A 60727-nucleotide genomic window follows, 5' to 3' on the forward strand; every position below is an offset into this window, starting at 1 on the left:
TCAAGCTGCTTGCCGGCGAAAATCAGGCGCTGCTGGTCGGGAGGGATGCCCTCCTTGTCCTGGATCTTGGACTTGACGTTGTCGATGGTGTCTGACGACTCGACTTCAAGGGTGATAGTCTTTCCGGTCAAGGTCTTGACAACTGCAAAAGTGTCAGTGGCGAACATTCATACTGAAGGGAGCGGAAGGTGACATACAGATCTGCATACCACCACGGAGGCGGAGGACAAGATGGAGGGTAGACTCCTTCTGAATGTTGTAGTCGGAGAGAGTACGGCCATCCTCAAGCTGCTTGCCGGCGAAAATCAGGCGCTGCTGGTCGGGAGGGATGCCCTCCTTGTCCTGGATCTTGGACTTGACATTGTCGATGGTGTCGGAGGACTCGACCTCAAGGGTGATGGTCTTGCCCGTGACTGTGAACAGATGTCAATATGTTGTTTATTACCGCGGGGGCCAGCATCGGTGAACCTACGAGTCTTGACAAAGATCTGCATGGTCGCTGACGCAGATCGATGCGCTGTGTTGGGTGTCGGTGAGGGTGTTGGTAGATGGAAGCTTGCAGTAGGCGATAAGTGCGGGAGTGATGGGGGAAGGAGAAATCAGGTAGGGATGGGAGGGTAGAGAGGTTTATGTATGTGGTAAGCAACAGTCGGCAGGGTGAATGAGGGGAGAGCGAGCGCAGGCTGAGGCGCATGGCCATGCACCTTCACTCACACCATCCGAATGCGCATTGCCCTGAGAGCACGATGAATCATGGAGGTAGGGGCCAATCAGACGAGGTCAGGCGGAAGGCTCCAGAACGTGGAGGAGGAGACGCTAGGCCCCGGTCGTGTTCTGGCTACCTGGACTCACTGCAAACACTCCTCCAGAAGCCGCGTACCTGACACATGACGGTCTTATCGACGAGTGGATCATTCACCTTGATACCATGTCAACCTCGGGAGTGGATGATACACTCGTTCAATCAAGAAACAGTCACGGTGGTTGTTACGAGCGAAGAGTTTTCCTGGAGCATTTAATCAGCAAAGAATATCATGAAGGACGTGACTAGAAGATTCTTCGCCGTAGCACGCGCTCGAGGATGGTGCCGCCTGGTGCTGAGGTAACCAGGCTGATGCCCGAGGCAATCGTGGCTCAGCGCTGCGTCGATTGGTCGTCATCGGCCTCAGGTGGCGGGCGGACTTGTTGTCCCGAGCCCAAGCCTGCCTCCACGTTCAAGGTGGCGATCTTTGCCGCTAGCGAGCTTTTCGAAGTGATATCGGGTTGTTTCTACAATTCCATGTTAGACAATTTGGTCTTTTCTTCTTTCTTTTGAAGACGCTCGGTGTTCACTTCGCTTGCTGGCATCGTTCGTGAGCCTGGACCGGCTGCGGGGTCGCCGACGGGTAGCGACGTCATAAGCGCAGGGGATCTCTCAGTTGCGAAGTGAGCCTGAACTCTTGCCCGATCAGGATCGAGCGATCCATACGGACTAATCGAGAGGGCTCAGCATGAGCTGACGTTGACTATGTAATCCCATTTTACTTGCAAGTATTTATGTACAAACCGTAGTCGCTGGGCAGCTGGTAGCACATAGGCGCTATTCCAGCCCGGCAGGTCTGGTGTGGGAGCACCTCTACGGGCGTCGTCGTATCACCACGTTGGCAACACGCCAAATCCACCGTGGACACAAGTGTTACGTGAAAGCATTGCTTGGAATTACTAGTCGTATCGGACGGCGATCTATGTTGGAAAGGCCTTGATAGCCACTCCAAAGACCTCCACCGTACACCGGGACAACCAAAGGCTGCAAGGCTGGCTGTCAACGCCGAAACCGCCCCCATATTGCATTCTCTGTGCGTCTTAACTAAACTGGACCGTCGTTCTCCATAATAACGTATCGTGGTTGAAGATATCATCAAGGCATTTGAAGAGATTGGTTCAACTTTGCATCTCGCCAATATTTCTGTCTTGCGGTGTGAGGATAAGGGGTAAAGGATCAAGGGCCGGTGTAAAAATAAATGTGTTGAACTCATACATTCGTGGAAGAAAGTCGTAAAAGCGTAGGGTCATAAACCGTTGTCTTCGTATCATACGTGAAGCGGTGCCCAGCCAAGGGGGGGAGTGAATGAATAGGCCGATGTGTATAGAAATCATGTACGCTTGAAAACAAAGGAAACATGCTAGCCTCCCCGGGAGACTGGGTATTGTAACAACAACATCTCAAAACACACAGAAACGTTTAGTTGGCGCGGATGACAAGCTTCGACACAAACTTGTTAGACAAGCAGTCAAAGTCGTCACGCTTGAACTCGGCCGTCTTGCGACTGCGGAGATATGTTTCTGGGAAGTTATTAGTCAAGGAACACCCTGCGGTGCAGAATCATGAACATACCATGATTGAGAATGTGCGTACGCATGTCGGTCATGGCGTCACACGCAGCCACGTTGTCGAACAAGATGTGACCATGCTTGCGCGTGTCCCAGTCGGTGAAGGCAGGAACCTTCTGTGAGATCGCGTGGAAAAGCCCCACAATCACACCGACAGGGGTCGTCTCCATGTCGTTGCAGAACTTGCTCACCGCCTGGGGATCAGGCATGCGGTAGTGGCTGTCAAACTGCATCTCCTCCCACACCGCCAGCAGGATAGCGGCCAGCATAAAGATGGTCGGCCAGTTCTTGTGCTTTTCCTGCCCCTTGGTGCTGTAGACGCCAGAGTAGAGGGAGGAGAGCTCCTCAAGGATCTCCTTCTGCAGCTCGCGCCACATGTCGGCAAGCGCCAGCTTAATTTGGAAGTTCACAAGGACAGGTGCGACGGTACGGCCGTAGAACTTGGAGCCCTCGTCGTCAATGGCGCCGTCCATCTCCGTCTCTGCACCCTGATTCTCTACCAGGGTGATGTGGAAGGTCAAGTTGTAAGCAAGGACGAGCTTTAGAGCGTTCTTGATGACGGGCATGGGCTGCTTCTTGTAGAAGCGGTGAGCTGTCTTGAGGATCTCAGTGATGAAGGGGGTGCCCTCAAAGTGGTCATCGATGAAATCCTCAAACGGACCCTCGATGTGGCTGTCGAGATACATCATCAGAGAGGCCTTGTCAACACCCTCTGCGCCGACGTCGAGCTTCTCACTGCGCGTCTCGAACTCAATTGGGTCGTCCTCCTTGTTGTGGGACTCGACCCAGTCCACGTCGAAGCAGCTGTCGTCGGTCACGTAGACCTGGCGGACCTTGATGGGCAGAGCGAAGCCATAGCCATGGGTGATCCACATGAGCGTCTCCTTTTGCGAGAATCCCTTGACATTGTAGACAGAGACGCCAGAATGCAGGTGCCTCTCGTAATCAGCCTTCCAGTCCTTCATGAAATAACCAATGTCCTTGATGTCAATGCGGGTGCAAGGCACCTGCCACAGACGAGCGTGCGAGGGCTGGCATCCAGCACATGGCTCACCCTTGTCGCAGGTCTTCTTGAGGAACTTGCACCGCAGACAAGCACGCAGCTTTCTTATCTCGCTCGCTTGCTTTCGCTGCTCTGGCAAAAGGGGTCCCTTTCTGCGCCCAACCTTCTTCTCGACGGCGCCATCCTTCTTCCCATTGGAAATGCGGCGGACCACGGTTTTGTTGTTGTTGGTCTTGGCAATGGGGCTCCGACGAGGGCCAGAGTTCCCGCGTGGCTGTCCGGCGGACGACGGCGGTGAACTTGAACCGGCGCCGCTACCGGGGCTGTGGCGAGCAGAGACAGGTTCCGTCTTGATCGGTGCCGGGAGGGTAGGCGCGGGTGCAGTAGGGCTCACACTTCCGTGCGTGTGGTGGTGATGATGGTGGTGATGTCCATCCGAGGAGTAGCAGGGTCGGTGGTTTTGACCGTCAGACGCGTTGGAGAAGGAGGGTGAATACGGGAATGAAATCTCCTCGAAGCTCCCGATATCCATCGAGTTGCTCCCGTCGGAGGAGCCCGAGCCCGTTCGCAAGTGCAGAGTCTGTGAAGGGTTGAATATCGCGGAGCCCTGCGCAGCTGAGTACTGATCCATGCCAGGCTGGTTCCAGTCGACCATGGACCACCCCTCGCCCGAGGAGGAAGGCAGAGAAAGGACCTCGAGATATGTGTTGGTGGGCGAATTGCTGCCAACGCTACCTAGCCGCGGCAGTCCGTCCATCTGCAAGGTGCTCTGGAAGTCATGCCAGTTGTCCATGGGTGCCCCTCCCCAGTGCATTGCGTGAGTGGCCTCGTCCACAGCCGGCAGGTTGCCAAAGTTGGGGTCGAGCAGGTTGGCATGGATAGCCTGCGCCGTCGTGGGGGGGAAGTATTCGAGTGATGTGGCTGGCATGTTGTTGAACGTGTTGAATCCCATCAAGGGGTCCGGAACAAACTGTGACATGTCTGGATGATGCACATTCTGTTGCTGCTGCTGTTGATGGTGATGTTGCCTTTGTTGCGCCGCCATGGTGGCCTGTTGTTGATTGAGGGCCCAGTCTGTCAATTGGTTCGCCGCCGAAGGGAACGGTGAGGGTTGAAGAGACGAGTGTTGCGTGTGCGGACTCGAGTGGTGTGAGTTGGGTGAGCTGGACTGGTGTGTTTCGGGCGATCTCGAGGCAGGTGACATGTGCGCCTGGGTGTTGCTGGGCGCGTTCATATCCATGACAGGCCAGGTTCGGTTGTTGCTTGTCATGGCTGAGGCAAGCAATTGGGGATTCGAGGCGGCCGGGTATCCAAAGTTCTGAAATTGGTGATGAGGATGATGTTGGTGCTGGAGCTGCTGGCGGTGGACGAGTTGGTGCTGGTCGTTGACCTGATCCTGGCCTTGCTGTCCTTGTTGATCCTGCTGGTTCTGGGTGTTTGGGTTGTAGGTCAGGTTGAGATACTGAGCTGCGCCGGCGCTAATGTCGAAGTCGGAGGTCATGCTGGGCAGGAGAAAGGAGGATCTCCTTGGGGATAGCGATACTGTAGAGTTTTGTTGCGAGGCGAGTAGCAGACACCGCCTTTTCCTCGAAGCTCCCGATTTGGGGAAGTGTAGGGAGTAAGGACGAGATCCCAGACCAGGAGGCAGCAGAAGACCGGAGACAAGAGGGTGGAGGATGCAGTGGTGAGATGGGGGGGCCTGGGGACCATCCCGAAGAGGGGCCTCACTCACGAACAAGCGGTGAGGGAAGTCGTTGCAGATGGTCCAGCCACTGGAAGCCCAGCCTCAGCCAGTGGCCGCCCCAGCCGGGAGCTGCAGCCAATCGTGCGCGCCAAGCCTGCACAGCGGTGGATCTACGGGGCGGACTATCAACAGTGCCGGACGCTCGCCAGTACGCACTGTCTCACACGTCCAGGCCGACTGGAGCTCCAGGCTCACTTTGTGGACGATGTTCATCAATAGCCCTTCCAAGTTCCAACATTCTACGGATACTTGGGATTTACATGTATCATGCCTCGATCGACATCGCACAGCCATGTAAGTACAATGCCTCACTTGCCATGCTACAACTCTGGCACTCGCTCGGTGTGTGTCTCGGTAGGGTACTATACGTAGTATGGATTCCAGCACAAGTTCTCCTCACCAGCCCTCGCTCGGGTGAAACAAACTCACCAAGCACCAGCTTGGTTAACACCGGCCGCTCGCCCAGGCCCAACAAAGTGGCCCTGGTCTCGAAGTCGCAGCGGCTCCATCGTCGTGCTGCTCACACCGGCGGCATCTCAACGGCGGGCGGGTAAGAGATTGATGGAGCTGCCTGCATCGCTCTAATGTACGAACAGCGCTGCCAGCACTTCCACTCGTCTCCACTCACTCACGCATGCTTTGTCGCCTCGCCTCAACTTCTCAAGAGGCAAACTGCGTTGGTTGCAACGAACTTGGTCACGCCAAATAAGAACGTTTCTACTCAGACTCGAGTATTAGCGCAGCATGCGCCTTCGCGACAACAGCCTCCGACTTTGAAGTGACAGACAATGTGGGCCGAGTGACCAGTGAACAAACACCACCGGTCGAACTCGATGCCATCTCAAGATACCTACGGGCAGCATGCAGTCGTGTTGGCCTTGACAGATAGGCTAAAGGGAAACATCGAGGCCGATGCACGCTTATGTTGCGTTGGACAACGGCGCAGATCCTGATATTGTCCCACCACCATATTCAGCCGCCACTAATCATATGTTTGTCCAACCACCCTCTTTCTAATAATGTCATGTCGTCTTCGCTGGCTTGAATTGAAGCCACAGTGAAGCCGCGATTGGCTCAAAACGCCATCGTGTCAGCGTCGACTGGCCTTCCACAGCACTGGTCCGGCGGCCAGGCTTTCAACCTGTTCTGAGATACATACAAGCATTCCACGCCGGTCCTATCACTTATAAGAAGCCTTCTGCGGTAGTTCCCGGCTGGGCACATCCTCGTTTCGGGGTGTTCTCGGGCCAGGTATGCGCCGATGCGGCAGTGCAATACGGTGCACCGTCTCATAGTCTGTCTTCCCAGCCGCGTTCTTGCAAAGAGGCTTGCGCCGCATGACTAGTGCCCCTTCTATCCTTCAAGTTCTCTCGACTCAATTTTACGACGACAATTCGTGTGAGTAATACTAACAGGTATTATGGTACTATCCGTAGATCTTCTGGACAAGCATGATCGGCGGAAGAGCTGGAGCTGGACCGCGCGCACAGTGCCAGCACCGTCTGTTCATGGCCCACACCTTACGGCTCGGCCCCCATTCGTGACGTGCCGCAGCGGCCACGTCAAACACCACCACCAGACCTCTTCACGATGCAGCCAGAAGCATGCCAGCTTCAATGCCCAATACCCCCTTGGTCCTCGCCATACTGTGTCAATGCCTTCGTGAATGCCCCGATTGGCAGACGATACGACTTTGTCGCGCATGCGCAAGCGTGATTCGCCTCAACGCACGCAATAGGTACGTACGTAGTATGTCGTGTGCTTTGCCAAAGGCGGCCCATCGCTCGAGCTATTGATGAATGCGTACTGCTTGGCTGTCAATGCAGGAGACTGCATGACCATAGCAATGCCATCTTTATCAGTACACAATGTGTAGATTGCCCCGATGCTGTGGAGGATGAGATACCACCATGACACTTGGCTACGCAAGCCTCCACGGCAAGTTGCAGCAGCCTTGTGCCACTCTATTACGAAGATGATTCGAGAGCCGTGTCGAGCCAGTGCTTCGCAGACACTGTCCACGCTCGTCTTTGCCAGAGCTCGATCGAAAAAGTTCTCCGCTGGCGGGGTCAGTGAGGCCCTGCTGGATTGTGAAGCGCTTGATGATGATATTCCGAAGCTCTTACTTGCCCTGAAACAAACCGCAATTCGACCATCTCTCGGCATTTGGGCAGGCTTCTTTTGTACATACGCTGTTTGACTCTAGACTGTCGGACTTCGTCCCGTGATGCCGTTCAATGAAACGGCCCCACTGGATCGGCCAGGCTGACACGGATGCTGGTACGGAAGCTTTACCTGTAGTCATCGCCAGCGATGATTCACAAGCTGGTAATCAACACGACCCACCAAGTCAGCGTCAGCATCTGGCAAGGGTATAAAAGGTCTACGGTGGCTCAAGCTGCCGCTTGGAAAGGCTGAACTACTGAGTCTTTGCAATACTCAACTGCCAAAGTCACTGCTCAAAATGGTCTTCAACCCTACCATAGCCATCGTGCACAATGAAGGCTGCGACTTGCACTACTGGCATCAGGGCCAAGGACCTCTCCTGCTATTCGTTCCCGGCGGTAACGGCCATGGGCGACAATTCAACGCCATCATGGCGGGTCTAATGTCGAAGTTCACCTGCGCTACCTTTGACCGCCGTCAAATGTCCGCGAGTCAGGTCAAGGTCAACAAAAGGCTCAGTCCGCCTCAACAAGCACGAGACATCCGCGCTATAATCAAGGCCCTAGGCTTCCACAAGGCCATCATATTTGGCAGCAGCAGCGGGGGCATCTTTGGGTTCCAGTTTGCGCACGACTTCCCCGAGATGGTCGATCACTTGATCTCCCACGAAGCCGGCATTACATGCTTTTTGCCCGATGCCACGGAGACGTACGAGCAGTTGTTCCATCTGAATCGTGTCTTTGAAACAGAGGGATTGGAGGCAGCTGCTGCGCAATTCGCCACCCTTCTGGTGGGCTACGATGCGGAGGGGATACCCAAGACGGTGCCGCCGGAGCCAGAGAACGTGCGGAACTTCTGGGAGAATGAGATGCCTTCCCTGCTGGGATATACTCCCAATCTCTTGCGCATCAAAGAGAACAAGACGAGTGTCGGCGTCATGAGGGGGGCTCTCTGCAAGGATGCGTTCTATGCGCGGGCCATTGAGGAGCAGGCCAAGGTTCTGGGATGTCCTCGTGCTACAGTGCATGGACATCATGGAGGATTCGAAGCCGAGCCAGAATCGTTCACTCCTCATCTTTTGGAGATGGTTGACGTTTTAGAAAAGAGACGGAAGGCGCTGTAGATGTCTTTCCAAAGATCGAACCTTCAAGGTAAGTGTCATCCATGTGAACCTTACCCGGACATCATTCCTCCTCAGATGGGACTGCTTTCGTTTCTCTTTATGCTGAGAATACATACATGGAGATGCGGTGTGCTACTGTGACGATTCTTTTCTTGGAGAGCGTGAGTTGGCTGGTCTCGACGTTGTTGCCTAGCATGCCCTCTGAAGTGACTTCTGTCTTCTTCTCGACCATGAGAGGGATGAGTCGCGTTAGACTCAGCCTGGATAGAAGCTTTTCCACCTCTCCTCTCGGACGTCCAACGTGGCGTTGCCAAAGTAATATATTCGCTCAGTCATTGGTAATCACGCGGATGCCATGTCGATTCCGCCCAGACTCAACATACCTTCTCCCACCGGCAGGATAGTCGTCCTCAATGGCTTCCCAGGTACGTGCAAATTCACTATTCTTAAGCAAGCCAAAGAGCTCCTCCCCGCCGACACGACCTGCCCTCTGGACAACCACCTGCTCATCGACCGGTCGTGGCAGTCATAACCGACCATAATGATGAATACTACGAGCTGCGACGTCTGGTCCGGGCGCCTATCTTTAAGAAGCTGCGAGAACGCGCACGGGAGGGTCACATCGTCTTGATGACAGCATGCCTGGCTGAAAATAACGAGAGGGATACAACCTTCCTTGAAGAACATCTTGACATGGCGCGCGGGACCGATGTGCCTATTTGCTGGGTGAATGCGCATTGCGATCAGAAGGCCTTGGGACAGCGCCTCAGCAGCCCCGGGCGCTACCATGAAGCAAAGGGGAAGCTGACGGATGTGTGCGTCCTTCGGAACCTGCTGCGGGAGCATTCTCTCATTGAGCCGAGCAAGATTGCGAACGGACCGACGAAGTTGGTGGTGAAAACAATGGACGTCACCGGGCCGATTGAACTATCCGTCGGCCATCTCATGAGCATGATCGGTTTTCCACAAGGTGTTGTTTCAGCATGAGTCTGTACTACTTTGTCCCGCGCTGTTAAGTGCGGCAGAAATAATATCTGAATTGACAACCGAGGAGCTGGCTAGGGACTGACCGTTGTGAAGCGTACCTAGCTTCCTATACACTAGTAGATACAGAGCAACTACTATTCAGACAATGCGACGGCCGTCTCCCGACAGGGCCTTTCTTGTTATCCACATCAAGAAGCGACTTGATGACTTTTATGTGTGAAGGAGGAATTGATAGTTACAGTACAGGGTAGGTATCCGCCGCGGCTTCCACCGACTCAACCTTAGAGCGTGATCAAATGATCATATAATAGAATATAGAGACACATGGATCCAGTCGGTAAGCCACGTTGAATTTGATGGAGCTGGTCAATGCGAGTGGGATAAGCAAGAGAGAGTGTTAGCCTGCTGGAGAACAATGGTCCGCTTCCAACACGTAGAAGGGAGCGCCTCAGCCAAGCCACGGTTCGTCCAGATGAACATAACAGTGATGGGTGGAGAATGGTGGCAGGTCCGCTAACCGAGATAAGGCCGGCCCCTCAGCAACAATACTTCACGACGTCAACTGTGCTCAAGTCCGGACTTAAAAATCGCCAGCCCCAGGCAGGAACAATGCTAAGGCAACGAGGGCTCGAGCGCTGACCCGCATCTTGATTCTCATTGACTCGCACCGGGAGGGCGAGCCACGTTATGAAATCTCAAGCGCATCACAAGCGATCACGTCCAAAGGCCATCTTCATCCGCAAATATCCCAGCAAGAAGACGAACAACAGCAACAGCAACAGCAACAGCAAATGCACGATGGCCGCCACGGCTTCTCAAACAAGCGCCGCGCAGAACGCTGCTTACGACATCCCGGAGCTGTACAGGATGCGTCCTGCCGTGGTTGACGCGCTCGAGACTGACTCGTCCGCCATGCAGCAGGACACGATTGAGGAATGCCTCCCCTTCCTGCTGGGCGAGGAGGATCTAGGTCCTCGCAATGTCCACGGTATCCCTCTCTTGGACAAGCAGCGCCACCTCAATTTCCTTCGGAAGCAGCTAGGTCCTCTTCCGGGCGCGTTCATGGCAGCTGACCCGAGCCGACCTTGGTTCTTCTACTGGTGTCTGGCTGCCATGTCACTTCTCGGTGAAGATGTGGCATTCTATCGCGAGAAGCTTGTGGAGACGGTGCGCCCTATGCAGAACGCGACGGGTGGCTTTGCGGGTGGACAGGGCCAGATGTCGCATCTTGCCACCACGTATGCAACGATCCTGTCGTTGGCGCTGGTCGGCGGGGAGGCGGCCTACGATGTGGTGGACAGAAAGAGCATGTGGCACTGGCTCGGCTCGTTGAAGCAGCCGGACGGAGGCTTCCAAATGGCCATTGGAGGCGAAGAGGATGTGAGGTAGGTCGACTCCAAGAATACTTGTTCCGAGTCGGAACATGCACCCACCCCTGGATGCTGACCGGCCGTGTACGTATAGAGGGGCGTATTGTGCGTCTGTCATCGTCTCGCTGCTGAATATTCCGCTCGATCTACCAGCCGAATCGCCTGCTCGTGCGGCAGGTCATTCAGGGTTCTTCGATGGTCTCGGAGACTGGATCGGCCAGTGTGGGTCGCCATCATTCTTTCCGCAGCCCTTCGCTAGTGGCTGATATTTCCGTGCAGGTCAAACGTACGAAGGCGGTATATCGGCCAAGCCCTCAGTCGAAGCGCACGGGGCGTACGCTTTCTGTGCGCTTGGTTGCTTGAGCATCATCGATTCCCCGCATAGGGGCATCCCACGGTATGTACTTGGAGCCCACAGCAGGGGACTAAGGTATTGACGTGACATGAAAACAGCCATCTCGACCTTCCGCGACTCATTTCGTGGCTGTCATCACGCCAGTATGCCCCCGAAGGAGGCTTCTCTGGTCGCACAAATAAATTGGTAGACGGGTGCTACAGCCACTGGGTCGGTGGATGCTGGCCCCTGATCGAGGCCAGCATCAGCGGCCCGCAAGAGGGGTTCGCGGCCGAAGCTGCGACCCCGGCGACGGAGGCACGTAGCTTGTTCAGTCGAAACGGGCTCATCCGGTACATTTTGTGCTGCTGCCAGGACCTGTCGAAGCGGGGAGGCATGAGAGACAAGCCCAGCAAGTACGTACACACCTAGGACTGCTGCCGTCATCGCGCTATGCACTTTGTGTAATTTTCCGGTTGGATGCTGATCGTGCCCAAACAGAAACTCGGATGCGTATCATTCATGCTACGTTCTCTCTGGGCTGAGCCTGGCTCAGCACAAGTGGACGATGAAGTCTGCTCGCCTGGACGCAACTGTCTTGGGGTCCGACGAGTGGGTTGTGACGCCCTATCTGGAGGGACAGCAGATTTTTAGCGAGGACGACCGGCTAGCCACAACTCATCCAGTGTACGTGATCCCCCAGCATAAGGCAGACGATATCAGGGACTACTTTGTGAACAAGGCCGGGTTCTAAAGAATTCTTGTGCACGCTGTCCACGAGGCGTTCTCTATCGTTTCACTGGGCTGACCCATGTTGTGCAACGTTGAGGACGCGTGCGATGCCCGAGAAAGGTGGGCAGACATTGCTTTTCCAGCCCTGCAGGTGAATACATGCACCGCGCATTGAGAGACAAGGCCCGAGTGGATGAAGCTACGCTGTCGCGTGCTACCATAGAAGATCAGACATGCGTCCGGGATTGATGGAGCAAGGCAAGTGGATATGGTAGCACGGCATCTGCTAAGAAGCTGCGGGCAAGAACAGTCTCTCTGTTGTCAATGTTTCGCTGATCGGTCTGGCCGACAGCTACCTAAGACGGCGACCGCTGTTCTGGTGCAGGAGGTCATTCATAACGTGCCGCATCAACGTCGGCGCGGAAGCGCGGCCAGACGCAGATCAAACAGAGGAACAACAAGCACGGTCAGAGCATGCAGTCGCCATATCGCCGTGGTTCGCACGGAAGGCAGCACACCAGGACGCTTGGCAGCAGTGTGCATACCACGTCGTCAATATACATGCATGACTGTACGTCTCGGAGGACTAGCAGGGCAACGCATTGTCACCCGCAGCTCAGTACCAGTAGTATAAACCAGTCCATCTGCGCGGCGCGTCGATTCCGAGACTCGCCACTCGCTCCGCAGGGAAGGTCCTTGCCGTACGTACGTACGTACATGAGTCTGAGTGCATGGGGCGGTTAGACGAGCTGCACATCATACTCGTTGGCGCCACATGAGTGTGGATCAATGCCTCTTTCCACTCAACTTTGCGGTGAAGTCTGCATGCATAGCTAGACTAGCTAGTATTAGGCGATGAACTCGCGATGCAGGTGTCTCAGCAGTGTCTGTTCCCAGTCTCACATCTCCGCGCGCAAAATGCTTTTGGCGCTTGCAACTTGGACTTGATCCGCCGCGCAAGGGTCTCACCAAGGGGTAAGGGCCGTATCGCGCGCGGATGACGGGCGTTTGTGTGTGGATGCGCCATTCTGTCGATCCATGAATTGGGCATGGGCCACGGCGCGCGCTTGTGAGTTGCAACTTGCAAGGCGAATCGCCCGCTGCTAAGTTCAATTTCGCCGCCGCCGATTGTTTACTTGCTAATGTCAAAACGTGACATGGAGAACCCCCAGGCCCTGCTCGCGAGCCCGGCACTGACTGGAGGCCAAGCCCATCTGTTTGGACAGACACCTGGCCGCATCTCACGCGGCCGCCTGCGAATGAACTGGCAGCGCATGGCGTAGTTCACTTGTGCGTGTTAATTTGAAGAGATTGGGGCGTGCGCATGTATGTCTATCTGATGTGAGATATCAGGAGATCTGGACATGCCATTGCCAGCGAGACTTCTCTCTTTCCGGGAACAGGACAATTTAGAATCGTTGCATCAATTTGCATGACCCCCGCATTTTCCCGAGGCTGGACACTGTTCTAATTAGCTTTTGCACTTGTTGTTGATACGATGCGCAGCCGTAGAATCGCCGTGTCACAATCACAAAGACCAGGCGCGTCACACACAGGTGAGCACAGGCAGCTAGGTCAATATAGCCTTGCCGGCGGTAAAGGAACATGCCTTGAGGTATGTAGCCAGGTGAGGGCGCCGCGGAGATTCGAGTCAGGAACTATTAGACAACGTGAATCCCGCCCAGGTGAGCAAGCTAGATCCAGCCACCCATAGCACCGGGCATCTGGCAACCACTCCGGCCACGTCTGCCGGCAGGGTGGTGGTTGGGTTGGATGAGGTACGTACTTGTAGATGAGGGATGCCCACCCTGATGTAAGATCAGCAGCAGACGTGTCGACTTGGTCACTGCTGGGTGCGCCGGTTCCCATGTGGTCTCTGCAAATTCGTCTCACACACCTACGTCACCATGAAACTTCCGTCCTCCAGATTGTGTCTGGCTTCGAGAAGGTCTGGTCGTTTTCCGGACAGTCAATTTGCTGCCCCACTTTTGGTTTGAGATAATCAATGTGCATTGGCAGCTTCTGTGCGAACGGACCTGCCTCCCAGATTTCAGAGGCCAGCCCTCGGCAGTGCCAATGCTGGTTTTGGGGCAATTGCCTGTTTACTTCAGCAAGGAGTCGAATGGGACCGACCACCTTCCATGCTTGCTTCATCACGAGTTTCTTCCCTTCAAGTCTCCCCAAACAATGGCACGTCCAGGTCCTCGTAGTGCTATCACTTGATTAGCATGCCAACCCGCCTCATCGTGGCCGTTGCCCAGACTCAATTCCGCCTATGCTTTATTAATAAACCCGGGCCCCTGTCCCTACCCTCACCCTAGGCCTTTGCCAACACATCAATGCATGAAAAAGGTCAAAGATGCAGCAATGGCCCTCCCCCCTCACGACCGCGTCCAATCAAGCCTGGCCCATTCACCGTAAGGTACCTCATTTTTTCCCTCTACGGAGTACGCTGCTCTGATCTCCCATCCACCCACGCGCATCGACAGTCCAGACAGGGTTCTGGCGTGTCCAGTTCATGCACGAATCGAGAGGGACAAGGGTCTCCGCGTCGCTGCTGTGTCCTCACCGACCATTCTCAATCTCGACTGAGGATTGGACAATGGATTCTAGTCAACGACGAGACGCTTCGGTGATTAGCTTGCTAAATGCTCTTGCTCTTGAACTGCACTGGAGGCTTGAGGCTGGAGCCACGAGAGGAGAGAGCCTGTCTACCTCGAGTCCTTGACTCCGTTTGTCTTCTCACGCACGACATCAACGACTCGGTTGACTGCTTAATGGTAGGGTCCAACCTAGCGCCGAGCCTGAAGCCTCAGCACCTGTGACATCCGGATGTCTGCCATTGGACAGTCGTCAGCACCAGAGCCTTGCGCGCGCGTGCCACTTTCTGCGAACTGACTGTGATTTTCTCGTCCCCTTGGCCGAGCGAGCGGCTGCGAGTCTCATCCTCGAATTAAGATTGGACCCCGGTTCGGCTGGTCGCATGAGGGCCGGACTGACAGGTACTTGTACTGCTTTGCCGACTGTCCGTGCTTCTGCTGGTGATCTACAAAGCACTCACTATCACGCTTGGCTACTCGCAGCAGCACGAGGTACGTACCTGTCGCTCATCTGCCCTCGACGGCTCCTCCTGGGTGGATCTGGGCTGTCTTGTCTGTACGTGCATGCGCGCATGTCCTGGGGCTTGGGTCTGCAGCTCATCGTCGACCGTCTCCAACCTGCTGTTTTTGTGGCCAGACCAGACCCACTGCGATTAGCTCTGCCCACGATACAAACCACACCTCAAATTCCTGTTCACCACTTTGCTACGACACACCGTGGGCCTGTCCCGCAGACGAACAGTGGTACCTAGCAAAGGCCCATTCTCAGGGGTTCAGAAAGTTGCTTTTTTCTTCAACGGTCCACGGCTTCGTGCGTGACAGCAGTCTGTGTCACGTTGCCACCGACAAGATCCTCTCCAGTTGCCGAATCGGCTCCTGTGCAGCTAGCTGCTGACCTCATTCGCGGCCTCTCTGCTGGTTTCGGTACGTTCCTTTCTATTGTTCAAACATGATGACCCCGGCGAGGAGTTGCTGCAGTTCTGTTTGTGTTGCCAAATTGCCCCCGTGCGGTATCTCGAAGCCAAGAGCTCTGGACCCTTGTTGGCCTATCACGCCTGCTCGGCCGCATTGTATCATTGTCCCCGTCGCCGCCGGCCATCTCTCCTCACGTCCCAACGAAACGAGCATCTTGAACTATTCTGGCCTCTTCTCCCTCACCAGAGGCAAAACAGAGGACATTCAAAGACGCGCAGACGTTGTTGATCGGCCTCTCTGGCCGTCTTCGCCGTCTGCACGCGAATGCGTAAATGGCCCTCCTCGGGATATGGTGGAGGTGGTCTAGTGTCCGGCGGGCTTTGATCAACTGGTATCCAGGTAGGCCAACGCATCAAGATGGGTCACCCTCTTTCTGTATTGGCTTCAGAGCCGCAGTCGTGGGCTGGTCTCTTCAATGTTATTTCTCTCCTGCTACACGCATGCGGCCAATTCGCGCCTGGCCGGCCTCATCTTACCCAGCCTACCTGGTGCGGCGGTACTTGCATTCTCTACCTACATGCCCTCTTTTTGCCATCTGTTTATTTCGGCGCTGCCGCCCTCACGCCCCTGCCTGGCCGGCGGTACGCTCCTCTTGACGCCGTTCCGCAATAACGACACACTCCCAGCCCAAACCGCATCTGCAAGATACACCGTACGAACCAGACCCTTTCCCCCTTCGCCTCTCGTAGCCGAGAGCATCCACCCCGTTCTTCGGTATGGCTTGAGACGCTCATCCACATTCTTCTCAAAAACCCTCGCCATTGCCCCCCAACGTCCCATCCTGCTCACCACCTTCTATGCTCTCTGCCCATTTTCCCTCTTCTCTCACATCAGCTCCCTCAACTAAGCCACAGCCATCCTTCATTATACCCTCTCGCTTTGCCTCTCGCCGTACATCAATATTGGGCTCGGACGCAGCTAACCGATCTCGAGCAACGCCACGTCGCCCTGCAACCCTCTGCCAGCTCGTCACCATCACCGTGATACCCAGGCTGTCAAGGCTCGGTCTCTTGTTCCTGCCGGCCACCCACAAAAACGCCATCTGCGACTCTGCCTGACACCGGCAACATGAGCGGCTTCTATATGCAGTACCTTGAGAGTAAGTTCACCTTCTGATGGTAACACGAGCACACCCTGCTGTGCACCGGGCGTTCAACGCAAGCCTCTCCTCTGGCTTGTATGTGTGGGGAAGAAATGCGGACATGTCATATCGGCCTCACCCCTGCTATGCTAGTATCCACAGCTCCAATTGCTACCCAAGGAGCATGATCTGGCCGATCTACTCTCGTTCTTCAGGGGTCTTCACCCTGGTTGGCGTAGTCTGATCGGGCATTGTGTACCTTGGGGGTGTCCTGCGGTTGGTGGAACGCTTAAACCCCTGGTGGAACGTCCATGCAGTGGTGCCCTGTGTGCAATTGCTCTACAACGCGAGATCAAAGAAAAATGCTAATGCTGTGTGTTTCTAGGCCTCTGCCGGCGCCGCGGTTGGAGCGACCCATCATACGCATGCTACCGGGATCAGGCAGGATACACGTGTCTTGTGCTCGTCAACGGACGCGAGTACCAAACCGACCTGGCCTACGAATCGGATGGTTTGGCGCAGGAGAACGCTGCCATGCGCGCGTTCATGGTGTGCCGCCAATTTTCCGTGAATGGCGGTATGCTCGCGCGGAATGGCGTCGTTCAGGGGCTCCCGGCGGGCGACATGATGGGCCGCCGCCACAAGAGCCGCCACACTTCGTCCAGGGACAGCAGCGACCGTCGCAGCAGCCGCCGCTCAGGCAACCACTCAAGCAGCAGCTCGACCGCCTCTTTCGACTAAAGAGGCAATGGACTGGCTACTGCCTGTGCATGGAGAGGGTGTGTACGCCAGAACGTTGACTGGACCCCTTTTCGAGCCTACTCACAGTGCCATCTGAAGACACAACACGCGCGGTCCCCATGCTCTTTCAGCGATCAAGATATTGCTCTTTCAATGGTGGTGGGGAGCTACCGCAAGACACGGTCACCATATTGCTATGCTTCGACGTCCCCATTCACTCAAAAGTTTGCAACAACTTAACGAACAGCCCCAAGGCTACCAATGCGATAACGACTCACGCCAAATTTATAAACAAGAACCAATGACGAGAAGAACGCTACCGATGTTTCACGACTGATGACGACTTTACGATATGAGCTGCATTTTAGACGAAGCAACACCACCCATTTCCATTTCTCAACTCCACGGCCGGTATTTTTCACTCCTGAATTGCGCAATTTTCTGGTGATGGCTTGCTCCAGGGATACTGGGTGTTACAGAGCCAGCAGCGTGGTATTCCTGCTCTCTTTCATCAGGCCAAAGAGGAAACCGGTTGAGTCACGACTTAGTGCAACCTCCGACGTTGATGGCCCAAGAGCTGGCGTACCACACCAGAGCAAGGATTTTGGCTTTTGATTCGGCATAAGCATTCTTTGAAACCCTGCAAGATCACGCACAGAACGACGGGCGACCGACATTAACGCATCTTGCAATAGCAAAAAACACATCTCCATTCTAGCGACTTCTTATGGCAACAATTTTTTTTTTTTTTGTATTTTTGGATCGAATCGGCTGTTCAAGTTCTTGCAAGCTCTGAAAACTCTTCAGGACAGGAATATAGCAGCGTCACATCTTGTTTCTCGCAGGATTTGATGGGGTCATTATTAGTGCGAAAGAAAGAAGTTTCATGATAACGATTACCCATATGACTATTTACCTGACTTGACACATTGCCAATTCTAAAACCATTTTGTGTTAATCGGCATGGTCTCGATTCCCCTTGTGACTGGCTGCTGAGCGGTTAATGTTGTCAACAAGTCCTAGGTATGATACTAGGAGACACCAGGGAACCAGGATGCGGCACTAGCCGCGACCATTGAATGTGGGGGTGATTGATACACACAAGACGTCGAGTCACATATTGCAGTCATTGCTAATAGGTCGAGAGTGGCTACTCGACCTCAACCGCCACGGTGACGATGCCTCAAGTTGATGCTTCTGCTGCTTCTGTAATTACGTCGGCACGCAAGATGGGTGAGCGATGGCAGGGTATGTTTTCCCTCATATTACCGCGTAGTTCATATAATGGTTTAAATTTACTTTGGACCGCTTCCAGCCGCATGTCCGGTGCTCGCCGAAACCACTAATTAACATGTCAGCCTCGCGTGGTCCCATGTCAGTCATAGAGGAAGGATCACTCAAATCGTCAACCGACAAAAAACTTGAACGATATTGCCCAGGGGGTCAGGAACCGGAATGGCATCCGCGCTGACTGCCGCTTGCTGGTGACACTGTCTCAGATGCGTTCTGCTGCGGTCTGGCCGGATTCGATAGCTATAGTACCGGCTTCCTGGCTTGACGATGGCTAGTGGGTAGGCATCACCACGGAAGGTCATGAGGGCACCAAGGAGCGCAACCCTGGTGTCATTGCTTGTACGTACGGACGTGGGCAGGAAAAGGGGTTTCATGCTCGAGGATCGATCTGGAATCCATTGCCGGTGGAAGCAGGCGTCCTTTGCCTTTTCTTGAGCCACATAGGTCGAATTTGATCGTGCGATTGGCCGGCATGTCGCGGCCCCCCACTCCGTCACGAGGTCTCGTGTCGTCTGAATTGGGGAAGCTTCGACCCTGGGCGGACTTCGAGCCAATTTAACGGCTCTGGCTGAAAGCATCCATCTCCTGATAGGCCAGGAATCAGACCAAATGCAGTGTCCAAACAACTGGAGGCTGTCGGTCGGTTCAATTGCGGACCCTTGACGGGCAGCGCCAGCATGCCCCGTATTTTCGTGCTACAGCAGGCAGTGTCGCCAATAATCCATAGCATGGAATGTCACGTTCCTCAGGTCACCTCATCTTCACTTTGTACTATCCATAACCTTTTGAGCCCGAGTGCCTTGCTTGTTTCCGTAGCGTTGAGCGAACGACCTCATTGTCTTTAGCATTTCCAAACCTCAACGACGCTTGCAACTGCACCAAGGCTCATCAGCTTCACCACCTTTGACAACCGGCCCCGCATCCAGATCTACCTTCCTTGAGCCCCCTTTCTTGTGGCCACGTACCGGACCACCACCCAGCTCCCGATCAAGAACCAGAGCAAGACCACAATACCGCAATCATGAAGGGTACGTCGCGCCTGCCTGCCTGCACCGTGCAGCTCTCCTTCCGCAGCGTTGAAATGCTAACAATTGGCTTGCAGGACTTATTCTCGTTGGCGGCTTCGGGACGCGCCTCCGCCCCTTGGTACGTGGCCATGTGTGCACGCTGCGCCCGCGACAGCATGCTCGATCGTACCTATTTGGAGCTCCAGGCTGACAGCTCGCGCGCACAAACAGACCCTCACACTGCCGAAACCGCTCGTCGAGTTTGCCAACAAGCCTATGATCGTGCACCAGATCGAGGCTCTCGTCTCAGCTGGTGTCACAGACATTGTGCTGGCTGTCAACTACCGTCCCGAGATTATGGAAAAGTTCCTCGCCGAGGTATGTTCTCCTACATGCGCACCCAAGGGTCTGGGGGGTTGGCTTTGATCTGACACGAGGCAGTACGAGGAGAAGTACAACATCAACATCGAGTTCTCTGTCGAAAGCGAACCTCTCGACACAGCCGGTCCCCTCAAGCTCGCCGAGAAGATCCTCAAGAAGGACGACACCCCCTTTTTTGTCCTCAACTCGGACGTTATCTGCGACTACCCTTTCAAAGAGCTTCTCGAGTTCCACCGCAACCACGGCAACGAGGGCACCATTGTCGTCACAAAGGTCGAGGAGCCCTCGAAATACGGTGTCGTTGTCCACAAGCCCAACCACCCCTCGCGCATCGACCGCTTTGTCGAGAAGCCCGTCGAGTTTGTCGGCAACCGTATCAATGCCGGCCTGTACCTCTTCAACACATCTGTGCTCGAGCGCATCGAACTGCGCCCGACGTCGATCGAGAAGGAGACGTTCCCCGCCATGGCCAACGACCACCAACTGCACTCCTTTGACCTGGACGGCTTCTGGATGGATGTCGGTCAACCAAAGGACTTCCTCAGCGGCACCTGCTTGTACCTTTCCTCGTTGACAAAGAAGGGCAGCAAGGACCTCACCTCGCCCACCGAGTCATACGTGCACGGCGGCAACGTCTTGATCCACCCCTCAGCGAAGATTGGCAAGAACTGCCGCATTGGCCCCAATGTCACCATTGGCCCCGACGTGATCATTGGCGACGGTGTCCGTCTGCAACGCTGCGTTCTCCTGCGCGGATCCAAGGTCAAGGACCACGCGTGGGTCAAATCGACCATTGTTGGCTGGAACAGCACTGTCGGCCGTTGGGCGCGCCTGGAGAACGTCACCGTGTTGGGCGACGACGTGACAATTGGTGACGAGATCTACGTCAACGGCGGCAGTGTCCTGCCGCACAAGTCCATTAAGGCCAACGTGGACGTCCCGGCCATTATCATGTGAGCCTGCAGGCGCAGAGAATCACGACCATTGCCTTTCATTGAATCTGAGCCGGAGAATGGGCCAGCCCGTGCGGCGAAGAACAAGGAGCGGACGACGTATACCTTTAATTAGTGAGAATCACAAAAAACGACACCTGAAAGCAAGCAACGCTCAATCTACGCAACAGAAGAGAAAAAAATAACATCCTCGCCACTCACACCATATTCGGGAAAACTCGACTTATTTTTATTCACCAGCTACAGTAGGGATGGGAGGCGAACGAGAGGATGGAGCATGGCATGTCCGGCTTGATCTGTACGACCTGCATTTGTCAACCGCTCGACGGTTGCTGTCTTTATTGCAAGTGGCTATTCCCTGGCGTCTCGAGGTGGTTTGGTTCCGGATGGAAAAGTCACAGGAGATTTGTTTTCGCAGGGTCCCTTCTGGGCCTGCGCAAGGTGTTTCGGCTATCAAATGGCGATAGCCACGTCGGATAGATAGCCTTTGTGAATGATGAACAATTCATCTTGAATGCAACGATGATTCCTCTATGCAGCCCACTTGACTGCTTGTTCAATGATTCGCATTCGTGTGTCTATGAAGAGGGATCATCTAGATCCTCGCGGATCCATCCTCTACACATCTCCACGGCTTGCTCCCACTTGGCCCTGACCCGCCGCCTCTCGTCCTTGCCAATCTGCGGCTCGAAGACGGACCGTCCCTCTCGGTTCACCTCGCGCAGATCATCCAAGCTCTCCCACACGCCCGTTGCCAGCCCAGCCGCCACGGCAGCGCCCAACGCCGTCGTCTCGCGCATACACGGCCTGTCGACCGGTATCCCGCTCACATCAGCCTGCGTCTGCATGCAGAGGTCGGAGTTAGAGAGACCTCCGTCGACGGCGAGGGACTCGAGAGCGTGGCCCGAGTCGGTGGCCATGGCATCGAGGATGGCGGCGGTTTGATGGCAGGTGGCCTCGAGGGTGGCGCGGGCAAAGTGGCCCTTTTGCGAGTGGGCTGTGATGCCGACTAGAGAAAGACCAAAAAATTCAGTAACGAGCACACACGACGGATTGGTAAAAGGGATGAGGGGACATACACATTGTGCCCTTGGCATCGTCAATCCAGTACGGCGCAAACAAACCACTGAACGCCGTAACAAAGTACACGCCACCGTTGTCGGGGACGGTACGCGCGACGGAGTCCACCTCCTTTGGACTCGAAACAATGCCCAGGTTGTTCTGCAGAAAGGTGATGCCCGAGCCACCGACGGCTATGCTGCCCTCGAGGGCGTAGACGGGCTTCTGGCCCTTGCCAAAGTCATACGCCACCGTTGCGAGCAGGCCATTCTTGGAGATGACGGGCTCCGTGCCGACATTGTACAGGAGGAAGCAGCCCGTGCCATATGTGTTCTTGGCCTGGCCAGGCTTGAAGCCGCATTGACCCACGAGGGCGGAGGACTGGTCGCCCAAGCAGCCTGTGATGGACACGCCCTGGAGCGGACCGCGCGCGAGCGCGCCGAACTCTGTGGCGTGGGACGAGGGGACGATTTTGGGCAGGATGATCTTGGCGCGGTCGAGCTTGAAGAAGGAGAGGAGGGTGTCGTCGTATTGCAGTGTGTGGAGGTTCATGAACATGGTCCTGCTGGCATTTGTCGCGTCCGTGACGTGGATAGGTCCGCCCGTACGGTCGTTGCCACCGTTCAGACGGAAGATCAGCCAGGAGTCCACCGTGCCAAAGACCAAGCGGCCCTCGTCGTACGCTTGCTTAACCGCCTTGTCGTGTCGGAGGAGCCAGACGAGCTTGACGCTGGAGGGGTACGTGGACAGAGGCAGGCCGCAGAGTTCCTGGACCTTGTCCGCGCCTGGCCATGTCTTCAACTCGCGGACCATGGAAGCTGTGCGGGTATCGGGCCACACCACGGCGTTGTGTAGAGGCTCGCCCGTGTTCTTGTCCCAGAGAACCAGGGTCTCTCGCTGGTTAGTGATGCCGACGGAGCGTATCCTCGTGACGTCGTGGCCATCTGCCACAAACTGCTCTACGGCCTTCTCGATGCATGTTTCTACGGTTTGGAGCAGTTCGAGCGGGTCGTGTTCGTGCCATCTGGTTGAGTTTGGTTAGGCTCATATCCAACCTCCGACGTTTGCATTGTTTTGGCTTGGATGTGCTCACCCTGAGTGTGCGTGCTTGTTGTCGAACCCCATTTGGTGGCTCGCCACCGGCTCGCCAGCGCCATTGAAGATCAAAAACCGTGTTGATGTGGTCCCTTGGTCGATACTGCCCACAAACCAGCCTTCTCTCCTTTCGGCCCTGGTTGTGGCCACATCCCGGGGAAGGAATCGATTGTCACCCATTGAGCAGTTTTGACGTCTGCTTCTACGGCTGTGGGCTGACTTGGTAGATCGCGAGACACTTTGTCGGAGAGGGACGCGCTACGTAGTTTCTTGTTGTCAGAATATGGAATATGGGATAACCAGCAGAGGGGTGGCGTTCGTTTCTCGGTCGCGAGAGCAGATGGTGTCTTAGGCGAATAGGGACGAGCTGGATGAAGAAGTTGAACCTCGGCCAGATAGTACGCGAAGACAGGACCCCATCGTGAAGCTAATAACAATACTCGGAGCCCGACCTCAGGTACCGAACGGCCCTCACGGACAACCCGAACGCATCGCGATACGGCGACGTCAGTGGGGGGCTCCAAACTGTTCACGAGTCTGATAATTTCTCGACGATTCGGAGTCTCGCTCGCGAGAGGGGCTCCAGCGCGGACGCGAAGGGCGCGCTTCTATTGGTGGAAATGAGTATAAATGGGGTCTCCGTAGCCCATAGCGCTGGTTCCCCAGTTGGGGCACGATCACAGTAATTTTCCATGGATAAAGTTTTGGCGAGGGGTTTTTGGAGTTGAGGGGCAGATTCGGGAGACGTTGATGGCTTCGAGCGATTCGGGGAGCTAAAGCATCTCGGGGTGGAGATCCCGACATGGAACAGGCGCGCGACGTCATCTGTTGATGCCGTCTACGTGTGGTATCTCTGGAGTGAAGCTGGGGACATTTACGACGCAGAAGTTGCCTATGGGGAAGGACGAGGCGTTAAAACGATTGCATGGCGGAGAACAAGTCGATCTTGAGGAGATCTGTTCACAAAAGAAGAACGAACCAGTGTTGCGACGATGCTACGTACTTTTTAGAGAGAAGAGACAAGACACCCGCATTCAGTTCATTGTAATCATCACACTCTGCCAATGCAACCCTCAAATCGGTGCAGTATTCCCCGCGGACTGAACTAGTCATCCCAGAGCAGCACGCTCGAGCAAATGTGCCTTGCCCAATGCGGCCATGACCGGTCGAATCTTGGCCCAAGTCGCCTCCTGAACATCGACAATGGCCAGCGCCCAGCCAAATGGCGATCTCTTTTCCCTGGTCAGCCTGCACCGGCAGTAGCATTTGCGTCCAGCCGGCGGAATCTCCCTGAAGTCCTGCGCCATAATGTCAAGAGGCCCTCCCGCCTCCCACCCAGCAAGCACGCCTGTCGCGTACGGCGGCTCAGCCCTCAACAGATCCTGGAACTGAAAGTATTGTCGATGCCCAAAGTTCTCCCGCGCCGAATGAACGACCCTGGCGAACAGTTCGAACACCGTAGCGGGTGAAGATCCAAACTGTTTAGACTCTCGCAAGATCTTGAGATCAGCCAACTGGAAGCAGGTCCTAGAGGGCTCGAGTGTCCAGTCGAATTGGGGGATCGTTGAATCGCTTGACTGAGATGGCAAAAATGCAGACGGGCCTTTGTCGCCAGTCTGCGCTTCAGAGGACTTATGTGTTAATCCAGGGGTCATGGAGAAGGCGTCCAAGTCGATCATTTCGTCCATGTCCACTAGCTCGGCGTCTGTCACCTCTTGATCAAGCAGCTGAGTGCTGCTCCCATTCAGTCTTCCTTGTGTCTGGCTCGGTGTGACGGGTCTGAAGGTATCCAGAAAAGATATTCCTTGTTCCCTATCCCGTCTATTGTTCTTGCTGGTAGAAACAGGTCTTCCAGTTTGTAGAATAGCGTCCAAGTCGTCGTCTGGGATGTCGCCACAGAAGTCGAGGGTACCACCCGAAGAGGGGGCAGTCAAATCCCAAAAGGGGTCCTCATCATCCTCCTCGACGGAGTCCAGGCCAAACTCGTTCATTTGTGACAGCTGTGTCAAGCCGCACTCTTGGTGACCATGAGCAGGCGATGGAAGGACGGCACAATAGTCGTGCAGCGTCGTGTTCTCCGTGATCTTTGGAACCATCTTGAATATAGCAGGAAATCAACTATTCCTCGGCAAGGGATGGTCTGAGCGTACGTTTCAACGTAGATGACGGCTTTTTCTAGCGCAGAGACGACAAGAATAAATTGAATGCAAAGTTGCAAGTCTCTAGAATTTGGCAGCGAGACTTGAGGGCTCGCTTGTCGTACCTTCCCATGCGGCTTGTTCACGCCCAGTGACGGCCAAAAGGGAAAGAGCGATTGCGCCTAGGCCGCCAACTGAGAAACGTCGTCATCTCAGTCCACGTCAAGCCCTTTGTTCCTTCCAGCTTCGTCCTGACTTCCAGGCAGCCTTCACATATGCAGACGTCGCGCGCATTCTCCCGATCCTGTCTCTATTGTCTATGTCTCTATCATCCTGCGCCATGACCCAGGACCCATGGTCCAACCGACCTGCAAAGGCTCTACGAATTGAGATGCAGATACGGTGCCACCGATTTTTGTACCGCCGCCCTCATCTCCTTCTGCTCCGTCCTTGTGGGAGCAATCCGGAGCCCCTGACGACGCCTCCAGCTTTCAGGGGTTTCCTGCAGAGCGGCGTCTTCGTCCTTGCCCGTAGGGTCAATGAACTGATAAGAGCGGTACTCGCAGTTACCCCAGCCAGTAGCTATTGTCATGTGAATTCTGTCTTCTGAGCACTCTGAGGAACGTTTGGGGTGACACTTACCATGACCTGACGGGATGCCAAACCAGTCGTCCGTCAAGAAGTGCAGGATACCGCCGTGAGTAGTCACCACTATGTGGTCGTCACCGTCGCCGGCCAGATCTCGCAGCACACGTCTTGCCTCCAGAGCCCTTGCTGTCAACTTCTGCAAGGTAGGTTCGAATTTGCTGGTCGCTGTTTTGTCGGTCCAGGCTGGGTCCAGGCCCCTGACCTCGAGCTTGTCGCCAAACTCCTCGTCCAATTTCTCCTTGGCAGAGCCTGTATCGCAAGGCGAACTAGACACTTCCTGGAGCAGGTCCAGCGCAGTGATGGGGTACAGTCTGTCCTCGCCGAAAGCTTTAATGGCTGTGTAAACGGTGCGGCGCAGTGGCGAGGCAACCAGGCGGGTGAGCTTGTCGTGGTGGATGAACGACTCCCTGAGCTCTTTGCATTGCTGGAGACCGAGTTCCGTCAGGTCGGGGTCATGGATAACCTCGTTCTCGACTGAGAGGTTGTGGTAGCCTTGCGCATGGCGAACGAGGTGTATGGTTGGCGCCATCTTGTTATGAGGGAGATGAGATACGTGCAGCGGTAAACTGCGACTTCGATACGTACTGAAAAGGGATTCTGTTCTCCTGCTCAGGAAACGAAATGACGAATATTTAATGAGGCGGATGACAGGCGCCCGACTCATGGGGCCCCTCCATGCGTGATGATCGTGACTGATCGACACGCAGTCGTGTGGGTCTCGCGCTCGTCCGTCCCCGGTGCCGGAGGCGGAGCTGTGAGGTCCGCAACTTGCAGACGGCCGTGGCCTTGATGCCGATGGTGATTGGCCGTCGGTCTTGCGTGCAAAGAGTTCTGGCTACTAACATTAATTCTCCTCCGCTCGGGTGTCTTGGTTCGCGGCCAGGCTGGCCTTGTTTCGTAGGGCTTACTATACAAGACAGTTCACAAGACCAGCTAGACTTTGGTGCCGACATGTCAGCAAATTGGCTTCTCGTACTCATATCGAAGCGCTAGAATACACACAAACATGAGGGTAGTCACTTCAAAGAAACGGGATATTTTGAGGGTCAATTCATTGGCTCGGCCTATGGAACGTCAAATGCATCCCGACCCCTATGACCGCCGGGGGGAAGAAGGAAGCCCGCTCTAGTGAGATGTGTGCTCTTCCTCTACTATCAACAAAAGGTGAAGATGAGAATGACCTCTGCCATCAAGAAATTTCAACAGTCCGCCGTAACGCCATCGCCAAGACACCCAAGAATGCCATGAGCAGAAACCACTGTCGCGCTTGAATTATGCACCTAAAGCTCAATCAAAGCTTCCTCGGGCGCATTCGGTTTTGTAGGTTCTGCTTGTGGTACACTCGGGAAGGAATTCGGTGCGTAGCCAGTATAGGCTGGGTTCGCAGTCGGTATAGGTCCTGGCTGTTGGTTCGGAGTTGCCTGCTGCCAGTACGGTGGCTGACTGGGCTGTGCAGGCAAGGCAGCGGGAGGTTTAACAGTCTGTGGCTGAGCTGGAGTTTGACCAGGTTGAGATTGTGGCTGCGCTGGGACTAAACCTGGATGACTCTGCTGCAAGTTCGGGTACGGCGATTGACTTGCGTCAGGTGCTGCGCCCGGAGCTGATGGTTCGGCAGGCGGTTGGCCCGGCTGTTGATTGCCAAAGTAGTAAGAGGCATGGGGATCTTGAGACGGCGTGCCAGCGCTTGCTGCTTGGGGTGCCTGCATGCTTTGATACTCCTGCTGTCCTGGCTGATGCTGTGGTTGCTGCTGGGCATCTTGACCGTTGGGTCCCGCCGGCTGCTGCCAGCTTGGTGTCCGTTGAAGATGCGGTTGGGCAGGGTATTGGCCTGGAGTGGCACCGGGGACGGGACCGTACGAGGCACGATGCGGCTGTGGCGTCGGCACTGCAGAAGGTTGCTGCCAAGGCTGGGGGGGTTGCGGTGGGGGATACGAAGATTGATGGTGTGGGTTGTAGAAGTTCTCGACGCCCCCGTGTTGTGGATAATGCTGCGGAGGCAATGAAGGATAGGGGCCTGATGGCTGTCGATGGCCGGGCATCTGGTATCCGCCGAGGTTCTGCTGACTATACGCCTTCGAGAGGCGATCTTCAAGCATCTTGTCGTAATATCGAACGACAGTCGAAAGCTTGGCGTGTAGATCAAGCAGTGTATCTAACAACTGAGGTCAGCGGGTCTGATTACCAAGTCTCATCATCTAGTAGACTTACCATGCTTACTCATCGTTTCTCCGTACGTTCGCGCTAGCTTTGGCCTCAAACTCCCGATACTATCGTACAACTCTTGGATCTGTGGTTCCCGCAAGATCGTACCTGGTGGCTGTGTTTGTAAACGGTCGACCAGGGTTGAGAAAAGGTTGATGTTCTCGGCCTCAACGGGCGACAGCTCGTAATCATTCTTGGGAAGCGTAAAATTGGTCGTCGTGGAAGACACGGGAGGATTTGAGGTGTGCTCTTTCAAGGTCGCCAGATGCTGTTGCTTCTGCTCTTCCATATCAGCAAGAGACGCGGCAATGGCAGCCTTGAGATCTTCATCCTCCTCCTCCATCTGTTTTGCGGCGCTGACGTCCCCCTTTGGCTTGAAGCTGTCTGTAGCTGGCGCAGCAACCATCCCGGAAGGCTGACCGTTGGCATCCTCTAAGCTCATTGCAAGAGCCTTTTTCAAGTCTTCGTCAAATCCATCGTCAACACGCGCGTTGCGTGGCTGCATCACAGACGTGCTTCTTTGCTTATGGGGATAGGTTGGGGAGCGATCAAGCTCCTTGTGGCCTTTCCCAGTAATCTTCGCATAGCACCCATCATCGACACGCACGGGCGTCTGAATGCCAAGATGCGGCAACGCGACAAGTTTACTCGAGCATTGCTGATCGAAGCAGTTTCCACAGTTTCGACAGTGGTGTTTCCGATTCGTGAACGAGAATGGTGTTCGGCACCGCATACAGACATCGGAGTCTGCCCACTCGGGAGGCTATCCACGCATTAGCTTCGTCGTTGCTTGCACACAGATCTTATACTGACCGCACTGCTATCTATCATGCTACTAGCGACGGTTTGCCGAGGGGGGAATTGATACCCTTCTTTTTGCAGGTTCCTGTAGACATCTCCGATGTAGGACAAGTCATGGCGCCCTTCGGTGGCAGCCGCCCATGATTGTATGAGTTCGAGCATTCTTTGTCTGACGTCGTGGTTGACTCCCGCTGTCCCGGATGCTTGCAGAAGTGAGGTCAAGTTGTCCATGAACTCGCGCGACGCTATCTCGGCCAGGAAGTGCGATCCACCATTCTTGACACAAGTATCGGTCAACTAGCCCTTGTCAGTTTTGTACGTACGCTGACCAATGCGTTCTTCAAGACTCACGTTCAAGGCGCTGAGCTGAGTGTTGGGGTTCGGATTGCCGATGCGCCTCTTAAGCGATCGCATAGATTCTTTTGGGCCGACTGTCTTAGACCTGATGATGTCGGATATTTCGAGGTTGAGTGCGATGTCCTCACTGTATCTCGTCAGTAGGTGTAACGCGTACGGACCCGGAGCGTCCTTACAGGCTACTGCTGGTCGCCTTCTCAATCTGGGCATCCAGGGCAGTGTTGTTGCCGGACCACCAGCTCATCATTGTGGGCAAGTCGACGTGCGTAACCAGACCAAGTGGTGCAATACGGAGATAAGAAGGACAAGTGTTCGCGGGCGTATAGAGCACTTGCGTTGCTCGACGATAGCGATGCCGCGGGCCTTGAGGTCGAGAGTGCGAATGATGGTACGTAGTAGGATGGATTAGGCTGAAGCTCCTAGAAGGCTTGGGGAACGATGAGTGACGTGTGGACCGTGGTTGGAGCTGGGATCGCCTTGGTGGGGCCCAGCCACAGCCTTCCCCCATTCGCCTCGCCGTTTGTCTTCCTATACAGTTGTGGCTGAGAGGCGGTTGGCCAAAGATGATAGGGACACGCTTCGTCCGAGTCCTCTGGCGGGCTGTCCATAGAGACAGTGGCAGCAGATGAATTCTGGTATCAGTCTTGTCGGAATTTCCATGTCGACGGACGCGCTTATCATGTCGAGGGCCAGGCAACGAGAATAGCATGCCAAACGGTATCCGTACCTCGCTTTAGCATTAGCGGGGTTGGGCCACGGGATGAGATTCTGGGACATGTACAAGCAGCAAGCCAATGTGTACTTGATTGCCGCGCGGAACTGCGGGAGGAGTCAGGTTCCTCTAGGGGTCTTGGCTGTACACACCACATGGACGCCACAGCTACGCCCGACGTGACGACAGTCCAGTCGTCAAGCCTCCACAATTGGCCTTCAGCGACACCACCTTGGTACTTGTTCTCCGCCACCTTGTTACGACAGACGACCGACCGCTCGACGCAAAGCAGCTCTGGCTCGTGGACGGCTGACCAGACGTCGCTCCTTTGTCTGTCGTTGTAAAATATGATTCCTTACCAGCAAAGACAACCATCCATAGTCTGGGCGATGACCTGAGACCACATCGGAAACACGCTGTCAACGTCGGCAAAACGATCTCGATTTCGACTCATACACTGTGGACGAGCTCAAGTTCTGTGCTACCCTGATACTTACTACGGTCGCCATCTGCTTTCTGCCCTGCATGTGGAGTTGAATTTGCGTGCTATAGAATCTGTCGCAGATCGCTCGCATACCAATCGCATACAAAATCCACACTCTCTCGACCTTCCATCTACCGTGGCGCCTTTGCTACAAAGGGCACATGGCTGCCATCAACCACGCCTCCTCGCCGGCACCGAACGGCTTGCCCAATGCAAGTCCCGCGCGCGGTACTGCGCAGCCACTGCCTCACATTGATGATGTAACCGCGGCGCCTCGCGACATTGACGGGAACCAGAGCATCAAGAAGCTTTTGGAACAATGCGAGTCCTCCCTGAAGACTGCTGAGTTGATGCGCGAGTTCAACAAAGACGTGCAGGCACTCAAAGGATACTTGCGCTCGTACATCATCGCCGTCCAAACGATCGAGGGGCACCGTGATTACGCCGAAATTCAACACAACCAAAGCAGCCAGCTGCATAAAAAGCATATAGCCCTTTTGCAACAAATCAAAGGCCTGTGGCCTCAATACGATGGTATCAAGAAGAAAATCATTGAGAACAACCGTGTCACGGGGGTTCAACGATCTGTGCCCCGGCCTAGCTCGGCCTCTTCATCTTCCTCTCACAGCAACGTTACTGTCAAACCGTCGAATCAACCGCTGGATGGCGCTTCTCCGGCGCCGGCAAGAAAGCCAGAGGTGCGCCCAAAACCTCAGGCTCTGCATGGCAATGCTTTAAAGAGCAATCATGCGCGTGCATCATCCGCAAGCAGCGACTTGCTAGCCGCTCGGTTTGCGAAATTACAAGGCCCGGCAGCTTCACCAGGGCAGGATCCACGAATCAAGACGCACGCGTTCGCACACCCTCTGAAACCCGTCGGTCCGCGAGAGATGCCGCCAGGACAACTGAAGAGGCCCACCATTGGCATCGACAGTTCGGTCCCTTCTCTTCCTCAGATGCCCAATGCTATTTACAGCCCTGCACGCGGCAACATGTCAGAAGAGTCGGTCCGGATGCCGAGCAGCACACCCCGAGGGTTCAGTCGGACGGGCTCCAGTACATCGACATCCTGCAGTCCGAGTGCATCATCTCTACCACCCAGCAAGGACTACTTTACACCCGTATACTCAAACTCAATCACTTCAGAGCCTGCGGCGCCGACCAATGGCATACTCAAGGAATCTTCTGCGGCTTCGTCCCCCCGACACTCCGTGGATCTAGCGAAGCGTACGATAGTCGCCGAGGAGCTTTTCAAGGCCATGAAGACCAAAAACATTCTCATTATTGACATTCGCTCCCGGGAACAATTCGATGACAGCCACATCATGTCCAGGTCCATCATCTGCATCGAGCCGGACATCCTGACAAGGCCGGACTTGAATGCAGACGACATTGCCGAGAGCCTGGTCCTATCGCCAGGGCAAGACCAGATCTTGTTTGAGAGAAGGGATGAGTTCGACCTTGTCGTCTTCTATGATGATACTTCAAAAGGATATCCAGTGGTGGCGCGGACAGCAGACGAGATTGCTATCATGTCTTTGCACAGGGCGTTGGTTCATCTCAGCTATGCCCGTGAACTCAAGCAAACTCCCTTGCTCTTAAAGGGTGGACTCGAAGCCTGGGCTGATCTTCTGGGCCCGCAAGGGCTGGAGTCGACGCGTGATTCAAGCACAAATGCTGCTAGCCTGCGCATTAACCGCACAAAGTCAAAATACAGAGCACGACCCATGGCTCCGGATGACGTTAGGGCATGGCAAGAAAAGTTGAGAACCGAAGAGATGGAGAAGGCTGCTTCAACCGAGCACTATAGGACTACAGAAGATTTCTTGCGCAGGTTCCCAGAGGTGAGCAGGGAACCAGAGGACATGTCGTCCACTCCCGCTTCAGAGTTGCCACGCCAGCCGGCAGGACCACCGAGGCCTACAAAGCCTCTCGAGTACCAGCCAGTCAGGCATGCAGTCGAGGGTCTGCCCGCTCCTCTCACACAACCGAAGCCAGCTGTGTCGCGGCCAAATCACAGCGGTAACGCCATAAGCTCAGACCCGCTCGATGGCGTTTCCAATAGAGATGCGGGCGCCCAAGTAGCATCAGCACGGACAACTAAACCGTTCGATCAGATGACCACGAAGAAGGAAAGGGTATATACCGGCCTGAACAACCCGCACAACTGGTGTTACGCGAACAGTGTCCTCCAGTCGCTGATTGTCTCGAGCATTGGCAGAGAACTGCTGTATACTGATTGGGCACGAACATACAAAGTACCACGGAAGAAGGGGGAGCAGTCGGATCAAGCTCAACTTATGACACAGATTCTGTCAACCTTGTTTCATTGGATGGAGACAGGTAATTTTGAAGTGATGAAGGCTTCAACCTTGATGGTGAGCATCCCCTTAAGCTAAGTAAGCTAAGCAGAGAACTCTCGCTGACCGTGATCGCCTAGAACTACACGCGATCTATTACGACGCATGACAAGAGCAAAGAAGTGCTCGGCGACTCACAACAGCACGACGCCCATGAATTTATGAGTTTCGTCTTGGATGAACTGGACAGAGAAACCAACAGGCAAAGACACGTACTTGCCCTTGACTTGGACAAACCCCTCGACATGCGCAACAAGTCAGTCCTCGACGGTGCCTTGGAGTACTGGTCGAAATACTGCGACTCCTCGCGGTCCATCAGTGATCAACATTGTGGGCTTATGGAAGTCCAGTCAGTGTGTTGTCAAACGTGCAAGACCACGACTTACAGATGGGGGGTCATCAAGCAACTCGTCTTGTACCTCAATGAGCGTGACGCGCATGACCGCGAGCTCACGCTGCAGAAGCTGATCCGCCGTTACACTGCTCCCGAGGAATTGACGGGATTCCACTGCGACGCATGCCGTGCGGGGGACAGGACAGCGACGATCCAGCGAGCCTTCCCCCGGATGCCGGCGTTGCTGCTCGTCACGATCCAGAGATACGGTATCTCTCGCCAGAGCAAGATCATGGCCGAGGTAACGTGGGATCTTGACACGCTGGACATGGCACCTTTCCATCCCCGACCGAACTCAGTCCCTGACAAGATGCGAACGGACGACAAGGCGTTCATGGGACCCTTCAAGTACGAATGCGTAGCCGTCGTGGAGCACTATGGTGACACGACCAACTCGGGCCACTACACAGCGTATGTGCGCGATCCGCGCACCCACGGGTCTGCGTGGCTGTATTGCGACGACTCTAGGATCACCAAGGCCAACTTGCAGGGCCACCATGCGAATAAGGTTTTCAGAGATGGCTCTCGTACTCCGTACGTGGCCTTGTTTAGGATGAAGAGCGGAGCTTGAGGTGTCGGGCAGGCGTGAACGCTTCGTTGCGGACTTTGGACTGTGCGCTCTGCGGATTTTACATGATTGAATGGGCGTGTCTTTCTACACAACCAGATACCACACTAGATTTATCATGGCGTTTGCATGGCGAGGGCGTTTGTTTTCTGTCATGACTCTCGTTTGAGACATGACGCAAGAATCTATAGCACGAGACTACGATGAGCCTAATCCAGATTTACCTTCCTTGGAGGAACAATCTCCCAGTTTTACTCATTGTACTGTTGCTTGAACTCTCGCCTCCGTGCTGCTAAATGTCTCTGCATACATCTCAGAATAATATAAAACGCGAGGACGAGGTTATCCAAGCTGCAGCAAAACGGCAAATAGATATCTTGAGCAACGCCAGCTTATATTAAAACCCTCTGCCGAGAACAAGAATCGGTCGAACAGTACGAAGAATTGGTTATGACGAACAGTGTCGGGAACGCTCAGTACTCTACTCTCACGCTACATGTCCACGCCTCACAACGGCGCCCTTGCGGCGCCCGTGCGCACCACTTACAGCGACTTAAGGCGCGCTTCGATCTGCTTGGCAAAGGTATCGCGAATAGCCCTGCGGTTGAGCTTCTGTGTGGCGGTGACCAGACCCTGTGATTTGTCAGCTTTTCATCCTTCGATGATGGCTCGGGGAGGCAGGGGCTTACACTAGGAGGGGTCCATTCCTCGTCTGTGATCACGACACCGGCGACAATCTCCATGCCGGTCAGACCGCCACGGCGCCCGGCGTTCTGGAGGTCCTTGAGCACCATGGAGTTCACCTTCTTGTCGTCGTACATGTTGTGCTCGTCAACGCCCAACTTCTTGGCCTCTTCAGCAAGGACCTTCTCGTTGGGCATTATGACGGCAATGGGGCGCGAGTGCTCGGGGTCTGCATGGATCATGACGTTGGTGACACAGTGGGTGCCACGGTAGACAGCCTCCAGCTTCTCCAGAGCGATGTATTCTCCGCCCTGCATCTTGACCAAATTCTTGACGCGGTCGATGACCATTAGGTGACCGTCCTTGTCAAATTCACCGATATCACCACTCTTGAACCAACCATCAGGAGTAAGGGCTTTGGCGGTCTCTTCGGGGTTCTCAAAGTACTCGGTCATCACTGGCTTTCCACGGATGTAGATCTCGCCCTGAGCGGCCTGTCCCTTCTTATCCGTCTCATAGCCCATGTCGGGGATCGCGACCAGCTTGATTTCGATAGAGGCGGGGACCGGGCCAATAGCCGTGGAAGAGTATTCGAGAGGGCAGCCCAGAGCACCGTTGGCGCAAGTCTCCGTCAACCCGTATCCAGCCAGCATCGGGGCCAGGACAAGGGACAGGAAATGCTTGGTCTCGCCGGAGATACCGCTAGCGCCGTTCATGGTGAAGCGTAGACGGCCACCGGTCAAGTCACGGACCTTCTTGAAGACAATGTTGTCGAGAGCACTTGCGAAGGGTAGCTTGTTTTTGGACATGAAGCTCTTGTAGCTGATGGTTCCCCAGAAAAGGTTGCGCAGCAGAGGGCTTGCTGTGTCGAGCTTGGACATGACGCCCTTCTTGATGGTTTCCCAGACCTGGGGCACACCGACCATGACGGTCGGCCTCAGTTCGCGCATGTCACCAGCGCAGTTCTTGACTGAGGTATCTGAAAGAGTTCGGGGGTTGCCGTATCCCAGAGTGCCGCCGATCGACAAGACCAAATTCTCGAGGGCCATTTCGAAGATGTGAGCCAAGGGAAGGTAGGCTAGAATGACCTCCTTATCGCTGACACATTCTTCTACGTTGGTGAGGAGGCCGGTCACTTAAAAGAGGAATTAGCTGGGTGCCGTGTATGTGGTTAATCGGATGTACTCACCACCAGCCACCAAGGACTCGTGCTTGATGCAGGCACCTTTGGGGAGACCGGTCGATCCAGAGGTGTACATGATGCAGTAGAGGTCCTCGCCCTTGGCAGGAACGGGATCGACTGGGTTCTCCTCGCCGAGCTTGCGTAGCTCCTCGTATGTGTAGACGGTGAGGTCTGGGTTCTCCTTCTTGAACTCATCAACTTCGCCACCGCTGGCAAAGACATTATCGGCATTTACGATGACCGTCTTGACATTGGCCTTGCGGATAGCACCCGCGGCGGTCTTGAGTAAATGGGGGTCTGTGTACATGGTGCTGGCCTTGGTCTGCACCAGAGAGTGCGCAACGCCTTCTTCGCCGAGAGTATCGTAGGCGGTGACGATGGAGATGGACTGCGAGGCGCAGGCGTGCGACATGGTGATCCAGCTGACACTGATATCGAGTTAGCATTGCTGCCATGAATCAAGTCGCGCAGAGCTAACCTGGTGGTGCCGAAGAGATGGACCTTGTGCTCGGGGGTGAGGCCAATCTTGCGCAGGCCAGCGCCAACCTGGTGGACGCGCTCCAGGTATTGAGTGTAGGTGTAGAAGGTGTAAGGGGTCAGCTCAAAGAACTGCCACTCCTTGTCAACCTCGCGGACCTCGCCGTCCACGTTCTTCTGGACCTTTTTGGTCTCCTTGTGCAGCTTCACGAGGTTGCGGTAGCCGACTGCCGTGTGGTTGGGGTAGATGCGCGCGCTGCGCTTGACAATGTCGTAGACGGTGTGGACGCCCTCGGCAGGCGAGTTGCGCAACGCATCTTTGAATCGAGGATGACGACGGGGAATCGTCTCGCCAGGGACTTTGTCGTAGCCACTGGCTTCCACGGTGAACGGCGGCTTGTGCACCTGGTTCAAGGGCATAATACCCGACGTGTGGTCCATGACGACAGTCGGTCGCGAGGTTGATCGCTCGAGGACGGCTGGGTGATGAAGAGGAAGCGAGCTTGTCACTTGTGGTTGCCGAGCTCTGCCGTATGGAATGGCGACTACGGGAGGAGGAACTGGAGGTCGGAAGAGAACGAGGGCCGCGCGTAGCTGTCTATAGTACCAAAGGAGGAGGAGGTTGGAGGCTGGGCGACAGACAGATCTTGAAGTGGCCAGCTTGTGAGGGGCGGGACCGGTTGGCCATGGGACAGAGCTAAGCAAGCTTCCTATTGGTTGTAGAGCTTGGCATTTGTCTGGGGTTGTCCACTTCACCTACCTAGCCTGCAGCTCCAGTGGCTTAGCGCGAGCGCCAGAGGGCCAAGTAACGCCAGGCTGAACCTCCCCCCTGACCTACCTGAGCCACAGCACAATGATGTGAGGGATGGATACCTTGTGGAATTGCGTCACTTTGGCCTGTAGCATCCACATCGTCGATCATCGGAAGTCTTTCGACACGCGTTACCAGTCGTTGCCCTCTGACATCGCCATCGACCAAAGAAAAGTATTATTATTCCAAGAGCCAAGGTCTACTCGCGTGTGACGCTACCGACTAGGTCCAATGAGACGAGGCCTTCTGCGGTACGCCGCTCAGCCGTCTTTGACATTTGATTACAGGGATCCTGATATTTCGACGCGCAGCAGCAGCAGAACCAAGCCTTCCCTCCCCTCCTCCTATAGGCCGGTCACTCGACCTGGCGAAAAGCTTGTCTTGCTCAACAAGGCCAAGAAATGCACGATGCCTGAGTAGGGCTGTTGCCCAGGAGTCGAGACCTGCAAGCTCACCCTCACCAAGACGCTGTGTGGGGAGCTTTCCCGTCCGCGTATGTACATTGAGACGTCGTTGTATGGATAGCACCGCTCAGAGGCAGGTCCCCACGAGTCGACGTGAGGCGAGGTGACGATGAAAAACGCTTGGAAGATCCGATTCACCACAAACGAGCTATGGCCCTCCCGCGGTCTTGAATTTGAAGAAATGAATGATCCGGCAAGCGTTGCTCAGCCGTCCCCCCTTGGCATTCAACAAACTAATTACGGAGTACGTAGATGCGGGGAAGACCCCAGACTGCTCACTGCTTATCCATCAAGACAACCCTGACGAAGGGTCAGCTGCTTCACAACCACCACAATCACGCTAATAATAAGTTAGGATGCGATAGACAATTAATGGCCACAGTGCAGGTTCCCAACAAGGACGCGGAGATGCCCATGTGCCTACTGCAACCTGAAGCCAATGTCGCACGTCAACATCGATAGGACTCAGGTACCGTCACTCGGGTTATCTGATCATGGGCAGTCAAGGTCATAATCTTGGGGCTACTCCAAACGGCTGCTCTGCTGACTGATCTTCCATCATGACCATGAATCTTTTTAGGAGCTGATCAGATCCGACCAGGGGAACGCGGGGTTCGATCTGAGGCCAAAGTCCGCGTCCGTCCACTCCCAAGTTCAGGTTCATACTCTCTTACTCCATACATGTGGTCCGTAGTACTGTAGTTCGACAATAATAGCACGCGTCGGTCCGGAATTCACATGCGATTCGGCTCCTCGGTTCTTAGAAGAAGAAATCTGGATCGCCCCCCGGGGTCCCGTGCCGCACCACCTTTGTGCCTCAGCGTACCAGTCCCACCGACCTGACGTACTCGTTTGGCGCGAGACGAAACAATCTGACTTGCCTAAAATGGTGACGAATATGCGAACCCTGCCACCCGGTTGGTTGGTTCACACATCCCGCATTCCTCCAGGTTTCTCTCGTTCCTTACGCCCTTGCTGACATGTCGAGACTCGAGAAGACAGACGTCGGTGGAATCCACGCGGTATGAGACTATCAGTCCGTCAACGCCATTGCACTTGCATAGATCACACTGACATGCCTTCGAATCTACCAGGCTTGCCATTTCAAAATACTATTTGGTTCATATTACCAGCCTTCATCCCGGCTACTTAGCTTATAAAGATTCAGATCCCTCTGTGGACGGTCAACTTTGACTATACCCCCAGCGTTGTGGACCAGGAACGTAGTATTCTATTGTCGAGATGCTTGACATGGCAATACTGTGGCTCTCAGCCGTCTCCTTACGCAATTGCAAAGAGTCGTCGGTGGAACAAACCAGGCTATCCCGTCTCATACATCTGGCGCACATCGCCGTGCGTTGTCGGATGGATCGTTGAATGCCCGTCCATGTCTGGCGGCTCCAAGTAGATGCGTTTGACTGGTAGCGCATGTGTACGAACTTTGCCCTCGCCACCATAATCGTACCAGGTCTCGACGGTCATTGCTGTCTGCGTGCTGCTGACGACAAAGTCGGTCGCGCAGAATGGACAGTCACCACGCACACCTTCAGCGGCTGTCACCTAAAGGGTGAACAAAGTCCGAGCGGCCTCTTCGCACTCCGTGTGCCACGTCCTGTGGCTGATGCTTGATGGGATGCTTAATTTGAGTTAGCGCACGCAGATATATCCATGTTGCGCGGAACGCATGAGGCTTTGACGAGGGCAAATGTTCATCACAACAGCCTCCACCTTAACCCTTGGCATACGTGTAGAGATTTTGAGGCAGTGGTAATTACAGGGAGCGAACTCATAGACTACTCTAAGCATGAATCTCGAGTGGACAATCCTAGGAAATAGTTGACATTTGTAGGAGGGTGTCTGTCGTCCGGAGTGGTTTGCACGCATGCAGCCCAGATATGTCGACAAGAGCCCCGATAGATAATACTCTTGTTGCGTTGAGAGTGATGACTATAGTCTCGCATACTTCAACGCCAGCTGTACATGCCGTCCGTCTACGGCAGGCGGCCACGCACGGTCGAGTTCGAATAGTACGAGGCTAAAACTACACCTGCGCAGCCACCCACAATTACATAGTTCAGGGTGGTAACGCAGGTCGCGCAAGTTGACGGCATGTGATCTCTCACACTCTTCGCACGCCCACCTGTGGGCTTTGTCGTGAATGAGACAGTCGATGAACCGAGCCCTCTCTGCTCGTGACCATTCCTCGAAGACTTCGAACGACTTGGATACTTGGGGAAAGCAAGGCTTTCCTCACACTGTCCAAGTGTTCGATAATGTGTTTGATCAACTCAGGCGGTAGCTTCGTGATCAGTTGTGCTTCTGGGGGCTGCGCAGGCCGGTCAGGACAAACGGGGACAGGCGGCTGCTTCAACACGGCTGTGACGATCCGTAGTCTTCCCAGTCGTGAGCTTCTTCTCTGAGCGACGTCGTCTCGACGTCTCATGCTGTTGGGCTTTTGCATTTTGCTTCTTCCCATGAGGTTCATACGGCGGATGCGGAAGGGTCGGCCTTAGGACATGAACGGGAGCCAGCTCTCGAGGATGATAGGAGACCCAAATGAATCAACTAGCTCTGTGAGACGCCAGTCCATCTTTGAGTAAGCCTCGATAGCCATGCTTCGTTCAAAGCCAGAAGGGAACCACTAGCGACCTTGCGTGCCCTAAGCGTAACTCAAAAGCTCGATCTGGCAAGGCTGACAAAGAGTGCCTATGAAGCTAGATTTCAGGATTTCAGATTGCATGCTGACTCTATCAAACAATTTGATATCAGTCCGCTGTCTAAGTGTCCATCCCGGTTTTTATTGCTCTGATTTGTCCCCTCGCAGGTCAGGTCACCTATGTCAAGAGCCCATAGTAGGTGTTGCGTATATGCGCCGATTAGCCACATTCAGACCACAGTGGATTCACCTTTTGGTCTGTTTGATTAGGTTACGAGTCCTCGCTCTTCGAGCGCACAGTTTGAACCCTATTGACATCAGCTAGGAGAGAATATCCCACACGCAGTACACCCAACAGGGAGGTACAGAGGCTCGTTGAGGCCCGGCGAGAAAAGTAGGACCGTACCATATATGACTGTGGGCAGCCTGGCCTATAGAGGTGCTCTAGTCCAGGCTAATGGATAGTGTTGCGTATGTACGCTGATTAGCCACAGTCAGAGCACAGCGGATTTCCCTTCTGGCCTGTTTGACAGTAGGTGGGCACATGACACCAAGACTCGAGGTCTTGTGGAAGGGAGGTCTCTTTCAATGATATCCACGCCATGTATTCTGAGTTAGACGCTTCAATTGTAGCTATCTAGACGAAAATAAGTCGGCTCCGTATCAAAATACATTAAGACATGACGCATGGGACGTCATCCAGAGATGAAGGGTAGGTGGCGTGCACCCTGACTGAACAGGTGTTCATCTTGTCCCGGCGTTTACCTGTTGAGTACTTCGGAAGACTTTCCAGACAACTAACTCCCATGTGGATAAATGCTAGACATTGGCAATCAGAGCATCTTCCACGCGCCCAGCATGCAGCCTCTCCTATCCAAGCCCCTGAAGAGCTACAACACTGGATACTGAGGTTCAAAGCCTTACTCTTAGGGTACAGGGATATCTATTACTGTATTAGTGAAGTTATACTGCTAGCGTGAGAGTTAAAGATACTATAGAGCATCCTAGAGCAGATAGGTATATTATCTGCGTCTTACCGTGTGTGGTATACCCTTTCGTTCTATATGAGCAACTAGTATTCCTAGAGATATTGCAGTACATCAAAGCACAGTCTAAGATCACAGGCAAATGACGACCCTGCGAATGGCGGTCCCGGCGAATCTTGATCCAATAAGGCCACATCACAGCCAGTGGACCGGTCATATTGCTCAAGTTCATTGCACACTTCCACGCCTTGTAAAACATACGGGTTTACCTACTATGAAAGATCCCAAGTGCTGGCCTATCGTCGAGAGTCTTCCAGCAACGGAAGTGTCGAAGTCATTCAATGATATAAGGTCTTGTCACGTGGATGTCTAACTGTGAGTCGGCTTACCTATCATGACCTGGGGTCGTATAGTTTATCAGATTGTATCCGCAACACTTTCATGCATACATCTACCGCGCAGTAGCAACACCCACGCAAGTCACTATTCGTTGGGCTACCCTTACTGTTGGCAAACTAGCACAGCGGGATGCTGGGCAATTCAGTCACAAGGAAGTGCGCAAGCAACAACAGGTCACTTCGACCGTATTATACTATGTTTAATACGGAGAGCAATTGCTGGGAGGTGAGTACATGACGGCCTCAGAATTGGCTCGATAAATTGAAATCTATTAATCACGTTTTATCTATCTACATCTGCCACGCTGTTCCCCATGGACGAGTCTTTGCTAGATACTGTTCAGTCTTCGCCACACGTTGCGCATCCCCAGTTATGATAAGACAGACGGACTGTCTTCCTCCTAGATCACCTTGGGCTATGTCATGCCAAGACGTCGTCGTCGAAACAATATCATTTGTACTGGAGACTATGACGTCGAGCGATTTCTAACGCGCCAATCTCTCCACTGGGGTCTAACATGTTACCCCAGAACTCGACTCGGGCGATCAGCCACGGCCGGAGCGTAACTCATAAAGCATCCACCGGCCCGACATTTTGCGGTCGGATGTAGCTTCCCTTGAGCAAGGAAGATGCCTTCCACCCCTCGACTCGTGATCTTGTGGCGGAATCACATGGATGGGTGAGGGGTTGTTGTAAGCCCAGCGTAAACTGTAAATTCGGTCTTCTGGTCGCGACCATTAAGGTAGACAGCTCTATTTATGAATCTCACATGCATCTATGTATTTTCTGGAGACTAATTTAAGCAAGTCAGACAATGGGTGCCAGTGGCACATGCGCTGGCGAGGGTGCATATTGCACGTGCCATTGGTCGCCAAATGCTGATTCATGAATGGTGCTACTAAAGGAAAGGGGTATTATAGTAGTATTCATCAATGCGCCTTCACATTCATGCACACCGCGCCGCAAGGACGATCACTCGGTGACCCCTTTGTTGATTTCTTGCATGCACCTATATGCGCGTCGTACACCATCTGGTATATCTAAATTATCGCGATGCATCTAGATTCACACGAAAACCACACGAGGATGCTCTGTCAACCCCTGTGAAGTCGCGTTATTGCTGTTGCCACACACACATGATGCGCATCAAGGCGCGTTAATTGTGTCGGCATCGCGATGCCTCGACACGCGCACCGATCTCCAACGCGTCAGGACTCCATGTTGGCAAGCCGTCGTCTCGGTACGTCGACCGAGCGAGGACATGGAGTCGAGTTGAGCACAGCTACTTGAAACAATGGGCACTGGTGAATCGGGGCCCCGATTCGCTGGGTAAATGAATAAATAAATAAATTCAACGGACAACGCTTGCGATTGGAGCGGTATTCCCAGAGAGAGCGAACTAGATTTTGCCTAGGGGAGTGGCAGAAGCTGTCGGGTAATCACGCTGCTGCATCCGGCACTACTCGGTGACACCCCCCCTCCTTCCCGCGGAATGGATTCGTCACATGCCCTTTCCTTTAACAGCAGTCCGCTCTGCATCTGCATTGGAAGCAATCACCCGCCGGCCAGCCAGCGAGCATCCCTCAACAAGGGCACTGCCAATTAATTAATTGACCAAAGCTTTCAAACAAGAGGCTCGGCGCAAGAGCCTTGCTTAGGCCATGAGGTGGCTGCGTCCGCGCACTCTTTGTCCTGTTTCTCTTCCTTTCCTCCACTCGGCGCAACCAAATGAAAAGACCAGCAGGCAGCAGCAGATTTGCTCGCGCAAGGCTTGCAAAACTCATTGTTCGCTGTAACCGCAGGGATTAGCCCGATCGGGTAGGGTTGGGCGGGGGTGGATTGCAGGCAGCCAGCCCTTCCTCATCTTCGGCCCCACTCCCTGGCGACCACGTGTGCTAGAATCCTTCTGGAAGCTTTTGCTCTCTGATGGCTGTTCGTGCTTCCCTCGCTGTTGGCGCCCGAAGCTAATTAGTACTCGGTCCTTCTCCATCAAATTGGCAATGCCACATGATGTATGAATCATGTTCCTTCACTTGGCATTCATGTTGAAAACATGAACAATCCGTCAGAGGGCCCGTGCAGTTGGTCTTTGTATGACAAAGCTAGACCGCGACTGACTCGACTGTGCAGCGAACCCATCAACAACAACCCAGCGTCCCGAGATCTTGGTCGCGACGTTTGCAACGTTCACTACTACGCGCGCTCCCAACCCAATGTAACGCAACATTCACTCGACTTGACGACCACACCCCGCCTTCCTCTAGCATGATTCCCCCGGCTTTCGAGTCGAGTCTACCAGAAGTTCGCAACCCATTGATAGCCTAAGTTTACGTACAAGCGCGAGCATGGTCGACTTATCCGAGTCGGGTAATGCGTCTGCTGCGACGAGCGAGGTTTTTGCCATGTCCCTGTCGGTTGTGACGCCCGCACCGGCTCAGATTTCAACAGACGCAGCACGAAGCTCGGTGTGGCTGGCATCCCCTCTCCTTGTTGTTAATTGCACCAGACGCCTGGCTAGTGTTACGCCAAAGCAATGGTTGATCACGCCAAGTGCATGTTTTCTATTCAAAGCGGTTCTTTCCGTTTCCCGTGTCAGCAGCCTGGTCTGCTTGCTTGCTAGCTTGCAAGCCAACCTTGCCCCAGAAAGTTCTCCGCGTCGAGCTCCGCGACATCGCCCAAACAAGGTGACGTGTTGGTCCTCGACTCCTCAACGATCATTTGTCTGTCCGCTCCTGAGTGCCCGGCTCTTGCCAAGGTTCCAAGCTTGGGTATGCGCAATTAATGCATATGACAATCATACGTACGTATAGTAAAGGGACATGGCGAGCTCTGCAAAGAACCACTTGCCAAGGGAAGCAGGCCAAGGCCCAATGCAAATGTGTCACTCTCGGCACGACAAGATTGATGTATTTACTCGCTAGCATGCTTCTTTTTGGAAGTATCAAGCGCATCCTGCCTAAATCAGCCGGCGGTTTACACGGCGGGATCTCCATCCCAACGCCCTCCTACGAGTGCGATCCCGCGGGTTGACGTACCAGGCGCACCTGCTTCCGCCAGCGGAGCGCTAATTGACACCGGATGCGCGCGACTCCTGCTGCCGCCTCAGGTCCTCCCGCCAGTGGAGTGCTTACGAGCCTCTTGTTTTTCAGAATCTCAAACTGTCATTTGAGAAGACCCGGTTCGACCAGCTGGATATTCCACTGTTTCGTCCCCGCGATGATGATGATGACGGACGAGCGGATATGCTGGCCACCTTTTTGGCTGCTGCCTGCCATTGACGTAACCGGTGGATTACTAGCCCGCCCCGGTTCCGGTTTCCCCCAGGTTTTGTTCCAGGCTCCTCCCCATAGCCAGTCCACATCCGCACTGATGAACAGCCCAGGCGGGAGAGGTTCACGACAAACTGCACCCCACATCTGCGATGGCTCCTGGAATGACACCACTGGGGCGTCTATTGTGACCTGAGGTTTAAGCCCAAACTCTGTTTTCCTCGGGCCGGCTGTTCGCCCTGAATGACATTGATTGAATTTATCTACGACACATTCAATAATAGCCTTAGCTAGGACGGCTGTCAAAGAAGCGCACGAAAGCCAGGTTCGCAGATCGGCAGTTGGCCGATATATCACAATGTCGTTGACACTATGGCGCGTAAGGTACACGTATCGGCAGGCCGATATACAGGCCCTGGGCAGTAGCATGGAGATCTCTGCTTACACGCGAATCTAACCTCCCTCCATCTCACCACATGACGTGAAACCGCCATCCAACACGGCCACACTTTGAAGATAAACATCTGAGAAACACCAAGCCTGCCAAAACTGCCGGCGCGTCCCCAAACACACACGAGTCAGACTCTGTTTGCAGTACGCCAAAGGGGGCAGCGTGTAACACTCAAGTCTTCCTCGCCTATCACGCTCCATGCCCTCCCACCCACCAACACAGAACCCTAGGGAGGGAAGCATATCGTACCCGTCGGCATGATATCTGGATTCTACTGCCTAAACGTGCCTTGCCTCGCTGGAACTCGATACGCGACCGATCGGTCTCTTAAGATACGAATCTGCAGCAATCCCCCCTTCCCTTCAGCTGAGTACGGACAGCCTTACTAATTATACGTTGTACGCGTGCATGCAGGCGCACATGCATGCTGACCGCCAGTGATTCTAGGGTGAACCTTGCGTGAACATTTCAGCCATGTCAGACGGATATGCGCAAAAAAAGCACGCAAGCGGTGAGGGCAACAGCATGATCTATCGCCTCGGGTATTGGGAGAGTCGACGCATGGGTTCTTCGCAGACAGTGAATTCAAAAGAGGCATCTCGATGTGATGACAGGTTTCGCTCATAGTGCAGCTCAGACCCTTGCCGACATATGATCTACCGCAGGAAATCCTCCCCAGGATGATGTACATACTACTTGGAGATGGAGATATTGTGTGGGTAAATTACATGTAGTCATGATGCCTTTGCAAGAGCTTCATGGTACGGCAGCAGACCCACGCGCATCTGCAATCAGGGTGCAGTAGGTATAGTAGCGTACGCCTATCAACGGTCAACGGCATCAACAACAAATGCAAGCGAGGCCTCCTCATTGGCGCATTTTCACGGCTATTCTTCCCACGTACGTTCTGGTGACAGCAGCTTCAGGACGCAGCAAAAACATCGCGCACAGCATGCATCATGCGTCAGCGACGTCGACCAATGCAATCCATATGTGTTCCTAGACTAGGATTTACAACAGTAGAATCTTATCACACTCTGCTCACCGCCGCGCCGGACCCAGCCGCCGCTTTGCCCGTCAGACCCCTCGCTCCGGAAGAGGACACTTTCTCGCGACCCAGTCCAGTCACGTTTACTGATCAAAAGGCCTCAACGCTGGGGAAAATAATCCACAGCGCCACAGCCCCAGGGCGCACAGGATTACAGTACTATCGAACTGACTGCCGACGTTCCAGATGCATTGTGCTCGGCCACTTTGTGGAAATGGGCATCACCACCCCGAGAGCAGGGTGGATGAAAATCGCAACGACTGGAGCCTCGAGCTCGCCATGTCGGCCCTTTCTGCCTAGGGCGGATACGGAGGGGAAAGAGAGCTTTAGCGGGACTGGAGCCGCCAAACTAGCCGATAACCTATCGTCAATCAAGTCTGTCTTCCGGTCTCGGGAACTGTCCGCAGGGTGTTGTTATTGGAGCGCAAGCTCCCGCACGCAAACCTCTCGCCCATGAGTAAGGCCATGAAGCTATGCAGGCGCAGAGTCATCACTCGTGAGCATGCACAGGTTCGATCGATCACTTTGCGAGTAAGGTTCAGAAGTATTTTCTTGTATTTTGGTGACTGTTTACCGAGGCAAATGCCTCTTTTCTATGTGTTTTCGTGCAGAATCAAAATCTACGAATGGCCTCATCCCAATATGCCGTTTTATTTTCCTTGCCGAACTTCTTTTGCCCGTCCGCGGTTGCCCGTGTTTGTAAGAAAGAAAAAAAAGTCATTCCTTAACATCCCCGCTTTTGGCTTCTTCCTTGCCCCCTCCATACACACGCAGAAACCAAGCTTCATTCCAGTCACACATCGGGGTCGCCCCCGGAGAAGAAAAAGATACTAGAAGAAGAACAAAGTGGTATCGTGAAAATCGAAAACGCCAACCCATGCTCGAGTGTGTCTTGACATCGTGAGTGCCATATGTAATTAAGGAGATGCGCTCGTCTCCAACTGCTCCCTTGTAATGCTTTCGCTGGGCACCAAAAAGTCCAGACCAACGCCGTGCTTGTAGAGAAAAAAGAAAAAAGTCGTAAAAGGCTGAATGGCTGAGCCATCGACCCGTCATAGAGGCTTGCACCTCGGGGGGGTAGGTTCACCAACCACGCTCGTTGTAGCCGAGCTCGCGGGGTGCGAAATCGTCAGTAAACTTCAGGTTGCTGGCTGAAGACACATCGGGATAGGCCTTGAGATTGGGGAGGTCGTGCGAGGTGTGGTGGCGTTTGAGAGACGTATTGTTGATATTCTCGCGGAAGTTCTGAGCAGCCTCGGCGGTCGAGTTGAGCTGCCTTCGAGCGTGGACAATATCGCGGCGAAGGTGGTCGGGCAGCTCGCGCGACAACATGTTGCGCTTGATCGTGGTGGGGTTGTCAACGCCCTGGGCCAAGCCCGTGGCAATGCCCGAGCGAGGGACCTCCTTGATGGATTGCAGCTGCTGCCGCCCACTGCGCATGGTCAAGGGAGCGTCGTCGGAGTCGTTCGGCGACCTTGACAGACTCGACTCGCGCCGTCCTTGGTGCAGGGCCGAGGTGGACTGGGAACCGTAGCCGCCAATCTTAGCTGCACGGGTATCTTGCTCGGCTAGCTTCAAAGCAAGGAGGGAACGGGTCGAGGGAAGATGAATCTTGGAGTCGACGCGTTGGAAGGAGATGTCGTCGACGCTGGACTTGCCGCTGTCCTCAACTGAGTCTTCCCAGTCGGCTTCCGAATCCTCTTCGTCGTACTCGCCCTCGGAGTCGTCGCTGTCGGCGATGGCATTATCGTATTGGTCGTTGTAGGCGGGCCCCAGAGTCGTAACGTGGTTGCTGAAGGACGCCTGCTTCTTGTGTGATGCGAGGCTCGGGTTGCGCTTCTGCCTGGCCAAAGCGCTTCTGAGTGAACCAGAGTCATCATCCTCGGATGATCCACCAAGCTTGAAAGCGGCGCTCTTCTTGAAGGCAACGGTGGCTGGCGCGGGTTGCCGGGACTCGACGCTCTGTCCCGCTTCGCTGGAGGAATACGACGCCCCACCAAGTGCGAAAGCGGCCTTGGGCTTGCCAGCACCAGTCAACATGTTGGCTGCCGGTGTCGAGGTGGGCACGTTGGCAGCGGAATTGAGGTTGTGCTGACGGATGGAAGATGCTCGGGGCGATGATCGAGGGATTGGTTGTTGGGAGGGGGAGAAACCGCGAACGATGGTGCGTGGCTGCATGTCGGGTGAGGGGTGGGACTCTTCAGAGTGGAGATCCGAACTCTTGGACGGCGATTGGGACTCGGTAGTGGTCGAACCCGATCGCTGTATCATCTGGTTAGCCGGGAGCGCCGACTTGATCTCGCACGAATGTTGCGATGGTGCCGACAGAGGGGTCTCGTCCTTGACGATGGAGATGATCATCTTTTCGAAATCGTCGGAGCTTGTGCGACGATCACGCCTGCTGCGGTGGCTGGTGGACGAGTCCTCGCGCTTGATGGCGGGGCGGGCGAGATCGATTGGTGCAGACACCGACGTGAACTCGACGGCTTCTTCGTCGGCAATCGATTCGACACTACCCGAAAGTTGAGGGAGGTCGTTGAGGCGAGCGTCCTGGGGAATCGCCTGAGGGACTGAAGAGGTGGGAGTGGTTGTGCTGGTGTTTGCGTTTGCGGCGGCCAGAGTTTCTTCTCGCTCTTTCTCCAAAAGCTGTTCCTTTTGCCAGAGGCGCCAGCTAAGGTTCTCGAGTCTCCGGCCCTGGGGTAGAGATTCGGCGCAGCGAGAGAAGACAGTCCACATGCTATAAAGGTTTGCTGGATTCGCAGTATCAACCTTGTGGAGCACGTTTGCGTCGACTGTCAGCACGTGTGTATCTAATTGGTATGGCATTCCCGACTGGCTGGGGTTGCTCAGAGTTTGATCGAGCAGGTCAGAAGCCGGTTTGGTTGATAAAAGTCGGTTTTCTTTCGTGAAGACGTTGATGGAAGAGGTTGACTTGCAGGGGGAAGATGCAAGTCGAGGCGACTCCAGGAAGCGCGGAGGTGATACTGCCGGGGAAAGGAGGGTGCTGAATGCTAGCACGTATCAAACGATGACCAGATGCTGTGCAGGTCGTCGTCGGTAGATGAGGTGAGGGTGAGCGAGGTGATATCGTATCGATCGTGGCGTGGAGTCGAGTGCTTCAAGTCAGGTTGAAGTTGTGCATATGCTGCAATGCAAGTGCACTTTGAGATCAGGTTCAAGAGAGAGACTTAACCAAGATTCTGGGGAAATGGAGTCTAATATGGACTTGGACGAGGAGGAGTGAAGAGAAACGGGATGGGGTGAAAGAATCGCGGTGAGCTCCAGCGTAAATGTATCTCATCAGACGACATGGACTGGCAGATTCAGAGGGAGGGCGGATGGTGGGTGCATAGGTGTGGGCCAGAATCTTGGGGGGCGTGGCCCGGCGTGGGCGTGAGGTGGGGTGGCTCTTAGTTCCAAAATACCTGTCGGGGTCATTGCGGCGGTTGCCAGCGATCCTTGCACTTACTCGTGCGGATACACCTGGCAAGACGGAGGGGGTGGCTGAACTTCCAGTCCTCCTGCAGCGCCTTTGGGACTTGAAGTGTCCACCTGACACCCGGGAGTACTTGCCTTGCTGCGCCATTAGCGCCGCCAGCACCAAGTACCGCCTCCGGGGCACCAGGGAAGCAGGCCCGGTACGCTGTCGCACATAGTCGCTGTGATCACAGTAGGTTTGTGCTGACCCGAAGAGGTAAGCGCAGACCTCAATTATCCATAATATACTTACTTTGGACTAGCCCTCAGTTTCTGCGCTAATCCCAAAACCGCAGCTTCGTCACGCACCTCTTCTCCCTGTTTGACCTTGAACCTCCCGACTCATGTGACTGTCTGGGACGATGGACCTGGAGCCGGACCACGGACCCGGAACCACAATGTGTTTTGGTCGCCCAGTTCATCGACCGCTTTAGGTCAGCCAGCCTCAAACGGGCCAGTGCGTAATTCACCAAATGCCGTTTTCCGTCACCCAATCGTCGGGTCGGATGCTTCCTCAACCCGACGAGAATTACTCGTGCCGATGGAGAGAAAACAGACGCCTCGGCTTCTTCATGTCGTTGTTCCCAGTGTCCAGAGCGCCAATGTGAACACGGCGTGAGTGAGGACGTGATGTCTCCCGAGCCTAGATTTGCTCACCTGAATACGTAGTCCGTTTCTTTTCATTTATGTAAGCGATCTCAGCGTCTCGGGTCATGCCTGCCCGAAGCGAGCGGCTTTGCTGAATGGGCAGTTTTGCCACCGTTCAATGAGGGGAGAGAGCCATTTACAACCTATGACCATCGCGTGCCAATCTATCCCACAACCAACGAAAGTCTAGGGTACAAGCATCCGTACGCTTGTGGCTTGTGAGTCGTTGGTTTGGCCGGTAATAAGGTAGCTTGGAATGCCGGCGCCTGTGTTCAACGGTGGGTTTCTAATGCGGCTGTGATCACGGGGCTTCTGCGCGAGGCAACCAATGCTGCAGGGCATTTACAATTGTAATAAGGTATGTACTCGCTTTGACGCAGGCCCTTATTCACGCAAGTCTCATGAAAGCAGGAGGGCATGTGGCCCCCTTTTTTTTCTTCTTTGACATGCTGGCGTCGACGCGAGGGCGGCTGCAGTGAGTTTGGCCCTATTGCGTGCTGTTGCTAGCGTAGTGTGACCTGCGACACACGCCTCAGAACTGGTCTCGACGTGGTTATGTAGGGAACCGATTGAATACACGAACACGTCCATGTCCTCGTGGTGAAGCTGACTACACTGCGCCTTACTGCAGGGCTCCATACCTCTGTCGTCACTATCCCCCAGTGGTTTCCCTTGGGTCGGCTGGTGCTCAGGGTCCAGTCCTGGCCTGGGGGACATGATGGTCACCAGGCCGTCGCTGCGCGTATTGGCGCGATGCCAACACATCGCTGCATACACACATGACTATTGAGCACATTCCTCCCGAGTACCATTTGACGACTTCCTTCGGCCACTAGGTCCAGGAGGCTCTAGGCGGCAATGCTCATCGGCCCCTTTTGCGGATGCTGGCATCAGGAGGCAATGGCCTACGGCTCCGCTCGCAGTTTAAAATAATTACCTAGCTGAATGCCTTTGGCCTTCATTACAATGATTGCCAACCTCGCGGATCAAGAAATGAGGCTTATCAAGGCTGGCTCCGGCCATGTCCGTTCCGACGGGATTCTGAGGCCCGATACACCTGTGGTATGGAGTGGTGTTACAGCGTAGGACCTAGAAACTCCACTGCCAATTTCGACTTGCCGGCGACCCTCGTCACGATGCGGCACTCAGCGCCCGTCAACCCAAATGTCGGGTCCGCGGAAGCTGTCCGGTGCGGTGAGCACGGTGTCAAGCCACTGTCAACAAGGTACGAGTGTCGACATTCAAATTGTGAGTTTGGCGGTCCTCGCCAAATCCCACCTCGTCAGATCGACCTGACAGGAAGAGGGGCGTGTTGGAGGTTTCATCGTGAAGCCTTATCGGTGATTGCGGTCGCCCAAAAATCGGCTGTAGCCTGTACGGGCTGTCGCCCGCTCGCAGAGAATTGCGGTCGACTGGCACAAGTTCAAGCGTGCGTGCTTATGATCGTTTCATGCTGGGCTGGTAACGACGTGGGCGGACGTTAACGCGGAGGGTAGCGACATGGTGGGTTGATCAACGCAGCATGATATCATTGCATTGCAATTCGAATTGCTTCACCTGCGTTCATGATATTGATTGCTACATTGGTTTGTGTCGTTGGGCGACCAACAACTGATTACGTCGTTGCGCATGCATTTGTACTGCCAGACCCGTGCTCCTGCTGATGACCGATCATGACATTTGTACGTACGTATGGTGCTGCACCGACTGCCGCCCCGCGTAGAAATCAACACGAATGCTACTCATTACGTGTGTTTCAGATGAGTGTAGTGTTGCGTTCCCAGTCCTGATCATATCGGCGCAGCATTGGCTGAAACCGACGGCCACGAGGAGGCGTGGCGTTGGTCGAAAAGCAATGATATATATCCCACGATACCTTCAGTCGAACGACCCAGTCAAGCTATGAATTATTCGACAACCAGCCTGAGAAATGAGAGGAGCTTTTTCAGCCGCGACACCTCCTTACGCCGTCGCGCTTTCTCGTGTACATAGGGTCGAGTCAGGCGGCGACGCCGACAGATTGAATGCTTGCAACGGTTATTAGTTCAGCAATCGTGGTGCGTAGCACTGATTCGAGCGCAGCAGGGTTGAGACGCTGCCCTGAGTCGGGTGAAATCCCCCACGATGGATTCGAAGCTTGGCTCGCCAATCAGTTGGCCGGCTGTCGCCATGATCAGCGCCTCAGGGGCCTGGCCATCAAGGGGGAAACGCCTGTTCCGTGTTCCCCGGGGGCAGGGGGTATCGCACCCCATTGGTGCGCGCGGGTGGCTTCAATGATTTGTAGGTCGCACGGGACGACATTCGCAAGCCAGGCCCTTCCAAGCACGCGGGGAGAGATTATTCGTCAGGGCGAGTCCAGCGGCACGGCAATGAAGAAGAGGCAATCGGTATAAATAATACCTGGCTAGATGATGCTCAGAGCAAATCTAATCATACTAAAAGCTTGAAACCGAGTATTGTTATAGATACCTAAACTGCACACGCATCACGGTTCGGGACGATGCGAGGGATCGGTCCCGACTTGTATGGCCTTTTTCTCGTTTGCTTCAAGTTTGATGTTTCTTTTGCCAGTCGTGGCTCGTGAGAGAACACGCCTCAAAGAAGTTTTCTCATTTCCTAGTAAGAAATAACTGGCTGTGTGGAATTTAGAGCAGTCGGGACGCAAATTGATTGTTCTTGATCGGTCCAATGTCTCAGCCTGCCTTCTTTTTGATATGGTGGAGGGGTAAATTGCGAATGAGACCACATTTGGCCTGGGCGATGGCGCCGCCACAACCCCAGCTGTGGCTTTCAATTTTGGATAAGGCATATGACCTTTCTCCAGGTATCATTCTAATCTCAGCAGTACTGACATTCGACTACACCAGGGTTATATTCCTCACAATCAGTCAGGCTCACCGCCTGCGGGTACAGATTCATGCATCCATTGTGTCAACAGACCGCTGGCCCATTTTGGTGCTGCAGGCATCGATTCACGAGGCATCCGCCTGCTACTATGAGCCAGCCAACGCTTGCATCGTCAGCGTTTGACGCGGTGTATCAAGTCTCGCGACGCGTCACACGACTAACACCTCGTTTCGCATCCCCGGAGCCGATCATTTCAATCAGTTGAACACACTCCCGATCCAAGGGCGCTGTCTTTGCCTTTGCTCGCGCCCCGGGATGTCTCACGACGGGAGGCTCCCAACGTCCATTGAGACAATCGATCACTCTGACTGTCTTGAAAAAGCCAGCGAAGCGCGGATGGCAGCAGACTCCTGCACAAGGGGGAACAAGCCGCGTGTGGGCCTATCAGAAGGTACACTCGCGCGGCTATTTGACGCAAAGCATAGTACTGGGCGGCATGCAAGCCGAAAGTCTTCATCGCCATCGCATGGGCCTGGTGCCTGGCATGCGAGACATTACTTCTCAGATCTGGCCGATTGCATCAGACACTGTCTGACCTAGCCGATCGCGAGACAGTCGCCAGGGCACAAGCGATGATCATCGGACCAAAAGAGCGAGTGCTCGATCGTTGATATGTTTGAGAAAACAATCATAAATGAGAGAACATGGGACACGTAGGCGGAGAGGATCAGTCTGCACCAATCGACCCCAGGCCGTCAGTAAAGGTCAGCTCTGATTTGCGGTATCCTAATGAGTTAGCCACATACGTGACGGGCTGCTGCTGCAATTCGATGCTTTGACGGTCAAACAATTCCCTCCAAAGCTTGCGCAGCTTCTTTTCCCATAGCAATAGCAAAATCTACGAAATCGATGGGTCAGTCGCAGCTGTACGGCATCACATCCTGCTCGACGCTAATAATTAGACTTGAGCGTGTGGCTGGCATGCGCTCTTCTCAGATACCTACATTTGAGTAATAGGTGGTCGCCTGCCTACATGTACCTTGCCATGCCTTGGCCAGTCAGATACTACACGTTCGCGAGAACTTGGACTCAGAAAGACGGTTGCGCCACAGCGAGCATCGCCCAGGTACGTACCGTGATCGACGGCCTTGGCAGGGAGAGACAGATCTGATCTGTGTCGTCGCCCAGCAAAGCACCCGGCAGGCAAATTGACTACGTTAGACGACTGGAGACTGCCGCAAGCCAGGCTTTGGTGTTACCAGATTGCCGCCTTCATGGCGAATGCGAAGAGGTCTTGGTGAAGAAGGCTACGAACCATAGTCGTCCCGAGATTCGCCGACTGTCTACTTGTACGCAATAGGCAGTCAGGTGCTCATCTCCATAGCCCGCTGCGACGGATCAGCACTAATTATCCAGAGTTACATATTACAGTTACGCAAACCCCTCATCCTCTCCACAGCTGGACTCCGCGTGACTTTCAAGACTGGCAGGACCCTGGATCCGCAATGCAGTGGGCCATTGACAATGCCTTGGCCTGATAACTCTATCCAATGATTCCAATCTTCCAACGGCCCTAAGGTGCAGGATACTGAGCATACAGTACCTACTAATTAATATAGTGCACAGCCTCTGATCGTCCCGCTCATGCACTGGTGCGCCGTACAGCTTGTCACGAGGTCTGGAATCGTTCTCGGCGGACCGTTCTGGATTGAATCAAATAATTCGGGGAACGTCGGGCTTCAAAGCCGTATTGCGGACAACTAAATATCCACATTTGGGGGTCCGTTTTCCCGACGGTCCAGTCCAGTCGGCGGTCCCTTACCCAAAGCGGGCAATAGCAAGCGCTCGCCGCGTGTACGTGAATTTATTAGCGACCACAGCCACCGTGAACAGCAACAGACTGGAAGCCCCTAGCGCCTGGATAATCGCTCTTCCAGGCACGTCGAACCCGCTGGCGCCGCCGACAATTCTTCCGTTCGTAACGCGCTTTACGCGCGGCCTTGGAGCGAGCAGTGCTGGATGCTGGACGCTGAAATACCCAAAGATCAGCCACGCCCTTATGCAGGGACCACCTTTTGGCAGCAAGCCTAGAGGACTGTTGCGTACGTACGCGGAAGGTAACGTTCCTGGCGAGTGATGCGGACTCCGCATCACTCGTTGATCGACCGACTGACCTGGCAGGCGGTGCCTGGAGCTGGATCTCCACCCACTGTACGAAGTACCTAATTTGTCCAAATGCGATTGGAGGTCTGTTGGAGGCTAGTAGCTGGACTTTGCAGCAAGAAAGAAGGGTTCCAGAAGTTGTGTCCGAAGTTGGCGCAGCTCGAATGATTGACACCGCGTTCTGTTTCTTGGGAATGAACAAAGATAGCCCGAATTGCATGATGTAGCAAGATTTGCTATCGACAGATCACTCGTGTTCTCTCCTACCTTTTCTCCAGGTCAAGAGCCTGGAGGGTGGGTGTAGTAGCATAAATGGCGCTTTGTCGAATGTCACACAGACTGTCCCTGGCAGCTCACCAGACACTCGGGACCAGGCCAAGACCTGGGGGACGGACCCTTGTTGATTTCCTGAAAGAGTAGTTGGGAGGGGCTCACCAGTAACTCTGTACCTCTGATTGCCTTCTCTCTGGAGGGATCAAATACAAGTGTCTGTCGAGGTTCCGATTAAACAGATTCGGAATTCTCTGTTAATATCATGGGAATTTATCGATGGGTGTCTTCTGGGGCCGGAGACACGGCGAAGTGGCCGAAGCATGTGAAGGCGTCTCCTCGCGCTCATCCGCGTCTTGCCCATGATTGGCAGGGCTACAGTACTCCGTACCGGGGCATTCTGTCGCGCCTCGACCCGGCCTGCCAAGGAGGGGAAAGTCTAGAGCCCTTGGCCTCGTGGAAGTGGAAGAATGCCAAAATTCCAGGCCACCGAGGTCACGGGACGCACGCCCAGGCCACTGACAGATTGACAGAATTGGAGAAGAGTGAGGGGATCGGGTGTCTCGAGAGATGTCTCCATTTTCGCATCTGTGATTTTTACCTCCAGTATGCCATAAGTCGGTCCTTCTGTGGGATCTTATTAGAACTCTGATACGGTGCGTAGATGGGGGTTTGGCAGCGGCATTCCCGGATTCGGTGCACACACGACGCATCAGCATGGCCCGTAGGGCATCACGTTCCTGGCTGGAGACGGTGGATTCGACGCGGCGCCATTGAAAGAAACGGGGATAAAGAAAATCTCCATTGAAATATCCATAGTAGTGGTGTCTTCGGCCAGAACGCCATTCCCGATGTCTCCCACGCGACAAGACGCTGCCTGTGATCCGTATTAGAAGCTAGCGAGCAGCCAGCCACAATTAATCCTCTGTTCGCGGGCGAAGAAATCACGCGCGCAAGACGATTCTGATTCAATTTATTCGCATTCTCTGCATCTGGTCCCACTGGCGGGCCCAATGCTGGGTGTGAGGCAAGTGACGATGTCCGGTTTTTCTTCGGTGCGGGGCCACTTCTGCCCTCACTGGGACCGCACGTTGGTCGTAAGCGTACTGGCAACTCGCCGAGTGGCGCGCAAGAGACAATGTCAGACTTTTGGGACCCAGTCTGTCCGCCTCGTTCGCGCGAAACGCGGGGAAATGGGAAAATGTGATCAAAAATCATCTTGTGATCAAAATATGAGGCTAATTTAAGATGGTCAATGCGCGGGAGATCGTAACGTGACTGAGAGAGCCTGGGGCACAGCGCAGAGAAGTAGGTAAGCACCATGTTCGCCCGCGGCTGTCGACGGGAAGAGTCGCGCAGCAATAGCAGCGACTCTACTCACCCTGTATCTACGACCCAGTACATGACAGTGACCGCATGACACACCGAGGCTGGTCTGGACAACATGCTTCACATGTGTATTGATTGATATTGACTTGCGTATACGTAAATTCTGCGCACGTGAACGTCAGCTTGGATGTGGCTGTGCCACGGGCCGCGGCATCGTCGGCGTGAACGTTAGGCAGGTCCAGAACCAAGCAACAGTCTGCCCACGGTGGTTCACTGCGGTGACATAACAGCGCCGACTTGGATCACCAGGCAACCCAGGTGCCTAGACCAAACACCCTCGTAATGATTATCAAACAGTCATTCTTCACGTCGGCGATGGCCAAAACGCCTGAGCAGAGTCAATATGCGAAAATTCATCGATCAATCGTTATGGTCTGAACGTAAATGATCGCCCCCAATCTCGATGCGAACAGTGACCAAATCGAACATGGCAGCGGATCTGCATCAAACCTGCATGACATAGCGATTGAGACGAATAAGAAGATATTTCTCCCAGTTCGTACACTTCTACGAACACATCCCCACCATCGAAGAAAAATTCAATGTTGCATTCCCTCGTAGGGGTGATGTCGGCTACGGAGTGAGTCTCCCTACATCTCCTGTCAGCGTGAGCTAGGACGACCGACAAGTTGGGTAAGAAGTATGTGTATCCCATCCCGTCTGCTGTTCACAGCCGTAAAATGCAATCATGAGTACATAATCCCAGTGGAAGTTAATGTCATGCTTATGGATAAATTGGAATACCACCGAACCTGCAGCGACAGCGCAGCTGGATGACACAATTGTGGAATTCGTTGACATGCCTCCTTCCCTGCCTCATGGCCTCGCATAGGCGACGCCATCTCTATCAGCCTGGAGAAGGAACATGGGTCAGCTGTCAAGCTTCATCGACTCCTGCGAGACTGGTCAATTTTCCGCTCATGGGTATGCGCAATGATCTATTTGATCGATGAATGCAATCTCGAATTGACAGTTGGGGGTCTGTTGTACACCCGCTTGATGACCCTGTCATCAATCACCGGAGGAGTCCGGCTTCGCATCAGCACCCTTCTTTGGACGCAGAGGAGCTCTTCAAGGGTTCTTGAGAATGCCCTCTCAGCTCGACGCCTTTCCCCCACCCTGGAACTTCAGCGCACCTTCTCAGCATAGTCATGCCCTTGAAGTTTGAACATGATGGGTGCCAAACCCCCACGTCGACCCCCAACCTCGAGTCCGGAGACCTGGAGGGGATGGCTGATTGTATTCAAGCAGCCTTATGTGTCAAAGAAGCCACTGATTCCAGGGACGTGTCTCAACGTGCACGTGCGGTGCTGCAACATGGTAATTTGACTTCCAACCAGACACGGTGCTTGTCCGTCGTGGAGCGATAGCTGAGCTCTTCGTCACATCGTCACATGGCAGACGACCGTGCAAAGGTTTCAGATAACAATGCCGACCTGAAAGAGAGTCGTGGGATGACCCCTGATGCACCTATCTCCTCGGACAAGCTGGCTTCCAGAAAGCATCGATTGTTCAGTGCTACCAGACTACATGCAGTCGGTCAACGCCGACACCATGCGCTGGTGATCATGCAGATCAAATCTCGCGGATGGAATCCGTTATCAAAGGATGCTCCGGTGCCGGGGTGAAGTCCACGATGCTCCTGGCCGCGTCCGAGGCCCATGTCGACCGGTGACTTGATCCACGTGCACGCGCGAAAAGGCCAATGGAAGACGGAGAGTTCTAACCTGGTCACGACTAGAGTGCGTGAAGCGAATTCCATCCATCCCACCTAACGGACGCGAAGACGATCCGTACATACGTACGTACAGCCCCCCAATTTCCGACTGATGCGTGAAGATTAGGAAGGAGCGTGTAATGCTGGATTCAAGCGCATATGATGAGGTGTATCAAACAGGCCAAAAGGGAATCCCACTGTTGTAGCGTGTGTATGCTAATTAGCCACAGTCAGAGCACATGTGGAATTCCCTTTTGGCCTGTTTGATAAGGTGTGATGAGAGAGTGAGCGGAGGCGGCCGCTCCCGAGGCGGGCCGGCAAGGCGGCTATTGTCCCCTGACGGCCTAATTAGGCGCAACTGCGCAAATCCAAATCATCAACTGCCCAACGACAAATCAGCATGAGCATGACCCAGCCTCCTTCTGAAGAATCGCTCCTCGCATGCTATCCATTGCTTACAAGCCCTGGCAGCGACAGCCATTGACTGGCCGGGTTCAAGATGCAAGCTCACAGCGCAGATTGACGCGCGCCACATGGCTCATGCGACGTGATCGAGGTGACGGATTGCCGTATCCAGAACAAAGTCAAGGAGGATCACGACTCCCTGTCCAACCTGCAGGCTGGTCACAATTTGATTCCTCCAGAGCGTGTGGACAGATCCAATGTAACCAGGCCACTCTTTTCCTGCTGCCCCGGAGCCACGTGCAAAGAAGCAACGCGATGCCACAGAAGGGCATATGCTGTTCACCGACAGACGTGGCTGACCCGTCCCCGGACGCGACTGTGCGTGCGGCCTACATGGTCAAGCTTGTTTGCTCCGAGGAGAGAGAAAACGAATCAAACCCGGTAAAGAAAAAGCCAGCTAATCAAACAGTATACACGCGGTCTATCCCTACCCCGTCCCTGCAAGCACCCGTTCAATGTTGCCTTCTCGGGATGAGAATAGTCACGGGTCTTCCGGAGCAGGAGCTCATGATGTCTTGGGTAATCTCGCAGCACATGGAACCTACAGTCTGCGGCTTCGGGATGCAGCAGCCCGAGCCGGGTGACACCTATATCAAGTTGCTGCTCAGTACTGCATCATATGTCTACACGAAACACGACTCACGAACAGGAGAGGAGGCGTTTCCCGGAAGCGCACATCGTCAGTTTATGATCTTACAGCTGGCAATGTGCACCCCAACATGCCGCCGCCCAGACGCGCGCCGTGTTTACGATTTCAAAGCAGACATTGTTCCCCCATTGCCGGGCCTTGCTAGGACGGACACGACAGCGCCGCTGGCCTCTGCATCCAGGAGCACGACGTGCTTCGCCGGGAATATGCCTATCCTCTCCCGATTCGTTGCGGAAGTATCTTCGTCCTGTTGGGAGCTGCGTACAGCCAGCCACGCGTGACCATCAGGAGGCAGGAATCGGCGGTGGCAGCCATCTGCTGTGCTCGGCCATCACCGCCTCTCAGTTGCACGCTCAATCGACGTGACCCACGCGCGTCACGATGAGAAGATCGCGGCGGCGGCCTTTTCTAGACGGGGACAGACCACAGCACGCGGGCTCTCAGGACAATGCCACGAGGGCCAAGAAGCGACGGTGCATATTGCTGAGTAAGACCCCAGCGGTGTACGAACACCTCCTTTGGCTGCTGTATTTTGGGGTCTCCTAGGCTGGTGATGGCGCAGTAGAGTTTCACGACATCCTGGACCGCCACACTGCAAAGGGCGAATGCGATATTACAGCGTGGTTTACGTGGTAAAGGGTCGCTTGTGAGGTGTGTGAATATCCGTCGATTCTTGCCTCCACAGACGTCCAAGGGCAATGAGCGAGGTCATGGTTCTCGGGGCAGCGGATGCTACGGTATCATGTCGCATGATGTCCAGTCGTAACCAACATGAAAAGCTGGGGGTGGAACCGAGAACACTCTGCCATGCGCAAAGGGCCGAGGTTGTATTCGCAAGGCTGAGGCCACGAGCCCATCAGCTGATGCTATCCTCGCAAGGTACTCCAGGTTTCCTCCTTCATTGCGACTTCCTCCTTCGCGTGCTGCTGATCGTTCTCAACTCGATAGTCCCCGGAAATGGCCGAAAGGACATAATCTCGGAGCTCAACCAACCTT

General features: G+C 54.4%; 13 protein-coding genes across 13 annotated transcripts; 5 read left to right on the forward strand and 8 right to left on the reverse strand.

Annotated features, from left to right (window-relative positions):
- J7T54_006369 (ubiquitin-like protein) lies at positions 1-494 on the reverse strand (the record flags this gene model as incomplete). The annotated part of the gene is made up of 3 exons (XM_051502793.1): positions 1-142; positions 198-413; positions 473-494. Coding segments are annotated over 3 exons (380 nt in total), but the record flags the coding sequence as incomplete, so codon positions are not given.
- A 1727-nt stretch (positions 495-2221) lies between these two features.
- Positions 2222-4874, reverse strand: J7T54_006370 (uncharacterized protein; the record flags this gene model as incomplete). Its single annotated transcript, XM_051502794.1, has 2 exons — positions 2222-2322; positions 2375-4874. The coding sequence occupies 2 exons, from the start codon at positions 4872-4874 to the stop codon at positions 2222-2224; spliced, it is 2601 nt and encodes an 866-aa protein (XP_051365181.1).
- A 2707-nt stretch (positions 4875-7581) lies between these two features.
- Positions 7582-9393, forward strand: J7T54_006371 (uncharacterized protein; the record flags this gene model as incomplete). The annotated part of the gene is made up of 2 exons (XM_051502795.1): positions 7582-8290; positions 8933-9393. The coding sequence occupies 2 exons, from the start codon at positions 7582-7584 to the stop codon at positions 9391-9393; spliced, it is 1170 nt and encodes a 389-aa protein (XP_051365182.1).
- Positions 9394-10080: 687 nt separating this feature from the next.
- On the forward strand, positions 10081-11851 carry J7T54_006372 (Protein farnesyltransferase subunit beta-like protein; the record flags this gene model as incomplete). Its single annotated transcript, XM_051502796.1, has 5 exons — positions 10081-10778; positions 10858-10868; positions 11043-11160; positions 11217-11513; positions 11599-11851. 5 exons carry the CDS (start codon positions 10081-10083, stop codon positions 11849-11851), a joined length of 1377 nt encoding a protein of 458 aa, XP_051365183.1.
- Positions 11852-16472: 4621 nt separating this feature from the next.
- On the forward strand, positions 16473-17226 carry J7T54_006373 (putative double-stranded RNA binding motif protein; the record flags this gene model as incomplete). The annotated part of the gene is made up of 2 exons (XM_051502797.1): positions 16473-16503; positions 16871-17226. The coding sequence occupies 2 exons, from the start codon at positions 16473-16475 to the stop codon at positions 17224-17226; spliced, it is 387 nt and encodes a 128-aa protein (XP_051365184.1).
- Positions 17227-19540: 2314 nt separating this feature from the next.
- J7T54_006374 (mannose-1-phosphate guanyltransferase) lies at positions 19541-20864 on the forward strand (the record flags this gene model as incomplete). Its single annotated transcript, XM_051502798.1, has 4 exons — positions 19541-19547; positions 19622-19665; positions 19758-19904; positions 19968-20864. 4 exons carry the CDS (start codon positions 19541-19543, stop codon positions 20862-20864), a joined length of 1095 nt encoding a protein of 364 aa, XP_051365185.1.
- Positions 20865-21438: 574 nt separating this feature from the next.
- Positions 21439-23194, reverse strand: J7T54_006375 (Glycerol kinase-like protein; the record flags this gene model as incomplete). Its single annotated transcript, XM_051502799.1, has 3 exons — positions 21439-21869; positions 21940-22943; positions 23013-23194. The coding sequence occupies 3 exons, from the start codon at positions 23192-23194 to the stop codon at positions 21439-21441; spliced, it is 1617 nt and encodes a 538-aa protein (XP_051365186.1).
- A 929-nt stretch (positions 23195-24123) lies between these two features.
- On the reverse strand, positions 24124-25005 carry J7T54_006376 (uncharacterized protein; the record flags this gene model as incomplete). The annotated part of the gene is made up of 1 exon (XM_051502800.1): positions 24124-25005. The coding sequence occupies one exon, from the start codon at positions 25003-25005 to the stop codon at positions 24124-24126; it is 882 nt and encodes a 293-aa protein (XP_051365187.1).
- A 526-nt stretch (positions 25006-25531) lies between these two features.
- J7T54_006377 (uncharacterized protein) lies at positions 25532-26329 on the reverse strand (the record flags this gene model as incomplete). The annotated part of the gene is made up of 2 exons (XM_051502801.1): positions 25532-25734; positions 25795-26329. 2 exons carry the CDS (start codon positions 26327-26329, stop codon positions 25532-25534), a joined length of 738 nt encoding a protein of 245 aa, XP_051365188.1.
- Positions 26330-27331: 1002 nt separating this feature from the next.
- On the reverse strand, positions 27332-29407 carry J7T54_006378 (uncharacterized protein; the record flags this gene model as incomplete). The annotated part of the gene is made up of 5 exons (XM_051502802.1): positions 27332-27864; positions 28111-28615; positions 28897-29100; positions 29155-29287; positions 29337-29407. 5 exons carry the CDS (start codon positions 29405-29407, stop codon positions 27332-27334), a joined length of 1446 nt encoding a protein of 481 aa, XP_051365189.1.
- A 1110-nt stretch (positions 29408-30517) lies between these two features.
- J7T54_006379 (uncharacterized protein) lies at positions 30518-33681 on the forward strand (the record flags this gene model as incomplete). The annotated part of the gene is made up of 2 exons (XM_051502804.1): positions 30518-32494; positions 32797-33681. 2 exons carry the CDS (start codon positions 30518-30520, stop codon positions 33679-33681), a joined length of 2862 nt encoding a protein of 953 aa, XP_051365190.1.
- Positions 33682-34221: 540 nt separating this feature from the next.
- On the reverse strand, positions 34222-36463 carry J7T54_006380 (Long-chain-fatty-acid--CoA ligase-like protein; the record flags this gene model as incomplete). Its single annotated transcript, XM_051502805.1, has 4 exons — positions 34222-34311; positions 34368-35473; positions 35552-35973; positions 36024-36463. 4 exons carry the CDS (start codon positions 36461-36463, stop codon positions 34222-34224), a joined length of 2058 nt encoding a protein of 685 aa, XP_051365191.1.
- Positions 36464-47189: 10726 nt separating this feature from the next.
- On the reverse strand, positions 47190-48842 carry J7T54_006381 (uncharacterized protein; the record flags this gene model as incomplete). Its single annotated transcript, XM_051502806.1, has 1 exon — positions 47190-48842. The coding sequence occupies one exon, from the start codon at positions 48840-48842 to the stop codon at positions 47190-47192; it is 1653 nt and encodes a 550-aa protein (XP_051365192.1).
- Positions 48843-60727: the final 11885 nt, after the last annotated feature.

The sequence above is a fragment of the Emericellopsis cladophorae genome, assembly GCF_022114955.1.
Source record: "Emericellopsis cladophorae strain MUM 19.33 chromosome Unknown NODE_4_length_1054762_cov_117_872525, whole genome shotgun sequence".
Lineage (NCBI taxonomy): Eukaryota > Fungi > Ascomycota > Sordariomycetes > Hypocreales > Bionectriaceae > Emericellopsis > Emericellopsis cladophorae.